The 61309-nt window shown below is 49.3% G+C and overlaps 3 protein-coding genes across 14 annotated transcripts; 2 read left to right on the top strand and 1 right to left on the bottom strand.

Moving 5' to 3' along the window:
- The first annotated feature begins 1357 nt into the window (after positions 1-1357).
- LOC140903424 (disintegrin and metalloproteinase domain-containing protein 10) lies at positions 1358-24669 on the top strand. The gene is made up of 16 exons (XM_073324720.2): positions 1358-1592; positions 3849-3999; positions 5457-5575; positions 6330-6488; positions 7027-7118; positions 8634-8756; positions 9998-10090; positions 10403-10571; positions 11241-11401; positions 14229-14400; positions 15957-16101; positions 17748-17931; positions 18827-18926; positions 19332-19552; positions 19978-20074; positions 23185-24669. Exons 1-16 carry the CDS (start codon positions 1523-1525, stop codon positions 23319-23321), a joined length of 2193 nt encoding a protein of 730 aa, XP_073180821.1. The 5' UTR covers positions 1358-1522; the 3' UTR covers positions 23322-24669.
- MICOS13 (mitochondrial contact site and cristae organizing system subunit 13) lies at positions 24370-28961 on the bottom strand. Its single transcript, XM_073324722.2, has 4 exons — positions 28853-28961; positions 26325-26481; positions 25546-25597; positions 24370-24594 (listed from the first exon to the last, which is right to left on the bottom strand). The coding sequence occupies exons 1-4, from the start codon at positions 28882-28884 to the stop codon at positions 24497-24499; spliced, it is 339 nt and encodes a 112-aa protein (XP_073180823.1). The 5' UTR covers positions 28885-28961; the 3' UTR covers positions 24370-24496.
- Positions 28962-29081: 120 nt separating this feature from the next.
- HSD11B1L (hydroxysteroid 11-beta dehydrogenase 1 like) lies at positions 29082-47050 on the top strand. Of its 12 annotated transcripts, none has more exons than XM_073323732.2 (10): positions 29082-29193; positions 30749-30854; positions 31484-33317; positions 34524-34706; positions 38919-39049; positions 40279-40390; positions 42464-42555; positions 44092-44185; positions 44780-44945; positions 45310-47050. In XM_073323732.2, exons 4-10 carry the CDS (start codon positions 34622-34624, stop codon positions 45494-45496), a joined length of 867 nt encoding a protein of 288 aa, XP_073179833.1. In that variant the 5' UTR covers positions 29082-29193; positions 30749-30854; positions 31484-33317; positions 34524-34621; the 3' UTR covers positions 45497-47050. The 12 variants fall into 12 exon arrangements, with proteins under 12 accessions (XP_073179833.1, XP_073179838.1, XP_073179836.1 ...); XM_073323737.2 differs by lacking the exon at positions 30749-30854 and having other exon boundaries at positions 31484-31551; positions 33172-33317; XM_073323734.2 differs by lacking the exon at positions 29082-29193 and adding an exon at positions 29200-29318.
- Positions 47051-61309: the final 14259 nt, after the last annotated feature.

Below are 61309 nucleotides of genomic sequence, written 5' to 3' on the forward strand. Positions count from 1 at the left end.
GCCCTTTCTAACCCTATTGTGGGGTTTGCTGCATCTGAAAACAGGAATTAACCTCAAGATGAAAGCTTAGTGTAGATTTTTCTCCGAGGGGTTTCAGAAGACAAGTTGCATTTCTCCCCGATTCCATTAGGTGGCCGTATTAGACCGTATACACACAAGGTAGGTGAGGAAATATTTCTTTACTGGACCAATGTCTGTTGCTGAAAGAGACGAACTTTCAAGCTACATGGTCATCTTGATCTCACCCACCTTGGCTCTCTAATATCCCGGAACCAACTGGCTAGAACAACACTGCAAACAATGTGTATATATACATACATCCCTTTTCAAAATAACAGCCGTAGTCCATGTAACACTTCGTACCAAATCAGTGACATTTTAAAGGTGCATTTGATAACCTACAAGCCCTCATTTAACCCAGTGCCTGTAAATGACTAACTGTTCGACAAAACGCGGTCAGCTCAGTTGCATCCTGAGAAATCAAGCCTCGTTAGAACTGGCAGCTGTTTTGAACAACTGCAGCAAATATCCCAACACTTAAATCTCTGTATAACCTTTCCCCTGAATCTATCTTTAGGTTTAGGTTAAATATTAGGAAAAACTATTTCACTACGGGGGTGGTGAAACACTGGAATGGGTTCCCTAGGGAGGTGGTGGAATCTCCTTCCTTAGAAGTTTTTAAGGTCAGCCTTGACAAAGCCCTGGCTGGGATGATTTAGTTGGGGATTGGTCCTGCTTTGAGCAGAGTGTTGGACTGGATGACCTCCTGAGGTCCCTTCCAACCCTGATATTCTATGATTCTATGATAATCAAACTGTCTTCTTGCCTTATTCTGTGTGGGCCTACGTTTTTCTAGTGATTTGGGGGCATGTCGTTTTTCAGAAGCCAAATGTGCGATACCTTGAAAGGGGGCTGATTCTCAAACAGTGAGCAGCATCCATGCTTGGAAAACGGGGGCCCTTTCAGGTGCCCAAATCAATGAATCACTTCTGGAAATATAGACCAGAGGTATTTTACTTGTATTTACTACCCAAAAAAACACAGATGAACTGAATGCTGCAGCCGTGTACCACGTGTACTGCTGAGTTACTCTCTACAAACCCAGCTGCAGCCTCGGCAATAGCAGGACAAGTTTCCCAACGGTCTCTAGCTTTTCCCTCTTCTCACGTGAAATCAGCTGAAGTACGTAAAAGCCCCAGTGGGAAAATAAAGCAATTCTAACTCCCGTTAAAGGAGACAAACCTAAACTGCTGAATGAAGGCCCAACGCTGAAGGGTTTTTTGAGAATTCAATGCTAGGTTCACTCTTGCTCCCAGTGAAGTCAATGGGAGGAGAGCAGGGGCAGCCGCCTGCCTGTTTTGGAAAAAAATCTCACCCCTAGAATGCAAACTGTTCAGCGCTTCTAAGCAAGTCTGTGCAGGCAGGGTCATGAGCGATGATGCATTTCCCTGTAAACTACGCCCTGGGGTGAAGAATCCCTTCGCTTGACGCGCCTCAAACGGACCGTACCTCTGCCAACGCCATGATTGCTTCTCGGTGCTTTGCTAGTTTGACGCTGTGCAGCCTGGTCATTGCCCAAAGTGGCGGCTCAGGTAGGCTGATTTTTTGCTCCTTTTTCCCTTGGTTTGATATCTGAGAAGTGCAGCGAGGAGTGACTGCAAATGCTGTTTCCTCACAGCAGAGAGGCTGCCGTGTTCGCAAAGGAACCAAGCCAGGTCCCGTCGGGATTGCTTAGTTAGCTCTCATAATGGCTCCTGTGCAAGCAGGGAAGTAGTCTGCCAAAGTTACGGCGCGTGAGTGCAATCCAGCCTTGGTGTAAATGCGGAGTAGCCTCTGCAGCCCATGATGTAAGACTAGTGTGAAAGTAGCACAAGGGGAGAATTGAGCTCGACATTCCTAACGGTTCATGAGACCGACTTCTGAGGCCAGTCCTAGAGATTTTCAGTGAACCCGTTGTAGATAATAAAAAAAGCACCTGATCTGAAACATAGTGGGCCTGACCGGGAGCTTGCGAAACCTGGTGTAGCCCTAGTGAAGTCACCAGCTGAGGTCCTGCCTCCTGGCATTCCATGTTAACCACCGAGCTTTCCACTCACTTCTGGTAGCTTGATCCTGGTGTGACTTGGGTGGGAGTTGCTGGTGTTAATGCTTAATTCCCACTGGTTTCAACAGGAGTTAGGGGCCTAAATACCTTTGGGGATCTGAGCCTCAGGATCAGACCTCTCCGGAGGTGAAAGGAAATGGAGCACGTTTGATCTGAGAATCCGTAAGAGCCAATAAACAGCTGGTTTCCCTGCAAAACGATTGTCACAGAGCCCTTTTTCACCAGCTGGGCTGAAGGAGAGAGCAGTGAATATTTCAGCAGTAAAAATAGTAATTAGTAGCAAATGTTACGGAGGGAAGAATAATAAAGAGGCGACAACCAAGTTAACTTCTTGTAGGCATGCTGGAAACCTGGACCACTTGGTCCAGACTATTCATCTAAGCTCCTGACCGGATAAGTAGGGGCGGAACCCACAGTCAGGGCCCTGAGTGTTAAGACTGAACTGGCATTCTCCATTGTCTGGCACCCTGTGCTGTCATTCGCACCAGTGCAAAGTGCTTGTAAAATGTTACACAGTGAATGGCTGCATTGGTTTACCGCCAATTGGTTTTTAAACTAGCTCAACCCCCCTGTGGATGCTCTAATTTCAGTTTGCTTTACACCCATATCCAAAATAAGCCCATGCAGAGCTTTGCACTGGCTTTGGTAAATCAGTTTCAAATCACACCTCTACTTAAGCCCATGTAACTTGCTCGTGTAGGCAAGGCCAGGACAGTAGTGTTATACACCCATTCTGCACTGCAGGGGACCAGCCCCTGTGTCCATCTGAAGTCTGCATCCTCCTCCACATTCCTGGAAAGAAGTGGTTCCTGCTCCCCACTCTGGGGAGCAGAGCCGCCTCTGGCAGCTCCGAAACAAGCAGCATAGGGGTGAAGGGAGGAAGGATGGTGAGGTGGTTTATGACTCAGGAGACCTGATTCAATACCCTGCTTTGGCACAAACTCTCTGTGACCTTGGGCAAGTCCAAGGGATTTAGCTGCCTAACTTTGACTGATTTCAATGGGACTTAGATGCCTAAATCCCTTTGAGAATCTAGGCCCTGGTCTGTCGGTGCCTCAGTTTCCCCATTGGTAACTGGGGACAATAGCATTTCCCTAGCCCACAGGGGAGTTGTGAGGATAAATACATTAAAGACGGTGAGGTGCTCAGCCACTACAGCCATGGTGGCCATGTCAGGACCGTAGCTGGCTAGAGACTCTCTCCCACTCCCAGCCTGTCTAGGCCCCTGCATGGAGCAGGCAGGGTGGGGCTTCTGTGCCTGAGGGGGTCTGATAACTCCAAACAGCTCTTTTCAACAACGGCAAAAATCAGTCCCATTTTTAACACTAGCTCCGGGTTTCTTTTAATTTTATAAACCGAGGTTTGTCCTGCCACATGGAAAACAGTGGATAGCTGTGTGGATGCCATGGCAGAGGCAGCTGTACCCAGGCTAGCCAGCCCAGCTCAGACTCAGGGTGTCAGGCAGGCGTCGACGTGGGCAGCTAGCCTGAGCGTCTACCCATGCTGCCATGTCCACGTGGCTATTTTTAGCATGCTAGTTTGAGTGGAGCTAGCACGAGTCAGTCTACCCAGGCTGGGAGGTTTGCTCCCAGCTGCAGTGCAGACACCCCCCCGAGTTCCCAGCTGGGAAGCCTTGTGCTTTAACCACCAGACCATTTCTTCCTCTTCAAGTAATAGAGCAAATGCAAACCTACTCGTTTCAAAACCTGCATTCATTTTTTATGTCTTTTCCCGCCCTTGTTAGTCAAGAGCGTTGAGTATTTAAGGTCGTTCGTAAAGTACCGGGAGAAAGTGGCTTATGACAGAGCGGCTTTAGAATCGATGCATCAGAGGGCAAAAAGAGCCACCGAAGAGCATGACAAAATCATTCAGCTAGAATTCCAAGCCTATCAGAGGTACGTGGGTGATGGGTTCCCCCCAGGTTGCCACCTGAAACTGAGCCCCCCCTGACCCACCAGCCTGAGCTCCCTCTTACACTGTGCTGCTGTGACAAGCTGCTGGACCCACTCCCGGTCTTACACTTCCACCAGCATTCACACAGGCAGGGACACACCCTGCTGCAGTTACATGCAGGCTCTCTGACCAGCCACGCACCCCTGGCTGGAGTATAAACCCAAAATTTTACCGTCTTGCACTGCCCAGGGAACTGCACAGCGTAAGCTCATAGAGGTCGCCCCTCCCTCAATGTGGGGAGGAAATGCAACAGCTCCAGCCCCTTGAGCTAAGATTCCCACGCCCTTCACTCCAAACGAACTGGTTTAGATTAAAACAAAAAATAAGTTTATTAATTACAAAAAGATAGATTTTAAGTGATAGCAAACAGATCAAAGCAGATTGCCTAGTAAATAAACAAAAATGCAAACTAAGCCTAAAATCCTAGAAAGATAGGGTTTGAATTAGCAAATTCTCACTCTGGCTGATGATACAAGCAGGCTCGCAGATTCTTAAGGGACAAGCTGCGTTTGCTTTGCAGCTTGGGATCTCCACTCACTTTCCAAGTCCACTTCTTTTGGAGCTCCTCTTAGGTGTTTGGTTGTGGGGGAGTAAAGACCAATGATGTCACTCCCTGCCTTATATAGCTTTAGCATGTGACAGGAACCCTTTGTTTCAAACTTGGTTGCCAGACCAGTTTGTGGAAAAATACTGACATCCCAGAATGGAGTTCAGAGTCATGTGGTCTGGTCACAGGCCCTTGAGGAGTTATAGCCGCCATTACTTACAGGCTGGCCGAAACATTCACGGGAACGTGAAGCTATTCCATAGCCCATTGTCTTTGCTGATGAGCCATTAGCACTGGATGGCTTCTTTTTGTTGTACCTGAAAGGCTGGCTGTGGGTATTTTCCAGAGTTAAGCCCATTTGAAATGCAGATCCATAGTCATAACTTCAGATACAAAAATAATACACGCATACAAGTAGGATAGTCCTATTCAGCAAATCATAGCTTTTCCAATGACACCCGACGTGACCCATCTTGTACAAAACGCATCACAACTATGCCAGAATCATATCCTATAATATTACCAGGATGAATATGGGATGTAGTGTCACAACGTTATTCTATGTCTTTGTGGACAGTGCATGCATATGGGTAAAATCCTACTTGGCTTAAAGTTACTGCGGTTTGCAGCCCAATAATAATCGGAAATCAGGGTGATCTGTACCGTAGGGACCTTCACTTTTGTTGCAGAAACTGAGCGAATACATTTGCCTGTTCTGCTCTGTTTCCGAGTGTATGCATAGTGTTGTTAGTACTGGTCATTTGTACTGTGGTAACGCCTGGGAGCTCCAGTCACTGACCAGGACCCCTGAAGTCCTGTGACTCCCTCTTCACCTTTTCGCTTACCTTCCAGGACGTTCAAGCTGCGGTTAAGCAGGGACACGAGTGCTTTCGCCAGAGACTTCGAGGTGACCGGGAAGGCCACCTCAGAGCCTGCAGATGTGTCTTTCATTTACTCTGGTGTCTTGCAAGGTAAAAATTAGACACAGCCCTGCAGAATGAAATTCTGCGATCGGATAGTCAGAGCAGGGCATGTAGCCTGATCCTCTGACCTGGAGGAGAGGGAAACTCCGTCTCCAGGGTCCCTTCTATTTCAGGTCTTCCCGCTAGCAGGGCTGGTGGTTTTGTGCTGTGGGCACCTACCTGCTGGCACACGGACTGAACCCCCATCAGAGTCATTCCACAGACACTAATGCAGCTCCCATCCTTACTGACTGCGATTTGGGCACCTGGTTTGATTATGCCGGGCACTGCCAATATTCCCAGGAGCCAGCCAGCAGACTAGCAGTATAGCGGGGGGGCTGAGTTCAGTCTGGTGCGCCCTGGAAGGTTGGAATCAACAGTGGCTGGGAAAGTTGCAGGGAGGCTGGAGGACAGGGAGCCTGTTGATTTGATCCCCTGTGGCCATCGTAGCAGGCAAACCCTCCCCAGCAACGAGCGATGCTGGAGCCTGAATGCTGTGGCAAGCTCAGAGTGCTAGAATTGGCAGGGGCAGAGGGTTACATGCCCTCCCTGCTGCAACAGCCGTGGCAATAAGCTCCGGAATAATGTTGCATTTTGCACCACACCTTGGTGATGAGCTATACCTGGAATCCAGGGGTCAGTCCCATCCCAGATACGAGCAGCTGATCAGTAGTTATTAACCCCAGGCAGGCCCTTCAGTTACTGGGGAGAACCAGGTCAAGCCTTCCTTCTCATTGTCTATGTCTGGATGCCTGAAAAACAGATGAGCCTGGATCTTTCTGCCACGGTGCCATCATCAATGGCCTTTTTGAAGGGTTTATCAGAACCAAGAATGGCACCTTCTACGTGGAGGCTCCCGGCGCATCTGTCAGCAATGCGACGTCTCCAGGCCATGCTCTCATCCACCATGAAAGCGACATCGGTGAGTCCTTGACTGGGCTTTGGCATGACTGAGCCTAGTAAAACTATTCTTGGCACTTCAGTCTCCCCTGCCCTCTTGGCCTGTTCCCTTTGCACTTCAATAACAACGCTTTTCCCCTCTTGACCTCAAAGGATTTCGTAAACACTGAATACAGTAATTAAGACTTGTAAATCCCCTTTCAACGGTACATTATGATGTTCCATTTTGCACATGGGAAAACTGAAGCACAGCGAAATGAACTGACGCACCTACGGTCATCCAGCTAGTCAGTGGCAGAGTCATCCAGCTAGTGACTAGTCATCCAGCTAGTCAGTGGCAGAGCTGGGAATGAACCCAGGAGTCCTGACTCCCAATCCACCCTTGCGTTAGCCACTGGCCTTCACTGCCCTCCCAGAGCTGGGAATAGGAGTCCTGATGCACAATCCCCCTCCACAAGCAATCTCAATATTGCCCATGGGTGTTTGGAAGTGATGTCACTCATTTTGCGTATCGCCAACTTGTGATATTTCTTTGAGTAACATCTGAATTTCTGCTCTAGATTATTCCATTTTAGAAGATCCAGACTCTGCTTCTTTGACTCGGAGAACACATCAGGTCTTGCAGAATTTCCAGCAAGAGCTAAAGTTAAAGGTGAAGTGAAATTGAAGAGAAGCATCTTAAGCAGAAATAATTTCAAACTATGATTGTGCTGCAAAAAAAAAAAAAAAAAAAAAAAAGACTGTCTGGGGCATTGATTGCTTTGAATTCAGTGAATACAATGTCTGTGTAGAATGTGACATGATGGAATTCTAAGGCCTTAGCTTTTCAGAGCCATGGGGCTCTCTTTCCTAGCTAACTGGTATGGTCTGTAGGTTCCCAGTGAGAAAGAGACAAGAGGCTAATTACATGGCAGAGAGTGTGGGGTCCATCTCAGAACTTCCTCTGCATCTGGGAGAAGAGTGGGTTGGTTTAAAAAAAAAATTGAAACATTTCCCCAAGTTTTGGGGTGAATTTTTGAAATTCGCAATTTTGTCCGAAATTTGAAATAAAAAAAAAAATTTCTGCAAGCTGGAGACAAAAAGTGTGTGTGTTGCGGGGGGACTGCAAACAACATGTCCTCACCAGGTTTTCCCTGCTTCTCCTCACCCCAATTCAAAAGTTCATTGAAATTTCAAAACACGAAATAGCTTTATTTGGGACAGTTAGGATGGAGGGGGTGGGGTGGGGAGAGGCAGTTGTTCGAGCCCATATTCAGTTTAGTCCAGGCAAACAAAATCCCTGAGTCTTGAGACAAATTATAACTCCAAAACCCTGGGCCAAGCTTCATGATTTTCATTTCATGGTTTCATAGAGTTTTAGGTCCAAAGGGATCATTAGATACATCTAGTCTGGCCTCCTGTATATCACCGGCCATTACATTTCACTCAGATACCCCTATACTGAGCCCAGTAACCTTAGTTAGATCAAAGCACCCCAGTCCTCAGGAGACTAAACTATTGTTTACCACAGGCAAAGAGCAAGAGAGACTGAGGTGCACCGTTGCCCAATGCCCCTGCATGGCAGGGAATTGTTTAGGTGGGAATATGTCCAGATGTTCCCAGCAAGTGACCTATGCCCCATGCTGCAGAGGGAGGCGAAAGCCTAGAAACACGCTTCATTGTGGTTTGCCAGTCAGCCGCTCAACAATCTCTGGCTTCCATCGGACCCCAGCCAAAATGTGGGTGGCTTTCAGCTGAACTTGGCTTTGAAGTTTTGGGTTGGTTTGGAAGGCGGGTCTCAGGATGGGAACCCAGATGAACTGAACTGGAATGCAAAGGTTAACGTGAATCCTAGGAAGGAATTTCCCCTGTGAGCAAACTATGGCAGGCTAGTCTATAAACATCCACTTGCACTTTCCACTGGACCAGCTACTTCTGGCCACTCTCAGAGGCAGGATGCTGAACTAGATGGACCAATGGTCTGATCCACTCAGTCAGTGCCATGGGCTTTGATTTAGCAAAGCATCACTGTTCGGCAGAGCATTAAGCACACACTTGACTTTATACACCCGCATCAATCCCCTTGGCTTTGCTGAATCAGGGCCTATGTTCCTAAATGAAGTTGCTTCTGTTTTGTTCGACTTTAATTGAGGATCTTTCTACACACTTCTTAACCCTTGCCGAAAAGGGAGAAACCTTGGAGAGGCGGAGAAGGAGTCTGGATTATTCTAGGACGTCCTGCCTGCTGTACCTTCAAGCTGACTACTTGTTCTACCAAAGATTTGGCACCATTGAAGCAGTGATTGCTCAGGTAAGAAATTGGGTGTTTTTAATTAATTAATTAATATTTATTCATTTTCATCGTGTAATCTAAAAAGAAAATTTGACAAATATCATGCTTCTAAAATGCTTGTCTTGTTGTATAAAACGTCACCATTGTAATGATGTTACAGTGTTTAAATGGCACCTTCGCCTCCCATCCATTCACCCACCACTGAAATGCAACCGCCTCTGGTGGAGGTACTTGGCAGCTGTTTGACAGTACATAGCCAACACTGTGAAAGGGGTTAGGCCATGTCTACGTTACAGTGGCACAGCTTCCTACATCAACAGAAGGGGTTTTCCCATTGATGTAGGTAATCCACCTCTCCAAGAGATGGATGGAAGAATTCTTCTGTCAACCTAGCCATGTTTACGGCAGAGGTTAGTTCAACCTAACTACTGTGCTCAGAGAGTGAATTTTTTCACAGCCCTGAGCCCTCTAGCTAGGTTGATCTAATTTTTAAGTGTGGACCAGGTCTTGGAGATGTGAGCTCTACAACTGAAACTACAAAGCAGCATCAACTTATGCTTGAGAGGTTTTTTTTGGATTTGGACTCAGAAGATCTGCGGTCAATTCCTGTCTCTTTTATCACTTCCTGGATGACGTAGGGCAAGTCACTTAATCTCTCCGGGTCCCAGGTCCCCACCTGTAAAATGTGGATAATAATAATTCCTTTGTCTCCCTTGCCCATGTAGATTACAAGCGCTGTGTCCTGCATCTAGCACAATGGGCCCTGATCATGGATGGGGCCTTTAGGGACAACTGCCCTAGAAATAAGAAGATATTTTAGGTATATTATTGTCAGGGGAACTGCCCTATGGGGCTTGCTGTAGCATTTTCCTAAAGCGATGTCCATTCGATTGTGGATTAACCTTCTGTAAAGCTGAATCCTTTCTTTTCCCATCAGAGCAAGAACAATAAGACCTGCTACCTGCATTTTTCTTTATGCTTTCCATCAGTTCACACGTGAGGAGAATAAAAATAATCCTTCCCTCTCATCGAGTGCCTTTTATCAGCAGATCTGAAAGCGCATCACAAAGGGCGTCAGTATCATGAGCTTCATTTTACAGAGGGGAAAACCGAGGCACATATCGTTGACGTGACCTGCCTGAGGTCATCCAGCAGGCCCATAGCAGAGTCAGGAATAAAACCCGGATCTTCTGAGTCCCGCTCCAGTCACAAAAAGCGCTGGGGTTTTTTGGTCATATGAACATTTGTCTCCCCTGCAGATTGCTAGCTACATAAAAGCCGTGAATGCAATTTACGAAGGTGCAAATTTTGATGGTATCAGGCACATCGACTTCAAAGTGAAAACCCTGGACGTAAGTCAGTTGGGCGCTTGGGGCTGGGTTTGTCTCAAAACTCAAACGCCAGCGCAGATGGATTTCAGATTGAAATTTCTAGCGGGCAGGGTGGAGGTGAATGAAAACTGGCATGACACGAGGTGATTTGAAGGGGCCTGGATGGGTCAGGGGTCCTTCACGCTCAGGGTGCGCAGTCAAATCTAATTTATGGTGGTAGCAACTACAGGTTTCATTGGGCGGACTCTGTGAAATGTGACTCGGAACAATCTCCCCTGCTCTGCGTTGCAGGCAGTAACCGCCTGGCTGGCTTGTGCTGTGTCCATTCTGCAGATAATCCAGGAGAACGATCCTTCTGGTTCTATGGAGTCACCTTTCATCGGCCCAGAAATGCTGCTGATGTTGCACTCCAAGTCCAACTGGAATAGCTATTGTCTCTCCTACCTCCTCACTGACAGGGATTACAGCGGAGTTCTTGGGATTGCTTTTAATGGACAAGCTGGTCAGAAGGAGCGTTTTGGTTATTTGTATAATGTTTTGTCCAATGATAAGTGGGATCATTGTTATTATTGGCGTCACCAGGTGGCACGGTTACACACAGTCTTAAGTGTTCTTTTCCTTAGCCTGTGCTCAGGGTGCAGTGGTTACAGAAATGTGGTGGTGGTTGGTTTTGTGATGTCGATTCACGTGGGGGAGCTGTTGCAAATAGCAAGAGAGTTTCCGCTCTGCGTGTCTCTAACTAGAGTTGATTACTGGGGACGAGTTGCTTGGGGCATTGGAGTTTGAGCAGCGAGTTCTGACAAAGGCATTGCCTGCATGTGGTTTGTGACCACCTCTGTTCAAGGACAGGTGTTATAAACCAGCAGCACTTGGAACGCGCACGCTCTCTGCATCACTGATAGGAAACTGAAACCCGCTACTGCTGTTAATATTCATGTAGTACCTAAAGCCCCCAACCATGAACAGGGCCCTACTGCGCTAGGTCAACAGTCTGAGACTTTGTCTTTTACACCATCCCACAGGCCCAGACCTGTAGCTGGTCCAAGCGCAGAACACCTGCTTGAAATTGGCAGGAGTTCTGCATTCTGAGCAGCTTCCAGACCCAGGTGCTTTGCTCCCTGCTTTCCCGGCTTGCGTCACCAAGACCGTTTAGTTTTCCTTTCTGTTTCAGGTGACTTGGGGGGAATATGTTCCAAGCACAGGAAATTCCGGGACAAGGAGGTGTCTCTGAACACTGGCTTGATCACGCTGCAGAAATATGGCCAATATTTGCCTCCTAGGATTCTCCATATCACTCTGGCCCACGAACTTGGCCACAGCCTGGGAGCTCCGGTGAGTACAGCGGGTGCATTGCAGAGTGGGCGTGACATTGAAAAGCAAACGGAGGAGTTAGCCTGGAAGCCTCCCCTTTGACAAACCGCCAAACCAGATGCTTGGCGGAGAAAACTGCAATAATACGTTGCGTTTCCCAGGGATCTCAAAGCACTTTACAAACACAGGTCAGCACCGTCACCCCCTTTCTACAGGCAGGAAAACTGAGGTACAGAGCAGATGCAAGCTCACACAGGGAATTTGGCATAGAACCCAGGTCTGGAGGGACCCTATGCCAATAGCTTAGCCACTGGCCCACGTTCATTTCCCACAGGGCTGTTCCAAAGTCCAGTAAAGTCACTGGGTATCTTTCCATTGACTTTGGATCAGGCCCTAAACAGGGATACACTTTAGTTATGGAAATGTGTCTGAAACAAACCCTGGGTTCTGAGCAGCCCCGAACCTTGCAGCCTGGGCTTGTTGCCTAGTTTTTTCAAACTCTTGCTTCGAGGAAACTGGGTGCAACAGCCAAGCTGCCAAATGGCCAGCGTTCAAAACCTTTAGCCTGCCTCCAGGAAGGTGCGTGGCTGAAGCTCCGCTCATGAATGGATAGGTTTGTATTGCTAATCTATGGCTGTTGACGTAGCTTATTGGCTTGTCTGACAAAGTCCAGGGCTCTGTACTAGTTCATTATGATTTGTAATGTGAAAGAACCGTGGAGGTTGCATTGATGGATTTGCCGGGTTACTAGCTTGTGTCTCAATTTGGCAATGCCACTGTAGTGAGGGGTGAGTTTACCTTCCTGGTCTAAGCTATGCTTGTGTGGACGCACTGAGAGTAACTGATTCCGAGGGGCTGGCCTCGGGTTTACAATAACTAGCTCCCCTGAACCAGAGGACTCAGATTCCATGAGACCAACACTGTGACTTGGTGTGCTGTGATGAGCTGCTCTTCCAGGTGAGACGCTAAAACCCAAGCTCTTGCCTGCACGGGGTAAGCGTTACAGAACCCATGGTGCTTTTTGTATTAGCTGGGGCTGGAATGCAGGATCTTCCTCAGGACCCTCATTGATCCCTGAGATGCTGGAAAAGTTGACTGAAGAGAGCAAATATCAGCGATGGCAGCAGGTGGATGATGAAACTGGCTGGTGTTGGGCTGCTGTGTTCTACCCCAGAGGTGGCTGCATTTGGTTGCGTGAACCAGTCCTGTGCCATCGCTTTATTATTATTGTTGTTCATTACACACTGTATTATGAATAATATTGTCAAGGTTCCTCCCCCACTCTGAACTCTACGGTACAGATGTGGGGACCTGCATGAAAAACCTCCTAAGCTTATCTTTACCAGCTTAGGTCAAAACTTCCCCAAGGTACAAAATATTCCACCGGTTGTCCTTGGACTGGCCGCTACCACCACCAAACTAATACTGGTTACTGGGGAAGAACTGTTTGGACGCGTCCTTCCCCCCAAAATACTTCCCAAAACCTTGCACCCCACTTCCTGGACAAGGTTTGGTAAAAAGCCTCACCAATTTGCCTAGGTGACTACAGACCCAGACCCTTGGATCTTAAGAACAATGAACAATCCTCCCAACACTTGCACCCCCCCTTTCCTGGGAAATGTTGGAATAAAAGCCTCACCAATTTGCATAGGTGACCACAGACCCAAACCCTTGGATCTGAGAACAATGAAAAAGCATTCAGTTTTCTTACAAGATGACTTTTAATAAAAATAGAAATAAAGAAATCCCCCCTGTAAAATCAGGATGGTAGATATCTTACAGGGTAATTAGATTAAAAAACAAAGAGAACCCCTCTAGACAAAACCTTAAGTTACAAAAAAGATACACAGACAGAAATAGTTATTCTATTCAGCACAATTATTTTCTCAGCCATTTAAAGAAATCATAATCTAACACATACCTAGCTAGATTACTTACTAAAAGTTCTAAGACTCCATTCCTGGTCTATTCCCAGCAGAAACCACCAGCATATAGACAGACACACAGACCCTTTGTTTCTCTCCCTCCTCCCAGCTTTTGAAAGTATCTTGTCTCCTCATTGGTCATTTTGGTCAGGTGCCAGCGAGGTTACCTTTAGCTTCTTAACCCTTTACAGGTGAGAGGAGCTTTCCCCTGGCCAGGAGGGATTTCAAAGGGGTTTACCCTTCCCTTTATATTTATGACAAATATATTGTTAATATGCAAGATAATTATATTAACGACAACGCAGTGTTGCTACAGGGCCCAACTGAGATCAGAGACTGATTGTGTTAGGTGCTGTATATACCCTTAGTAGGAGACAGTCTCTGCTCTGAAGAGCCTACTGTCTAAGAATTTGTCTCTCTCAGGGTTTTATCCCGCTGTCTAAGCACCTTCCACGTCAAATCAATAACAAGAGCGAAGACCCTAGCAGACTTTGCAGTGGCCCTTCTCCCTTTTTGGGGTCAGAACTCTGCTTGGGAAAGAGGCTGGGGGGTGTTTTCTTGGATTTTATTAAAAATAGACAAGGCAAAGGGTGGGAGGGGAAACTGAGGCACAGAGCAGGGAAGGGACTTGCCCAAGGTCACCCAGCATGTGAGGGCAGAGCCAGGACTGGAGCCCAGGGCTCTTGAAGCCTAAGACACTAGATGACACTGACTCTCTGTATAAAGTCTGTGAAATAATTTGGGATGAAATGTGCTATAGCCCTGTATTATTATGATTCTATTACATATTAATACCATGAAAGGATTGTACTGTATATGAACATCTAAGGGCCTCTAAGATTCTAACCACGTTTTTATGTTCAGACAATAGAATCGGCGTGATCTCTCTTCCCGTATTCAAAGAGTCTGATCCTCTGTTTCAGCATGATGAAAGTAAAGAATGCGCCCGTTTCAGCTTCGACACCACGCATGGGAACTACCTGATGTTCAGCTACGCCACAGACGGATGGCAATACAACAATGACAAATTCTCCCCGTGCAGCAGTGAATACATCGGGAACATCCTAAGAGCAAAGAAGGACAGGTGCTTCGTTGGTAAGACCCGGTAGCTGTGTTTGAATTGTTTAAATTCTGCCCTGCATGCATTGCAAATAATTTACTGGTTTTTTGCTCAGGGCTGAGAGAGCTCTTAATCTGGGAAGGAATTTATAATAAAGGGGTAGGTTTTGCTTCACCAGAGTTGGAGGCAAGTCTCACAGATGGCAAGATATTTGCAAAAACGAGAATTATTTATCCTGGTGAGGCAGCTGGATAACTCAACTATGGGGTAATGATTCATGAATAGAATAGAATATTATGGTGATTAGACAGATGTGCGTGTATGGGAGGGAGGGAAGAAGAGATAGATGTGCAAAGGGACAGATAGATGGATTCAGAGAGGTCTTGACTGGGGTATTTAAAATTTGGAAGGGTCCAAGGAAGATTCTTCAGTTTCTCTTTTCAGCAGTACTGTATTACAGGAATAAGGGGTTATTCAATGAAACTGACAGCTGGTAAACTTGCAAAGACTCCACAAACACACTGTCAACTGTAGAGGGATCCACTGCAGCTAGACTTTATAAAAGGGCTGATTTCAGAGGAACAGCCGTGTTAGTCTGTATTCGCAAAAAGAAAAGGAGTACTTGTGGCACCTTAGAGACTAACCAATTTATTTGAGCATGAGCTTTCGTGAGCTACAGCTCACTTCATCAGATGTTTACCGTGGAAACTGCAGCAGACTTTATATACACACAGAAATCATGAAACAATACCTCCTCCCACCCCACTGTCCTGCTGGTAATAGCTTATCTAAAGTGATCAACAGGTGGGCCATTTCCAGCACAAATCCAGGTTTTCTCACCCTCCACCCCCCCACACAAATTCACTCTCCTGCTGGTGCTAGCCCATCCAAAGTGACAACTCTTAACATAATCAAGTCGGGCTATTTCCTGCATAGATCAAGGTTTTCTCACATCCCCCCCGCCCCCATACACACACAAACTCACTCTCCTGCTGGTAATAGCTCATCTAAACTGACCATTCTCCAGGTTTAAATCCAAGTTAAACCAGAGCATCGGGGGGGGGGGGGGGTAGGAAAAAACAAGAGGAAACAGGCTATTACCAGCAGGACAGTGGGGTGGGAGGAGGTATTGTTTCATGATTTCTGTGTGTATATAAAGTCTGCTGCAGTTTCCACGGTAAACATCTGATGAAGTGAGCTGTAGCTCACGAAAGCTCATGCTCAAATAAATTGGTTAGTCTCTAAGGTGCCACAAGTACTCCTTTTCTAAAAGGGCTGAGTAATTTTAGGACCAAGGACAAAACATGCTCAAAATAAAGGTCAAGCAAAGCTCACACATCAGGGCACAAGCAGATGGGACACAGGGGCCAGGTAAGAATTTCTGCTCTTCCCCTGCCCTTCCCATAATACACATCATTGTAAAAAACAACTTTAAGGCATCATTGGATATTGTCACCAAGCATCAGGGGTTTGCCACTGCTAGACCTGCTGGTCCAATGATCTGACCTGGTAGGGCTGCATCTCAAGAGAGCCATCATCACCATGGTGTCCCTTCCTCAACTCTTTCCCTGTTTGTCTCCTCCCCTGGCAGAAACTGACCGCCCCATCTGTGGGAATCAAATTGTAGATCCAGGGGAGGAGTGCGACGTGGGCAACAATGACTCTGACCCTTGCTGCTATGCTGCCAAGGAGCCAGAGGGCATCCGATGTAGGCTGAAGCCAGGAGTGCAGTGCAGGTAGGTGTCTACAGGAGGGGTTCTCCACCTTTCCAGATGTCTGTCCCCCTTTCAGGAATCTGATTTGTCTCACGTACCCCCAAGTTCCACCTCACTACAAAACAACTTGCTGACAAAATCAGCCATAAAAATACAAAAGTGTCACAGCACACTGGTACTGAACAATGGCTGACTTTCTTATTTCTACCATATAATTGTAAAATAAATCAAGTAGACTATGAATATTGTACTTACACTTCAGTGTATAGTACATAGAGCAGTATAAACAAGTCATTGTCTGTATGAAATTTTAGTTTGTGCTGACTTTGCTAGTGCTTTTTATGTAGCCTGTTGTAAAACTAGGCCAATGGCTAGATGAGCTGATGGACCCCCTGGAACACGCCTGTGCACCTCTAGGGGTACACGTACCCCTGGTTGAGAACCACTGATCTACAGTGTCTGATCAATGGTTCTTTCCCCTTCCATGCAGACTCTGCAGGGGGCACTTGTTTTACAGTCATTCCAAAATCCCGCACATGGCAGTTTGCTGGAGATACCAAAAGTCACTTAAAAGGTGCATTTTGAGGGCATGTTCTTGCCCTCCCTGGTCACTGCAGGGAGTGAGCTGTGTTAATTACAAAAACCGTCCAAGAGGCCCCCACGTAATAAAGCTCGTGGAACATGGCACCATGAATCTGACCCTGTGATTCCATGGTGTCTAGGCATTTTCAGACCTGATGCTTAAATCACAGAACCATCCTCTCCTGGGAGAGCTCAGGTGGCTTCATGAACATCTAGGAAATGGCAGCTCCTGCCTGAAAGAGCTTCCAGCCTACAAGGCACTGCAGGTGGAGATGAACAAGCCAGACAGGGCAGGGAGGCAGAGTAACAATCATAGGATGTGTTTAATTCCTGCCCAATCAAAGCCCCTGGGGTTTGTTCCAAGGCGGCTGCCCCCTCCCCAGCCCTTTACAGTCTCTGTACCTCCCCTGAGTCAATACTGGGGGAAAGGCTGGCTGTGGGTACAGTTACACTACTAGGCTTGGCTGCTTCTCCCATTTAATTCTGGAGGCCACTGCCTTCCATTTCTACAGCACCATCATCCAGAGATCTCAGAGCACCTGCCCAAATAAATTGGTTAGTCTCTAAGGTGCCACAAGTCCTCCTGTTCTTTTTATAAACATTTGTTATTTAATCCCTGCCCCTCTGTGTATTAGACCCATTTGACAGAGGCAGAGGCAACAGCCCAGCTCCTCGAATTTAGGCATCTAACTCCCTTTGAAATCAATTTAGGTTCCTAAATCCCTTGGAAGGTCTGGGTTGAAGTGACTTGATAGTGAGTTAGTTGCAGAATCGGGTAGAGAATCCAAGAGCCCCAACTCCCTCTCCCCTGCTCTAACCACCAGTCTCCACTCGTCTTGCAGAGCTGGGACTAGAACCCAGCGGTCCTGGCTCCCAGGGCCCCAAGCTCAAACCCCCAGACAAATACCACCTCTGCTAACCAAACCCACCTAAAAAAGGAATTGGAAGGGTCTCGTGCACTGGCCAGAGCAAGGAGCAGCATGGGAGCTGGCCTAGCACTGTTATGATTCAGGTCATAGCCTGCTGCTAAGTAACATTGTTGGGTACTTACATATGTTTACATGTACTATTTCTTGCTCTTCCAGCTCAAGCCAGGGCCTGTGCTGCAGCCATGAATGTGTCTATAAACTCCAAGGGGAGCTCTGCCATGAGGAGACTGATTGCACCTTTGAGAGCACCTGCTCTGGACGAACAGCTGAATGCACCGTTCCCCCTCCCAAAGCCAATTACACTCCGTGCAGCATGGGGACACGGATCTGCTTAAATGGGGTTAGTCCTCAGAGCTAACCAAAGCACCCCCAGGAGCCTGATGCAGTTGGAGAAACTAAGAGCTGGAAAAGACCCAGAGCAATAGCTGGGCAATAACCATGGTTCCTGCATGATTGACAAGCCTGGAGGCTGCAGTCCTTTCATCATCCACAGGGCTGGTTCAGCACAGGCAGCAGGAACGTTAGTTTTCCCCATGTTAGGCACAATTAGCCCATAGAACTCAATGCCACTAGAGATCTCTCAGGCTGAGTGTAGCAGAAGTCACAAAGGGGATTGAACCTTTACATAGCAGGAATTTCCAGAGCTGCAACAAAAGTGTTGGGAGGGATTTAAACCATCCTGCATAAGGGCATAAACGAACCCTTTAATGTGGGTGCGGAACCAACATTCCCTGTGAGCAGGTTTGCCAGAAGTGCTTGCTCCTGGGTTTCTTGCACCTTCCTCTGAAGTAGCTGATTCTGGCCCCTGCCACAGGGAAGATACTGGGCTAGATGGACCCAGTGTCTGATCCCGGATGGCCATTCCTGTTCTCACCCCTCATGGTTTGCTCTGCGGCTGCTGAGGCCCTGCTTGTTCTGTGGGTGAACGGAGGAATCCAGTCAACCAGGTACCTTCCACTGGAAATTAGATTCAATTGGACTGGACTTGGGGAAACATTTGTTTCCTGCCTCATTAAATGGAACAAGCATTTGTATGAAAAGCTCAGTCCTTCAGCGAATGCATGCTGGCACAAATCCTCAAAGGGGTATTTAGGTGCCTAACTCCTGTTGATTTCAATAGAGTTAGGTGCCTAAGCAGTACTGAGGGTCTGGGTCCCTCTGCTCCGGACAGATCCCTCACCTTGGGTAACCTCCCTCCCCCACATAAATCCCATCGCTTATTCCTTTCCTTGTAGCTCTGCCTCGGATCACTCTGCGTCAAGTACAGCCTGGAGCAATGCGACTGCGTTAGCACATCCAGGCAGGAGAAATGCCACGTATGCTGCCAGCAGCCAGGTATGCAATCTGTCTGGCTGCCCGAAAAAAGCCCCTGCGTGGCTTTTTCCTAGAGTGAGAGGAGGAGGAGTGGCCGGGGTCAAGGGAGGACAAGGGCTGGGGTCAAAGTTGCCAGCTCTATGCCATCAGTGGACTTTAAGAGCCAGCAGCTCAGGGGAATGCATTAGAGCAGGATGCCCTGACACAGTAACCTTTGCTGGCCGTAGCATGGCCTTATTACCAAGAGGTAAAAAAGCAACCCCAAAGCTTCCTTTTATAACAGGACTAAAGCTCTCCAGGGTGCTCACTGATCTATTTGTACGCATCTGAGACAGCCCCGATGCTCCAGCATACGACGAGCCGGCAGAACGGCATGCGTATCTAGGTTGAACCCTGGAGTCGTGCTTTTCAAAACCCCTGCTCTAGGCCAAGTGGACACATGTGCCAGTACATCCTCTGCTCTGCTGCAGCATCACTTCAATGGCACGCACATCCCGCTGACCCCAGGCACGCCCTGCAGGGACAGGACGGGCTACTGCGATAAGTTTCACGTCTGTCGGCTTGTGGACGAAGATGGGCCCATAGCCAGGGTGAAGAATTCCATCTTGGATTTCATTGAGCTGCAGGATGTATCAGACTGGATGAAGGTAAGCAGCTGCATGAGATTTTTTTTCCCCCCTCATTTCCTCCCTCCCCCAGAGCGACTAGGGCCCAGATTTTCAGTGGGAATCCGGCTGCTTTGAGAATCTGGGCCTAGGTCTGTAGATTTACAAATATTGGGGGAGTGAGCAGTTAACATAGGGGGCTTGAGACCTGGGCTCACCTGTGACCATGGGCAATTCACCTGCCTCTCCTCTGTTCCACACCTGTTAAATGGAGGTAACAACATCCTCCCTCACAGGAGTGAATAATTGCCTGGAAAGCACTGTGGATGAAATTGTATCCCTGTGGAAGGGAGCATGGAGGACATACACTCAGGGCTTGGTTTTCAGAGCTCTCGTTGGTTCCCGCTGGGATGGAAGGTGCTCAGATGGCCCTTGTGATAGGGTTCTGGTCTGGTTTTGTCCCTCAGACGCGCTGGTGGGCTGTGCTCTTGATGATCCTGACTTTGGCAGCTGTGATGGCCGGCACAGTCTTCCTCTTCGGAAGGACGCTTGAAAGCGAAAAAGGCGAGTAACTGCTTTAAGCAACTCCCGCTCAGTCCAGTCCGCTCCTTGCTTTCTCAGGCAGGGTAAGCTCATCATCAGCAAGCACTGTCCCAGAAACGGTCAGGGAAAAATACAGCCTGATGTAGCTGACACCTCCTGTTCAAACGACACCACACTGACAACTGTTGCTGGGCTACACACACAACCCAGCACCATCAGAGGAGCCACGTGTCACCTTGATTTTTAAATGTTCCCAATTAATATTGTCAAAGCTAAGGAGGCAGTCAACCAAATTGAGTTTTCAGGTTTGAGCCTCCAGGTCAGTTACAGACAATATAATTTTGTAGAGGACCCTGGATAATACTTTGAATGATAGAATCAAACTTCATTTAAAAGAAGCAGTAGTTAAGCAAATGTGCACAATTACCATTTATGCAGGTACTACCATTATACTTCCATTCGAAGACGGAATGGTGGGTCAGTCCACTAACAGAATGAAGTACGGCCTTATAACCCTGTAACCTACTGGTACCCTTTTGGTGTTAACTGGAGCTCTCTCCAATTTAGCAAAGCCACTCCTTTTTCTAACCCATTATAAGACTAATTAACATTAAAACCTACTGAGTACCATATCTACATTTCCACCACCTCTTTACATTACATGAGTGAAATCAACAGCTGCACCAACGTCTTTCCCATACTCTCAGTATAGATAGCATTTTCCTAAAACAGCCACAATTCTCAAAAACACTCATTTAAAAACCCTGCTAAAACCAGCTTTAACCACAACATAACCCTGGCTTATGTTCTTGCTAACTTCAATTTTCTCATCTTACTAGCTACAACTTCTCTCTCACTTTTGCTCTCGCCAACTCAATTTCCCATACTCCTCTGTATTAGCCTAATTGAGGCCAAAGTCTAATTTCTACTTATTTCTTAACCTAATACATCCAGTAGGCTACACATGGAAGCTACCACTGTGCTTATATCTGCTAGGGGGTGAAGAGCCCTTAACTTGCACCCAGGTGAAAATTTCAGGGGGGACCATTATGAGATCCAACTGTTAATGAGCTGAATTCCCTTACACTTTTCCCATTAGCCCACTCTCTTGCATCCTTCCCCTCACATCAGTGGTGACCTCAGACCTGCATAGTTGTAAGCGGCAACCTTTTGCCCCTTGTCAGAATGCAGCCAAGAAACCGACCACACTTGCCCGTTCAGCTACGCCACAGACAGAATGGGAGAGAGCCTCTGCCACTACCAGGAACTGTCACATCCTCTCCAGGCCAGGTGAATGGCTACCTGGCTTTGGGCTCCTATGCCATCATTGGAGCCTGCCAAATCTGACCATGCCTGGGGCATCTGGAACAGCCCCTGGGGCATCTGGAACAGCCCCTGGGGCATCTGGAACAGCCCCTGGGGCATCTGGAACAGCCCCTGGGGCAGATATGATGCTGCGGAAGATGCTGCACATACGGGATGGCTGCTCTTTCATGCTGGGCTCCCCAGAGGTCTTCCCTAGCTGAACATTGCAGACTCCGAGGCCACTGACTGGCTCTTAAGGCCATGCAGCTGCTTTCCCTTCCTCCACCAGACCTTGCCTTACCCACATACAATAGTCTTCTCTCTCATGTGTGCTCCCTATACACACCCCTTCTGCCCACTGCTCCCATAACACAACTCCTGCCCCCACCCCACTAATGGACCAGCTTCTCCTTGCTCAGCCTCTTACCCATATAGCTATGGTCCAGTGTCACGTGCTCCTAAGGTACTGCACCATAGATCTTTGTACGTTCATCTCCATTGCCTTTGCGCTCATGAACTGATAGATCTTAAGGCCAGAAGGGACCATCATGATTGTCTAGTCTGACCTCCTGCCAATCACAGGCCATAGAACCTCACCCATCTATTCCTGTAATAGGCCCATAACCTCCAATTGAGTTACTGAAGTCCTCAAATCTTGATTTAAAGACTTCAAGTTACAGAGAGTCCACTGGTTACTCTAGTTCAAACCCGTAGGCAATACATGAGAGGGCTAAACACCAGGGAAGGAGAAGAGTTATTTAAGTTAAGGGCTAATGTTGGCAGAAGAACAAACGGATGTAAATTGGCCAGCAAGTTTAGGTGAAGGTTTCTAACCATCAGAGGAATGAAGTTCTGGAACAGCCTTCCAAGGGGAATAGTGGGGACAAAAAAATCTAACTTGTTTCAAGACTGAGCTTAAGACATTTAGAGAGAGGATGGTATGAGGTCTCCTACAATGGCATGTTGCCCATTTGCAACAGCTGTTAGCAAATATTTCCAACAGCCGGAGACTGGACACTATATGGGGAGGACTCTGAGCTACTACAGAGAATTGTTTCCAAGGTATCTTGCTGATAGGTCTCATGCCACGTGCTCAGGATCTGACTGCCATATTTGGTGTCAGGAAGGAATTTTCCTCAAGTCAGACTGGCAGGCAGAGACCTGAGTGATTCTAGCACATTTCACTTTGCCACTCCCTTAAGCACAGAATACTGCAGAGAATCTGTTAAGAGGACACAGATCAAAGCCTCTAAGAGTTCCTCAAATATCAAGTAATCCAGGGCCTTAATGAAGTTCCATGCTGGTTTTAACATGTTTATGTAGTTGTTCACAGGTCTGGGATAGCTCAGCTGTCCAGACATTTACAGTTATTCCTTTGCAAGATTTCTGTGCACAAAGGCTTCATTGTATGGATTCCATTCTCTATGAAACCCTTAACATAAGAATGGAAATACAGGGTCAGACCAATAGTTCATCTAGCCCAGCATCCTGTCTTCTGACAATGGCCAAGAAAAGCCACCACATAAGATGCTCCTCCAAATCAGAAGCAAACTGAGCCTCTGCATCTGGGTAAACCCACAAGTAGAGAAGGGCTCAGACAAGAACTCTAGCTCCAAACATTTTGTCATTGGTAGGGTTCAGAATCCAAATATAAATCCAAATTTTCACCACTGTTTGCTTTTGGTCATAGGCCATGCATCCACAGGGGGAATTAGAGATGCAGCTGTTAGTTCATCCATGGTATTACCACCTGGTTACCTAACAATAGGCGAGCGGCTCTACAAGAATCATTGATGATGGTTGTTGCATTTTTATCTTTTACTTAGAAGAGAAAAGCATGAAGTGCACGGTCAAGAAGAACTCACTCAGCCAGCAACCTGAGAAAAGGCAAACATTAATATACTGGGAACACGAGGAGCTCTACATTGAAACGACGCACCAGGAGTATGAGACCATAATATAGCAGATACACATCATCCTGATTCAAGTCTGCTCTTGGAGGTCATCACCATCCAGAACACATGAGCAATACATTGGAGCAGCTTTTTCAGAAAAGCTCAGCTCCCATTTAAGCACCTAAAACAAGTGACCAGATTTTTCAAACAGGCTCAGCATCCAGCCTCCTGCCACTAGAACAATAGGTACTTTATGCATAAAGGTATTCCTTGATCTGCCACTGATTTGCTGAGTACCTTTGCCAAGTCCCTTCTGCCTGTGACTCTTCTTCCTGCCTGCTTCAAAGGTACGGGGAGAGATAATGTCTGTAAAGTACTTAGAGATCAGCTATTAGAAGAAATGGAGGAGAGAAGAGAAAACTTATCTGCTACTGCTTTTACTGGGCCAAATAAATCATTTTGTGTATCACGTTCTCAAATAAGGAATTTCACGTTAAATATATATTTTTTGAAGTCTGACACTTTTCATGTAGGATATCTAATTTTCCCCCTTTGCTAAAGAAGAGTCTGATTTGGCCATCCTTACCTCACAGGCTATTCTATAGGAGTAATCCCACTGAATCCCATCGATTTTGAGGCCATAAGAGACCATCTATGATCAATAGATTCAGTGCTGCAAGATCAAAATTATTCAGTATTGGGGGGACATGGCCTGGGATAATGTGTCAAAAACCCCTTGTCACTCCCACAGTTTAACATTCTTAGGGCAGTAAGGGGTAAAAGCCCCCTTCCTCTCCATTTGATAGAGTTCTACAGTAATTTGCAAAATCTGTTCTTGGGCCAGAGCTTTTCATACTGTGAGTGGCTGGTTAATTGTCCTAGAATTTTTGTTTTTGTTTAGTTACATAGCACTGAAATAGTTGGCACTCACTTTCTAGATGGATGAAGTTTCTTAAGGGTCTATTTAGACTGTAAGCTCTTTACGGAACGTGTATGTGTGTGTACAGCACCAGCATAGTGGGGCCCTGATCTCCTTTGTGGCCTGTTGGCACTACTGTAATAAAAACCAACAATGACTACAAAGCCTGCATGCTAACACCAACCCACGTGCAAAGGGAAATTCCAGAGTCTTTTATTGGAGCCTTTGCATGGCTGCGCTGCCCTCTAGTGGTACGTACTACATCTCATCCCTGAGACTGTAGCATTGAGGAAAAAGCAAAGGCTGGAGAGAGAGAGTGAGTGTTCATTTGATGAGGTCCTTCATGTACTTCCAGCCATCATGGGTGTATTCACGGACCTTGGTGGGAGCCACAGATAGAGCAGACACAGTGGCCTGAACTCCTGCAAGAAATGTAGCAGAGAGAGGTCCTGAGAAGAGCATTAACACAAAAGCTGAATTTGCTACTGTTATTTATGATGGATCACACAGATCTCCCCATTTAACAGGTGAGATCTATCCTTATGAAAGGAAGTTTCAGACAAACCTAGGCATCATTCTTGTCTCATTTGGCATCACCACCTCAAACCAGGTCTGAAGGATGGTTCTGTGGTTAAAACAGCACCAGGACATGGGGGATCTGGGTTCTTTTCCTGGTCCTCCACAGACTCCCTCTGTGTAACTTTAGGCAAGTCACTTATTCTCAGTGGGCCTTAGTAATTTGCTAAGTGTTTGCAGAGTGCTTTGAAATGCTCAGATAAAAATTGCTAGAGAAGGACAAAATATTATCTTAAGGTGGTACAGGAATAAAGGGAAATGTCTTCCCTTTTCACACTAGCCTAGTAGGGCAAAGGTTGAGTTCAACTGTACTCAGTATCCTTATACAACAAGCCAGTTTGGTTTATAAACTCTTCAATCCTTCAACAGAGATGGGACTTCTCAGGAGTAAAAGTCGTCATAGTGTCTCTTTATATTGCTACCTCCATGATCGTGGTCAGTTTTGCTGTCTTAAATTACCTGCTGCATAGGTAATAATAATAAAAGTCCCTAGTTCTTACATAGCACTTTCCATCAGTAGATCTCAAAGCGCTTTTTTTACAAAGGAAATCAGCATCATTATCCTCATTTCACAGATAGGGAAACTGAGGCACAGACTGGCAGCAACTTGGCCATGGGCACCCAGTAGGCCAGTGGCAAAGCCAGGAATTAGAACCCAGGTGTTCCAATCCATTGCTTCATTCACTAGGCCACACTGCCTCCCTTCTTTCAATCTAATGGGCCAGCATTCTAGGATAAGTTGTATCACTGATCGTAGACCTATTCTATAGCTTAGGCAGTGAAGGGTCAAGTCTTACCTGTGTTCCAGGATTCAGAGACAGAAAAGTCAAATTTTGGAGCGGATGGAAGCTAAAAAAAAGAAAGAATCGGGGGGGGGGGGGGGGAAGAATCAGAAGTGTTTGGACACTAGCTACATACAAAATGGCTAAACGATGGCTTAGAAGGAATAATGAAAAACAGAAGCTAACAGACTCCCTGGGTCACCTTGGGCAAATCACTTAAGCTCTGATTCAGTTGACCCAGCTGTTAAATTGGGTAAAAAGTAACATTTTCAAAAGCAGCTTTGGTGCCTAAGTCACTAAGGTGACTCTGAATTGCTCACAATCTAAGGACACAGATTAGGTGAGGGGAAAAAAACAAAACCTGAACAAAAACAGTAGGCAATTTATACACAACTTGATTAACTATAAGCACCATGGCAGAAATGGGTCTTTAAAAGGGAGGATCGATGCATTAGTGTTTGTAAAGTGTTTAGAGATCCTCAGAGGAAAGATGGCTCAGGAATACCAGCTATATAAAAAAAAATCTAGACATTTTCATTTTCTCATCCTTTGCAAATTATCCCTTTCATGTCCCACCTCATAAGTTCTCGCTCTCCCAACAAGTTTAAAAATCTATTCTCCTTCCATTCCCCTCGAATTAAAAAAATAAGTACGGGGGAGAAGTCTGGCTCCATTGAAGTCAATGACAAAACTCCCGTTGACGTCTATGGAGCCAGGATTTTTCCCCAGCACTTTCCCTTCCTCCCTCAACACCAAGCCAATTTGCTAACCAGTCTTATCTGCACAGTTCTTACCTCCCAGCCTGTGTAATCTGTCCATTCCTGTATAGCTGGAGGCAGTGCTGCTCGAGCCTTTTTGAGGGCCTCTGCTCCTTGACTGCCATTTCCCAGAAGACCCTGATCATATGCCACATACATGGCACCTCCAGCCAGGCTGCCTTTGACGAAGAACCTGAGAGGGAACGAGTAGCAACAGAAACCCAGTTTGCATGTAGAGCTTTTCAACCAGCAGATCCCGATCCCCAGAGGGGATCACAAAAGGCAATGAGGGGTAGAAGGACATAGTCACAAGGCATTAACATTTTATTACAATCTAAAGCAAAGAAAATCTAGCTCTCCCATCCCCACTCTCACCGGTCAAGATCAAGTATTCTTTGTCAACCTCTTAAAGCCACACACAAATACATTATATAGGCTTATTGTTGCTACTTTTCTTAAAAAAATTCTCATAATAAATGTAAGGGGAGTCATGAAAATATTTGACTTAAAAAAACACTGCCAACTATTTCAAGAACTAGCTGTGGGTAAGAAATCCATATTTAATGAGGTTTCCTATTGCATCTCACGAATAAGCGCTCAGATTACCTGATAGAAATGTGTCCCTCTAATGCAGTGAATTACATTGCAATTAGCATCTCACTCCAACCCATTCTGAATTTGTTGTGTGTTTAAGACTCAGACTGAGTGTTGGGTGTGCAAGGAACACAAGTCTGGACAACAACTGGTAATCCTGCAAAGGGGGAATGGAGATATTTGGCTTGGGCCCTATTTGCTTCCTAATGATGGACAAGAGATGCCTGTGGTATTTATTTTTCCTCAGTCAAAAGGGAGAAAGGAAGGAGTTGCACTTTGTTTTTTACCATTACAAACTCAGGTCCTGTCTAATCTACAAGACTCTATAGTAACTAGAGACCATGTCATATGATGACATCACAAGAGCAGAGGGTGTGAAAACTACAGCAACTGAGAGGGCAAGGGATTTATAGTCAGATTGTTTCAAATGCTGCATTTGTTGGCTGATCTTTAACAGCAATGCTTAACTAACATGGTGGAGAAAGGAATTCTCTGTTAAAGATTCAACACACCTGGTACCACCCCCACTTCAGCTAATTCCACCCCTTCCCTGAAAGGTGTGAGCTCAGAACACACACCATCCCAGGCCCATAGTTGGGCTCCCAGCACAAAGCCGGGCGGTGGGGTGGGTGCCCAGCTTGTTGTAGGTTTTTTTAAAAAAACATTTCTGGCCCCCGTTACCCATGGTAAGAAAGCAGATGGTTGCGGGGAAGGGAACCTGAGGGAGGTGGAGCCGGGAACTTGGGGAGAGGCACAGGGAGGAGAGCGTGTAAAGCGGCACTTGGGGGAGGGGAGGCTGAGGGGGGAGGGGTTTGGGGGAACACTGAAGGGGCAGCTGGGGGGGTAGCCTGGGAGTATGCTGAAGGGGGCAGCTGGGGGGGCCCAGGGGTGGTGAGGGGGCAATTGGGGGAGGTGATAGGGGCAGGTTGAGGGGGAGAGGACCAGGGCAGTGAGGGACAGTTGGGGGAGGCTGAAGGGGGCGGTTGGGGGTGGGGGCAGGGTAGGCTGAAGGGGACATGGGGCTCTGAGGGGCAGTTGCAGGGGGGAAGCTGATGGGGGTGGGGGGGAGGAGCCTGAAGGGGGTTGTGGGGGGACAGGGGCGCTGAGGGGCAGTGGGGGAGGCTGAAGGGGGCTGTGGGGGGGCAGGGGCGCTGAGGGGCAGTGGGGGAGGCTGAAGGGGGCGGTGGGAGGGGCAGGGGCAGGGAGGGGCAGTGGGGGAGGCTGAAGGGGGAGGTGGGGGGGCCGGGACGCTGAGGGGCAGTGGGGGAGGCTGAAGGGGGCGGGGAGGGGCAGTGGGGGAGGCTGAAGGGGGCGGGGAGGGGCAGTGGGGGAGGCTGAAGGGGGAGGTGGGGGGGCCGGGGCGCTGAGGGGCAGTGGGGGAGGCTGAAGGGGGCGGTGGGGGGGCCGGGGCGCTGAGGGGCAGTGGGGGAGGCTGAAGGGGGCGGTGGGGGGGCAGGGGCGGGGAGGGGCAGTGGGGGAGGCTGAAGGGGGAGGTGGGGGGGCCGGGGCGCTGAGGGGCAGTGGGGGAGGCTGAAGGGGGAGGTGGGGGGGCAGGGGCGCTGAGGGGCAGTGGGGGAGGCTGAAGGGGGCGGTGGGGGGGCAGGGGCGCTGAGGGGCAGTGGGGGAGGCTGAAGGGGGAGGTGGGGGGGCAGGGGCGGGGAGGCTGAAGGGGGAGGTGGGGGGGCAGGGGCGCTGAGGGGCAGTGGGGGAGGCTGAAGGGGGAGGTGGGGGGGCAGGGGCGCTGAGGGGCAGTGGGGGAGGCTGAAGGGGGAGGTGGGGGGGCAGGGGCGCTGAGGGGCAGTGGGGGAGGCTGAAGGGGGAGGTGGGGGGGCCGGGGCGCTGAGGGGCAGTTGGGGGAGGCTGAAGGGGGCGCTGAGGGGCAGTTGAGGGGGCGGCTGAAGGGGACCGAGGGGCCCACGTTGGCGGGGGCACTGCGGGGACCGAGGCGCGGTCCGTCCCGCCCGCCTCACCTGACGACGGGGAAGACCCGCGAGGAAGCCATGACGGGAGCCCAAGGGCAGCAGCGAGCGCTCGCCCGGCCGATCCGCGCCGCAAAGGCTTTCGGGTGTTGTAGTCTCGGCTTCCGGCCGGTCACGTGGCCAGCGCCGGCGGGCGGTGACCATTGTTACCCGCACAGAACCCCGCCCCCGCCCCCGCCGGCTAACCCACGTGACCCTGGGCGCCCACACACTTCCGCCTCGGTAGCTGTCATGGCGGCCAGGCCAGGTGCAGGCGAGGGCGGAGCCAGACACGTGACCTTCCCCGCCCGGGGGAGGTTCCCTGCCTCGTCAGGTCACCCCCCTGCAGCCAGGTAGGTGGGGGGGTGGCGTGGGCCGGGCCTCCCAGGGCCGGACAGTGAAATAAAGCGCCAGGCGAGCTCCCGCCGGCTCTTTAAAAATGTACCTCGCCCCTTCGCCACCGTTCCCGCTCCCTGCGGTAAGCAGCCCTCTCGCGGCGACCCCCGTCTACGCCAGGAGCCCCCCACCGGCAGCCCGGCGCAAAATCTTGCGGCGTGCGCTGACACTGCATCTTGCCGTCAGCCCGGGAGACCCCCTGAGGCATGCCGTAAGAGTCCATTCGCCGTTCTCCGCGCAGGGTTGCAACATGGACTAACATCCCACTCCGCTTAGCCGCACCCTGGCTGGACCCACGCACGGCCCCCTTGGCGGCTCAGCTCCGCTGCACGCGTTACAAATGCCTTTGGCTGTTGCTGACCTCATCCTGCAACATGTAAATATAGTGGATCCCTCCCTTATCTCACAGTAAGGCACCGAGATATAAAATGTACCTATCCCGGTGACATCCCGCCACCCCTGCTACCTGCAGCTAAATGCAGCCCTGCGACAAGTAATGAAATCCATCTAGCCATGACCTATGGCAGGGTAATCTGCGATGAAAATCTTTGCAGCTATTATTACTGTATTTGTTTTATTATTTACAAGCATACTGTAGAGTCAGATACGGTGTTTTCTCCTGTTTACTGTTTAGGGCCCCAATCCTGCAATGGGCTTTCTGTGAGCCTGGATCTTTACCCCTATGGGGTTTCCCACTGGAGTGCTGCAGAAATCAGTGGGGGGAAATAACTTGGGTTCAGCTTGTCACGGAGTATGTGGGGCCTTGTGTATAAGCCCTGATCTTGTTTGCCCTTGAAGTCATTGGCAAAAATCCCATTAACTTCAATAGGAACATGAACAGATGCTATGGCCCTAATCCTGCAATTAGATCCTTGTGAGCAGACATGTCTCAATGTGCAGCCCCCTTCATTTCAGTTGGGCTTTATGTGAATGAAGGAGTCCATCCCCACAGATCTAATTGCAGGATTGGGTCACAGTTTCTGTGAAAGTAAATTTAGCTGAAGTAAGACTCTCTGACCACCGTTCTCCTGGAACCTTGCTGGAAATGGGATATTTATCTCATGGGGCTGCCGGAGCGCAGAACTCTGCCAATAGGAATTTATTGTTATATTTGGGAGGATTTAAATGTATAGCTACCAAGCCTCAAAATTAAGGTAATACAGACAACTTTAAAACCACCCTTCTATATGTGAATTCTTTACCCTGGTTGTTATCAACAGCACTTAAGATGACTACCGCAGAAAGAGAATACAGGAGAAAAAAACATTTTTCACTGCCTTTTTTCCATTGATTGACTTTGTGGCATTTGACAGCACTTTGCATGTAGCCTTTCCCCCCCGTCATTTGTTTGGGTCTTTCGCACACCAACGGGAAAGCCAACCAATTTTTAAATATAGGAAAGTGTGGTTGCAAAGCCCTGGAAATTGGCAGCATGTCGTAGAGATAAGTGTAACCTCTGAAACAATTGTTAACTCTTTTAAAAAATGATCTTGTGTTGACTGTCTCTTTAAGTGTTAAGGGGAGCGGCTAGTGATGCAAAAACTATGTAAATGAAAGAGAGAGGAGAGAGAGATCAGAAGAACTGGAGGAGTGTTTCTGGCAAGTGATGCCCAGTTTGGTAAGGGGATGATACTAGTATTCAGTATATTTCAGTGCTGGGTTAGGTCTTTAGTTTTCCTTTTTCAGATCATGTCCTTAAAGGAGGAGTAAAGAAGTAAAATTCCCCCCCACTTCTTGTCCAACACTGACTGTAAGCTTGTATGTCACGTTAAGTGTGCCTAATACACTGAGATCCTTTGGGATGGAAAGTGGGATATAAATTTAACTTGTCGATATTTTTACTGGGGTTTGGAATCAGTTTTAAATGTTACATTTTAGGGGCAGGGTGAGCTTAATTATGTTTATGGTGCTGAAAAAATGTCTAATTTATTTTGCATTTCAGATTTGATATATTTTGAGGTTTGTGGGAGTTTGTAGCACCGCATGTTGCATAATGTATGTGTCGGGCATTTAGAATCTAAGGGAAAGTTAGATTTTCAGTTCATGGCTAAAGCTGGGAGTTGGTGCTGATTCTTAAAAAGAAAAGGAGTACTTGTGGCACCTTAGAGACTAACAAATTTATTTGAGCATAAGCTTTCGTGAGCTACAGCATCCAATGAAGTGAGCTGTAGCTCACGAAAGCTTATGCTCAAATAAATTTTAGTCTCTAAGGTGCCACAAGTCCTCCTTTTCTTTTTGCAAATACAGACTAACACGGCTGTTACTCTGAAACCAGTGCCGATTCTGCAGTTCGTTGCTGGGATGTTCCATTAAGGGTAAAAGTGACTTTTTAATTCTTTTTTAATCCTGTTCATTCAAGAAAGACAGACAGATACAGGGCATGAGGAAGTGCTGTTTCATTGATAGCCGTTTTGGAAAGATTGAGTGATGATGAGAGTTTAACGCCTTTCCTATCCATATCACTGACAAATCACAGTGAAAGCAAGTTAACAGCATCTGATGGCTGTGTGGTGTCCTGCATGTTATGAGTTTGGTAGGTCTGTCCATTTCTCTGTGGATAAGTGTCTACATGACAAAGACCATCAACAATCTCATCAGAGAGGCCAATGACTGAAAGAGCTAAGGAAGCCATAGCCCTTTTCTCTAGAGGAGCACCTCCGAGTTCTGGGTTGAAGTATGATGTATTGGCAAGAGTGGAAGATCAGATACTACTAAAGTGCTTAGGTAGATCAATGAGCATAATGTAAAGACCAAAAGAGGGCGGGAGGGATGGGCGGATAGGTACCTTCCCAAATAGCTTAAAGGGTTGCTAAAGGATGGTTGTGTAGCTAACGCACAGGACTGAAAGTCAGAATTCCTGAGTTCTGTTGCCAGCTCTGACCTTCCTCTCTCCGTGCATCAGGGGGCTCCGAGGCCAAATTCATTAATGTTTAGAAGTTGCTATGTAGGGTAGTGTACTACAGGCCTGATTCTGATCTGTCTCCACATTTGCCAGGGTGCGACTCCAGTGACTTTAGAGGAATTCCTTCCTATTTACACTGGATTATGCAAGCTCAGAATCAGGCCCCGTGTAACCCCAAAAATGTAACATAATTGCAGTCAGCTGTTTTATGTGTCTAGCCACGGCTGGCTGCAAGCCAAATACCACCTACCTAGAAATAAGCTTGAGGATTTCAAAAGGCTAGGATAAAGAGCTGCATGTTCTGTAGTTTGAGTTTTGCTAATCAGAATAGAAGGAACGTTTAGACAGGTTACCTTGGTTTTAAGTGCCCCTAACTTTTTTACACTTTTTATTGTTGTTATCACTCGAAATGCTTTAATGATTAAAAAAAAAGTCATTTGTTAAAATTAAAAAGATGAGTAACTCAGTAGGGGTTATTCTAGTAACCCACTAAAAGATACGTGCTTTGTTTAAGATAGCTATAAAAAATTAATTAAAAGTAAATACCTCAGAGCAGTCCGAGGGAGCTTTTTTTCGGGCAAGAAGCTGACACCCCAAACTCTGCAGCGGGAAGGCAACTGGCCATCGATGACCTGCTGTCACTTCCTCTAAACCATGTCAGACTTTGGAAATGATGTCTTGGAATGCTCTAAATCTGTTGCTATAACATAAATGTGTGTGTGCTTAAGGCTTAATAAAAAGTCGTTTTAAGTAAAAGCATCCTGATTTGTATCAATCATGTATTAGACAGAAAAACGGTGTCCCCATTGATTTATTCCTGACCCTGTCTGGAAAAAAAACAGCTAAATAACAACTGCTTTGTGTTCTGAAACCCTGAATAACAGATTGGCAAGCTAGTTGCCAGGAGTTGTGGTGAGGAAGGGTATGATTGATATAAACAGTTTGTTTGTTTATTTGCATATGCAAGGCACTATCATTAGATTGGCCAGTTTGTAGAATGCATCTGATTTGTCAAAGATTTCTTTGTCCATAGTCCTCTAATTCCAGTGCAACTGCGTCAAACACCATATTCCAGAGCAGAGTCAACTCCTTTGAGGAGAACCTTCTAGGAGGGATTGCCATGTAGCAGCAGAGCAGATTACAAATTCCGGCCAGTTACGAAAGGTAGCATCTAAACAGGTGAGTCTTAAGGCTTGAATTTCAAATAACTGTGGGATCTAATATGGGGAAGAAGATCCAGGGTCCAGGAGTGGAAGCTGATCAAAAGATCAAGCCCAGTATGTCAAGGCACTCTCAGCAATGCCTCCAAGCCAGAGTGAAGGGGACAGCTGGAATATAGGAGGGCAAAGGAGGTTGGTTTGGGAGGATCTCATATAGACACTGCTTCTGATCTCGCGTCTACATGTATAATTCCATTAACTTCAGAGGAGTTGCTCCTGGTTTACACCAGTGCAAGAGAAGAGAATCAGGCCCTGATGAGCAGCCAGTGCCTGTTCAGATAATGCCGTCAGATCTGGAGGTGCAGGAAGGTCTGTGCAAGTGACACCCCCCCGATCCCACTTGGGACAAGCTAAAATGCTACGGGGATGTTCGTTGCTCAAGTTGCCTGGGACTGACTGAGAACTCCAAGGTGGCAATCGCTGGGCACGCCGAACACTTCCCTCTTTCATCTTGGCTTTCACCAGGACACATCACAGACTGCCCCCTTCCCCCATGCCTCCAGCTACTATGATTGGACCACCCCCCTCCAGCTGCCTTGCCCTGGAGTTTGGGGCAGGGAGGAAAGTTGCCCACTCTGAGCCGTCTGTAAATCAGCTCTGCTCTGTTGATTTTCAGGGCCGATTTACACTAGCTGGGGCTCTGGCACCGATTCTGGAGCCTGGAGTTCGGGGACCCAATCAAATGGTTCTAGTGGGGGAGGCTTCGGCCTGCCCTGGGAGCAGCCATTGCACTATACCTCTGCTTCCTTTCCTGTTAGCTTTTAACCACAACAGGACTTTGCTTCTTGCTTTGTTATTTATTGTCCTGCATCCGGTTACGAGGGGCCTTATCAAAAATGTATCAAAGGTCCCAGGGGAACAAGAGAGGCACAGAGTGTTAGCCGGATTTATCCAGTCTGTAAATGAATTAGACCGTGGAAAGCCAAGCGGCTTGCACTGCGTCCAAGGGGAGACTCAGCCTTGCAGTGTTGGGATCAGGGTCCTACAGGGCAGCTTGAATTTACACCACGGGAATTCGGAAGGAAGCTGCTCCTTCGATCAGCTGGGCCCTACCTCAACCATCAACTGCAGCTATTTTGCTACCGGGCCTCCCCAACCTATTATTAGCTGCCAGGGGGGACTTCTCTTGCCAGTTCACACGCTTGCCATTACGCTGTTCACACAGGCCAGCTTGTTACACACGGGGCAGAGGTTGACGGCGCTTGGGACACTGCACTCACCCTTGAGGCTCTCTTCGTTCATTCCCCCAAGGCTTCGGGGAGGATGATCCCACCTGGGAAAGCGCTTTGTGCTGCTGGGATTATAGCCGGGCTCCTGGCTTTCTTTTGGAGAGACACCTTTAACCCAGGTAGGCGGAGAGAGGAAACAGCCAGAGCTTGGAAAGAGGCTTCCAGCGGTGCTGGAACAAATTGTATAGTGTGTGTGTGTGTGTGTGGAGGGGGGGTGTGTGGTTTGAGAGCCATTGAACCAAACTCTAACGCTTGTCTGTGATGGAAACCGCTTCCCGCAGCACCCCCAATTCCAGCACCTATGGAGGGTGAATGGAGGAGGGGGAGTGTTCCCAAACTGTGGTCTGTGGAATGCTTGCCTGTGGTCTAGAGAGACCACAGGTAGCTGCCTCTCCTTGTTTCCACCTGCAGAGAAGATCTGGGAATGAGCGACCGGGGATGGATTGCTTCATGATTCCCTGTTCTGTTCATTCCCTCTGGGGCACCTGGCGTTGGCTACTGTCCAAAGACAGGATACTGGGCTAGATGGACCTTTGGGCTGACCCAGTATGGCCATTCTTATGTCTGTGAAAGCAGCTGGGATCAAGAAAGAGCCAACCTAGCTGCATTTATTAGGGGCCATTCCTATATGCGAGGTAGAGAACAGGCAGTGTGGTCTAGTGGATAGTACACTGAACTGTGACTCAGGAAACCTGAGTTCTGTTCCCTTCTTTGCCACTGACCAGCGGTGTGACCTTGGGTATGTCACTTTCCTTGTCTAGCTCCATTCCCTCACTCCCATTTTTTGTCTGTTTAGATCATAATCTCTCCCAGTGCCTCATTTTTCCACCTGTAAATGGGCAAGCCCCTTCGTTTTCAGTGTGAATCCGTTCTTACTGAAAAAATCCCGGGTTTTACAAAAAGTAGTATTCCTTTTTTTCTGATTTTCACCCTACTTTTGTATCATTCAGATATATAAAAATAACTGGTTTCATTAGGGAAATGCAGTACATTGCATGAGATCTATGTATTACGATAATACATTAGTCTGTGTGTATACTCAAAGCTGCCTGTTGAAATAAGACTCTGTATTAGTCTAGAAGATACACACAGTAAACAAACAGGCCCGCACGCAAGCTCTGCAGTGCGTGCGCATCTGAATGTACTGATGAATGTCACGCCTGCCACATATACTTTTCAAGCTGTTAGCAGATAACGGTTTAAAGATTTGACACACTACCATGGGAAGAAAGTGAAAATCTGTAACAGAATACATTTCAGAACACAAGGAAGTATTCAAAAGTTTAAAAAAAAACAAAACCGGGAAAAGGACGAAGTTGAGTGTTTGTGCGGCAAAAGATGTATCCCAATTATTAAATGTAAACGGGGCCGGCTCTAGGGTTTTTCCTGCCCCAAGCAAAGAGAGCACAACTGTCCAAGCGAAAGAAAAGGGGTGGCCAGAAAGCCGCCCCTGGAATTGTGCCGCCCGAAGCATGTGCTTGCTTTGCTGGTGCCTAGAGCCGGTCCTGAATGTAAATATTTATAGGCTAGCAGTTCTAAGTCTACAACAGTAAACTCATCGTTCTAATGAACAGTTTGATTTGGGGATTAGCGTTCTATTGTTTTTGAAAACTCAAAGATGTGTTTTGAGTTCTGTGTTAATTCTGCAGCAAACCATGTTGAATTCCATTCATCAAAGCATTAATCTACTGACTGTTTTTCCCCTGTCTTTCCGTCCACCGAAATAAACCCAGATATTCACCCAGAAAAGATTATTACTAGTTTTTTCCGCCAGTTTTCACCCGTTTTTGTTGTTGTAGAAATAAACACCAACCAATTCCCGGGAAAATAAAAACCGAAAACAAAGGGCCCTAAAAATAGGTAATAACAGGGCTTCCTGTTTATTTAGACTGTGAGCTCTTTGGGGCAGGGACTGTCCTCACTACGTGAACGTACAGTGCCTAGCGCAGACGAGCTCTGATCTCAGTTGCTGTTGTACAAATAATAAGGAAAGAGGTACTACAGTAGGAGCAGCAGTGCCAGCAGGAGTGACCCGCTCCCCTCGGGGCTAGGGGAACGTAGAGCAGTTATGCAAGACAGCTGCAAATGTTCAGTAAGTGGTCACAGACCAACTGGTGACATTTCTGCACAGAGTGGGGTAGGAGAGTTGGTGGCACAGCCATCTCTATTGAATGCTCCTTAGACCCTATGATGAGGATGTCCAGGTGAATAAAGACCGCTTTAATATAAGTCTTACTGGGGCAGATGGGGCTCTTCAGATGTGTTAGGCGGCTCACCGAAGAGAAGGGAGACTCTGATTTCAAACCCAAGGCATCAGGCATGGACAGCCAGCATGTAAAAGCCTGTCAATAGACATGCTCATGGGAACTGATAGCCACGTTAAGTGTACCCCAGAGAGCTAGGGCGTTCCCTGCAAGCAGCACACTATAGCCTTCCTTGCGTGTTGTAACAGGGCAAGGAGCAAGTGAGTAAGCTGAAATCTGCACGTTGGAAAGTAGGAACACTGACTGGGAGAATTTTGGAGCTATGTGTGGTCTTAAAGGGGAGAAGAAGAAATGTGATGTGTACAAGAGACCAACTGGAAGGGTTGTAAAGCCAAGATGCTGGCGGAGGGTTACCAAATCCTCAGGGAGTTCAACATCCTAAAACAGTATTGGAGTTGTTCTGGATGAAACCATGCAGAAGCATGTGATACAGGTTACCAGAAAGTCAGACTGACTGATAAGGGTCAGACTGTTCAGGGAAGAGGTAACGAGCCATATAATACGGGGGTATTTACTAAAGTTAGGAGTGGATCAAAGAGTAAAAGAGGAATTTTTCAATGAGTTGTTGTTGTCCTTTATTGGAAACATACCATCCAACGAGAAGATAATTATCAGAGCAGATCTAAATGCACATGTTGGAACTGGAAAGACTGGATATGAAAATCCATGGAGGGCACAGAACTGGAACCAGAAACTCCAAGAGGACACGATCCTACAGACTTGTCTTGCGCTGGGCTTGGTGATCGTAAACACACGCTTTCAGAAGAGGGAAAGCCACCTTGTAACTTATGCCAGTGAAGGATACAAGTCCCAAATTGATTTCCTTGTAATGAGAAGAAGGAACAGATCATGAATAATCGATTGGAAGGTAATACCCAGCAAGCGCATTGTGAGACAGCACAGACTTCCCCTTATGGACTTCAGAATGCGGAAATATCTGAATGCCTGGGCTCCAAAAAGGCCTAAGTGGTGGAAACTTAAAGATGGATGTGAAAAAACCTTCAAACAAGGAGAAAGGCGTAGACTTACTGACTGGTTCAAACTAACATCAGCTCTGCTGGAAACGGCACATGAAGTCCTAGGAGTGACGAAACCAGTGGCAGATAGGATAAGAAGAGAGACTTGGTGGTGCAATCCTCAAGTTCAATAATCCATTGAGGAAAAAAATGAGTGCACCTTCAAAAAAGGGCAGGCCAATAGCTTGAGCAGTGATAAGATGGCATCTTTTGAGGCAAAAAAGGAGGCTAAAAAGTGTTGCAGCAGCTTAAAGTATGGTCTGTGACGAGCTATATAACTGACAAGGAGGACATGAGGGAGGGAAGACCATCTGTAGACTCACCAAGGCAAGAGAGAAGATGATGAGGGATGTGAACAAGTTTGCTTACATTAGAAATTAATGTGGCATATTGCTAATGAATGGGGAATCAACCAACAAAGTTTGGAGTGATTATTTTTCAAGAGTGATGAATGAGAAATTAAGGACACGTAAGCTGAACTGGGATGTGATAATTACATAGAATCATAGAGTTGTAGGACTGGAAGGGACCTCGAGAGGTCTTCCAGTCCAGTCCCCTGCACTCAAGGCAGGACTAGAAGGCTTAAACGAAGAGAAGTTGAAGAGGCGCTTAGGAAAATGAAAAAGGAGAAAGCATCTGGCCCAAATGAAGTATCAGTGGATGCAGTGAAGTCCTTGAGGAGGGAAGGCATCAAGTATTTTACAAGTTTGTTCCATGGTATTCTTAAGAAAGAGAAAATGCCAGATGAGTGGCATAAAAGCTTTGTCGTGCCTACTTTTAAACACAAAGGAGCTCTTCCACGGTGTGTTAATGATCTTCCAATTAAGCTGATGTCACAAGCTATGGAAGTAGTGCGAGAGAAGATTACTGAAAAGTGTCTGCATGGGATGGTTGATATCTGGAATGGTCTCTTGCCATACTTCCTATCTTTCCTACACAGTGGGATAGTTTCCAATCTTGAGCGCTCCCTGCATCAGTAATTGTAATTCCTTTCATTCTTCTTTCACTAACACTTTTTTCTTGTGCTCTCTCCCTCTCCCCACCCCCCAAGACAGCATCTCTGGTGCCAGAGTTCTCCTGACCGGAGCCAGCACTGGGATTGGAGAGCAGATGGCATATCACTACTCCAGGTTTGGTGCAGAAATAGTTCTGACTGCCAGGAGGGGAACACTGCTGCAGAAAGTAAGAGTCTCCTCACACAGGAGAAGGCAGAATGGGGGGGAAGATGTGGCCGTTAAAAATATTAGGATGTAGAGCTGGTCAGAAATTTTCCACCAAAACTGTCTTTTGACAGAAAACGGTGGGAGAGGGAGGGTTGACTAAATGATTTTTTACATGAAATGTGTCTGCTTTCTGTAGAAAAATGTTGATTTTCTGTCTTTGCTGAAAAACACTCCCAAATCAAAATCGTTCAATTGTGAAATGCTGCTGCAGTGCTTTTTGGGAGCTGTAGTTTGGGTGCCTTGTGCTCCCATTCTTGTCAATGGGCCAAAATCTCCAGCCGGACTTCATCTCCCACGATGCAGTGCCACCATATGACTGCCATGATGCACCACCTCCCCCCTCACCAAAGCGGGGATGCTGTGGTGCATCATTGGAGATGTAGTCCAAGAGGGAACCCAACCTGTCGAGGAGACATGGGAGCACGTGACTCGGGACTACAACTCCCATGAGGCACTGGAGCAGCATTTCGGAATTGAAATATTTCCATTCTCAAGCAAAATATTTCACTGAAAACTCAAAATTTTCTTTGAGGAGATAAAAAAACATTTTCCAACCAGCTCAAATAAGTTGGATATACAAACTCATCCATCCCTAGAGTACAGAAATCATGTGAGAACAGGCCCAGTGTAAGGTTCTGAGCTGATGGGAAGGGATGGGACTCTGGGAAGGGGAATGTAAGGACATTGCACTAGGACTGGGCTCACCTAAGCCTGTTTCAGTGTCTCGTTTGGGCTTCGTTCACATTTGGGCATATCACACAGCTCTGGCAGTGCAAAGGGGCCTTGTAATATGAGTACTCCAGGCCCCTTTGCCATGTCATAGGCTTAGGCTTGTCTGCATTTGCGAGTTATTTCAGATTAAGGTAGGTCATGAATTTAAAGCACAATTCTGGAATCGTTTTTCATGTGGACACTGTTATTCTGGGTTAAGGTCGGGTGTTATTTTAAAGTGTTATAATTATTCCTGGGTTAATGTCCTCATGTAGATAAGTCCTTTAAGGTAAATGAGAATCGCTCCCTTTTGGGTTGGATGGAAGTAAATGTGGGTGTAAAGTGTGTGACTTTGTTCATAGTTGGCTCTTCTTGACCATGGCATGAAAACAGTGAGGGGAATGAAGTAGCAGCCCCTCGTCTCTCCGCACCAAAGAAAAGTAGACTTAGATCCGTCTGTTGTTGTTATTCCCCTAGGTGATGGAGAAATGTCTGCAGCTGGGAGCAAAGCGAGTCTTTTACATCCAGGCCGATATGTCTTCCCCTCAAGCCCCGGAAAAGGTGGTGCAGTTTGCTTTGCAAAAATTGGGTGTGTATTGGGCTGTCTGAAGAAAAGCGACTGATGCTGTGGGGGGGATCCCAGGTGTCCATGTGAAAGTCAGCCTGAGACTATAACAATTCCAGATCCCCCGGGGCTGGAGGAGAATATGGTTGCAGCTGTCTCATTTTGAATGGCCTGGTGGGAAAGGTTCCCTAATAATACCGAATTCCTGGGTCTGATTCTCATTCACACCAAGGCTCCTTTGCACCTCTCCGCTCACGTAAAGCACCCTCAAAGTGGGTGTACGTTCATATCCATTGCACCCTGCCAGAGCAGCGTTAAGGGGCCTTGCCTCAAACGAAAGTCAAGCCCTCTGTCTTTCAGGGGCGTTAGCTTATTAACCCTCATGATGCCTCTCTGAGGAAGGGATGGAGGGAGAGCAGTATTGTTCTCATTTGACGGGGAAAACTGAGGCACGGCACAGTTCAGGTCACTGCTTCAAATTCAGACCTAGTTACTATGATGGCTGGTACTATATAAATACCAGCAAGATTAGATCAGACAGATCTGGCCTAGCTGGAGACTGTTGTTCCCATGTAGGCTGTAATGAGCTCTCAGTCCAGTTCTTAATGGACACGTGTCCACATCGCAGACAGCACCATCCCAGCTGGTCTCAGGTGCTCCTTCTCATTGGTAGCCTCCACCAGGAGGCCAAGGACTCTGTGGGCTGTGGAGGTTGAACCTTTGGGAGTGGGCTCCTCTGGATCGAGGTGGAATCCAATAGGTGGGACAATGCGGGCAGACTTTCCCTGGGCAGGGGGGAAGCCGGGCTGCAGAAGGCAGGAGCAGGCTTCAGCAGAGGTCTTTGTCCTCCAGGGATGCCAAGGCTGGAAAAGAAGGATGGCCCAGTGATTAGGGTTTTAGCTGAGGACTTTGGCTTCAATTCCCTGCTCTGCCACAGCTTTCCTAGGTCACCTTGGGTAACTCACTTCATCTCTCTGTGGCTCAGTTCCCCATAATACCCTGCCCTGCTTCACAGGGAGTTGTGAGGGTAACTACATTAGAAAGATTTCAGGGTGCTCAGACTCTGCTGTTATGGGGGTCATGTAAGTACCTTAGATAGGCCCTCATGTGATTCTGTCTCTCTCTGGATCATGCCTGGCCCAGTTTCTCTCAGGCTGCGTCACACCCAGCACTGGTAACCCAATTAAGGGCAGTCAGAACTGGGAGCCACAGTCCTGGGAAGGTCTCTATTCACCCAGCTCCCTCTGTACATCCTGCCTCGATCCTGGTAACGCAGCAGGAAATTCAGAGATGCGTGGGAAAGCTGAGCTGCAAGATTCCCCAGGTCACAAGCTGCCAAACAGGGCTTCCCTTGCTGTGCAACTCTCTTGAAGGGTTTCCTTTCATTTACTACAAACATGGTGGGTGGCTTTTCCTTTCCTGCGCTGGCTCTGCTATTGATCGGTTTAAGCCGTGTTGCCTTGGTTGGAGCCAGGCGAGTGGGAGTCAGGACTCCTGGGTTCCGCTCCTGGCTCCAAGGGTGACCTGGGTTCATTCTCTTTTGGCCTGACATGTCTTTATGTAGCCCCCATCGCTGTTGTGGCTGAGTGCCTCAGTGTCCCCACCTCAGCCAGTGATGGATGGATGTGTGAGGAGGGTACCTTGTGTGTCTATTCCAGCCTGGTAGTGGTTGAAATCTCAGCAGTGCCCTTGATTGATAGGGGGGTGCAAACTGGGTCGAGCCAACTCCAGCTGCCTAGCGCCCAAGGGGCAGCTGTCTTTGCTGTGTGTGTGTCCCAGGGGATACTCAACAATGCCTGCAGCTACCCTCTTCTTTTGAAATGGAGATGCAGCTTGCAGGGACTACACTTCCCACCAGGCAATGCTTCACCTGGAGCCAAGTGGCACTGCAAAGAGACACCCATTGCCATCTCTTTAGGTGCTGCCTGGGGGGTCCCGAGGAGTTGCCTTGACTGGGCACATCCTGGGCTCCCGCTGGTGGACTCTTCCCAGCAGCCCAAAGGAAAGAGCTAGCTGGTTTTCTTCCTCCTTTATGCTGCATCTGTTGACCCATGGATGGCCCCGTACCTGACCCCCAGCCTGTTCTGCTGCTTGTAGGGGGACTGGATCACCTGGTGCTGAACCACATTGGCGGGACCCCTTTCCGGATGTGGGACGGAGACGTGGAACACACCCGCTGGCTCATGCAGGTGGGTTTCTGCAGCAGAGAGAGAGAGACACGGGGCAAATGCAGATTGGGGGCAACGCCACTGAAGTTGACTCTAAACAAGGGTGAAATGAAAAGGTCCGTAATGCTTTGCTGCTGATTGAGAAGCCCGCCGAGATGTGAGGGAGGTGGATGTAGGTAGCTGATCTAGTTAGGTCATTGCCATTCAGCCTCCTGTTTATCCAGCTCTCTGTCTGTCTGATTTCTAGGGCACCAATCAGTGTAGTAGCTAGTGAGGGTGTGTAACTTGGCAGTGGCTTCTAGGACGCAACTTACAGATGCAGGGTTTTCTGTTGAATCACTCCAGTGAGTAGCCAGCTACTGTTCTATAGATATATGGGCCTATGCCATGGTAACGGACTGATGTATATGCTAATAAGCTTGAATTAAAAGGCCTAGTAGGAGAAGGGCACACCAACATTAGTAGGGTGAGGAAATACCGATAAGGAAAAGGGGCTCAAACACCTACTGAATGTGCATTAGGCATTAGCGTAACCTCTGATTAAAAGGTGGCACTCAGCCCATGCACTCCAGGGAGATTTCCTGGAACGTGCCAGGCCAAGCACCACTCGTGGGTCATTTTACCTACTACAGGGTTCCCTGCAAAGGATGGTGTGAGTATGCAAGTTCTGGCTGCTTGTATTGTCTAGATCTACTTTGCTATGTTGTAGAGTTTGTGATAGTGCTGATGGTGCTAATAAAACTATTGCAAATTCAAAAGGTCTTCCCTAAGTCTGAGTGTCTCTCTCACATACGCCAGGGCCCTCGCTCTGAAATTCATTGTAATACTGTGACGGATCTAGAGGCAAGCAAACACTGCCAAACCATGGAATGTTAAATTGGGAAATCTAAATAATGCCTAACCAATAGATCAGGCAACTGATGTCAGGTTTTAGGACCCTCAGATGCTGAGCTGTTTTACTGACTCATCTGAGAGGCCAGATCAGGTGAGTCCTACTAGCTCCATTCCAGGTTATGAAAGGGCTTGAGCCTCTTCTCAGAAGAAGAAGTAGGGGTCAGGGGTAGAGAGATCCTGGAGGGAAAAAAACAGTCAAGCTCAGGAGAAAACTTAGTCTGATGTTTATTCTTTGTTAATTAAGTTCACAATAAAGGTAAACCCAGGAAGGCGGTAACTTTGGACCAAAACCAGGGTGTTAGGATCTGGGTGGGGAATGCCACTGTCTAACAGGCTGAAAACCAGAGAACAGCTGGCTGCTTCTTGGAATTCTTGGTAAATGTGTAGCAATAACCTTAACTCTGGCCCCTCCTCGTTAATCTGAAATCTTAAAGTGCCCCAAAATGTAGTGTTCCCATTATCCTATCAGTCCAGACCCCCAGATAGGTGCAACCTTTCCCTGGATGCTTTATGTAGCAAATCAAGCACCTGGCCCCTTTCATTTCATGACCTCTATCCTGGGTGGGTGACCCAATCCCCAGCCCTCCCACTGAACAGATGTTTCGTTTTGGCCTTGGCTGCCACGTTCCCATTCCTTTCACGTCTCATCTCCTTTCATTCCAGGTGAATTTCCTGAGTTACGTGGCCTTGGCGTCTGCAGCTCTTCCCATCCTGGCTGAGAGTAAAGGATCTCTGATTGTGGTTTCTTCCCTCACAGGTCAGTGCTTGAAACCTGCACAGAGCTATGGCTGATAAAGACGGCAGCCCCACCCACCCCCCACCCGCTCATGCAATGCCTCAGCTTGATCCTGCATGAGTTTCTAAGCCCTGCCTGCCGCAATCTTCAGAACTGCAGTGTGAATGGGACTCTGGCCCTTGGCAGGGCGTCTCTGGATCACATCATTTCATGTTCCTATAGGGCTTCCCACCTTCAAAGCACTTCCCAGGGCATATACCCACTGCGGTGGCCGAGTGTATGGGAGGGCAGCAGCCAAACCACCACACGAGATATTTTGGCCGAGAGTGTGAACTGATTGCTACAGGCAGGGGGCAGCCCGAACAGCAAGGAATCTTTTCCCCCCACGTGCATGATGATTGTCCTAGTGCATTATGGGATTGGATGTTTCCGTCTTCTGATGCATCCACTGCTGGAATGAGGAAACTAGCTGGAGCAATGGTCTGATGCAGTGTAGCAAATCCTCTGTTCCTATGTGCTCCTTCCAGGGGGTTCTCTCCCAGCTGTGCCCTCACCCTCTGTCTTGTTCTGCCAGCCGTTTCACTTGGTTTCCTCTCCTCATGTTTTCCTTTCTAGGAAAAATCTCAACTCCCTTCACAACCTCTTACTCTGCCACCAAGTTTGCTCTGGATGGATTCTTTAGCTCCCTGCGCCACGAGCTCGCTATGCAGAAGCAAGACGTATGCATCACACTGTGCATCTTGGGGCTGATCGACACTGAAATGGCTTTGGAGAAGACAAGGTATGTGTGTGTGTGTGCAGAAGAATGTGTGTGCGAGAGTGTGTGCCTGCATGCAGGCGTTCACATGGGTGCAAGAGAACGTATGGTGCGAGAATGCATCGGTGGGTATTCCTGCATGTGCGTACATGAGTGTGAGTTAGCGTGCCCACGTCTGGGTATGCACTAGTGCGTGCAGGGATGAGAGTGGAAGGGTGTGCATGCATGTGCATCTGGATACGTGCATCTGGGTGCACTTGTGCATGCGAGTGTGCACGGCCCCGGTTTGCTGGTTTGCATCTTTCACTCCTGAGATGTCGGTTCGCACAGAGCAGGCCAGCGCGGTGACAGGGGGGGTTTGTATGACCGGGTGACTGTTCCCTTCCAGGGGCAAGGTGTACATGAGCGCCTATCCAGCCGCTGAAGCCGCGCTGGCCATCATCAAAGGCGGAGCCACCAGGGCACGGGAGGTGTTCTACCCCTGGTGGCTGGAGCTGCTGTGCTGCCTGCGGGACTGGTTCCCCAACCAAAGGGATGTCGTTATACAGAGCTTCTATAACTACACCAGCGCCTGAGTGATGCAGAACCGCCATTCCCTTCGCCCTGCAAGTACAGGCGCAAGGCCCTCGGCTCCTGCTGGGGTCAAGGTCAGCCATTGGCTTCAGTGCGAGCAGCATTTGGACCTGGAACAAGAAATATCCGGAAATCCTTGGCTAAGGGTCCAGTAGCAACCTTAGCTCTGACCCCTCCTCTGTCCCCATCAACCTTAACTCTGACCCCTCCTCTGTCTCCATCAACTTTAGCTCTGACCCCTCCTTTGTCCCCATGAACCTTAACTCTGACCCCTCCTCCATCCGTATCAATGCCTGACCCGTCCTTCTTCCCCATCAACCTTAACTCTGACCCCAACTCTGTCCCCATCAACCGTAACTCTTTACCTGTTCTGCTCCCTGTCTGTTCCATGCATGCTCCAAAGACCTCGCACTGTCGTCTGATTGACGCTACCTCAGCGTCTCATGCCCCTTGCCGCATTGACTCCAGCCTCTGCAGCCTCATCCATCCATTCATATGGGCTGGAGTCTCCCCTCTGCCCCAGCCCACGATCTCCCAGGGCTAGGGATAAAGACTTCTCAGATGCAGGATAGAAACCATCCTCCCAGCTGGGAAACCTACCTGTCACCCCCACCTCAATGACACCCCCCCCCCCAGCTGCTATGGAATCCAGTGGATTTTGTGGGTGCTCCGCCCTTCTGAAAATCAGGCTATTTTAAGACCCTGGCAAAGCTAATTTGAATGAACGAGCGAGGCAGCTTGGCCACCGCAAGGTGGCAGTAGTTCGCAGTGATTGGCAGCGCAGAACCTGAGCTGTGGACAAGATTAGTTTGGTGGCTTTCTCCAGGGCATGGGGCCAAATACCATTCAGTTAAGCTCAGGGAATTCACGTAGTGCTTCTAGGCTGGCAGTGTAACGGTAGCAGTGAACTGGGCCACAGAGGGGTCTCGCACTCAGACTAGTGCTGGGCCTGGTGCTTATAACTCAGGTAACTGACAATGCCCAAGTAACTGTCGTACAAAGTTGTTCCCATGTGAGCCGAGTTGTTAGATTCGTTCGTGCGCTGCCTGGAGGGGGAGGGATGGCGAACAGCTGCGGGGTGGTCTTTGAAAGAGATGGGTGAGACGGAGAAAGTAAAAACAGAGCAGAGACGAAATCCTGCCTCAGTGGAATTTTGCTGGCTTCTAGGGGACCAGGGATTTAAGAAGGAAGGGTCTGTTTAAGTGTGGGTAGCTACTTGGGAGTGGAGACAGTAGTCAAATCAGAGAAATGTAGGGCTGGAAGGGACCTCAAGAGGTCACCTCGTCCAGCCCCCAGTGCTGAGGCAGGATTAAATATACCAGTCCCCAAAAGTTTACAGTCTAAACAGACCAGAGGCAGATTATTATAGCCCTGTTGAATTGAGTCCCAGAGAGAGATGGACTGATTCGCCCAAGGTCCTACAGGGACTCTGGCAGAGCTGGGAATCAACCCCCAGGTCCTAGGCCTTTAATCACAAGGCCACCCTGCTGCCCTGCCAACAGAGCTGTTCACAATCAAGATGAAGGCAGAGAAAATAAAGCAGAGTTGGGCAAAAAGCCCCCGAGCGTTGTGTTTCCTGCAGGCGTGCCGAGCCCGGCCGTCCGGCTTCCAGATCCGTCAGAAACGTCCAACCTCAGCCCCACGCCAACAGTCGGCCCCTGCTTGGCTTTCCAAAAGCAGCATCGTTTCCGGTCTAGGCTGCAGGCTGTCTTAGCGCTCCCGGGTCCAGAGTGGCTCTATTATTCAATTCCGGATGTTGGGGAACCGTCTTTCCATCCGTGAGCAGTGGGGCTGGTGGAGGCTGAGGGTACGAGCAGGAACTGTAGACGACTCTTAGGGATCCAGCCCAGAGTTCTGCTTCCTCCCTTGTGCAGCTGGACACAGTGGCATTCCAGCAGCACCTCGCAGGCTGGAGAATGCCCTTTAAGGACGTGTGGAGGGGATTTGGAAGTGGCTCCGGGGGCAGGCCAAGCTGTTTGGGATGGAAAGAATGTCTCTGCCCTTAGTCACTAACCTTTTACACTGGAAACAACAGGGAATGTGCACGGTGGCTCGCCGCCACTGGGCAGACCCGCTGCAGTGGGCATTTGTTAAGCAGCTTGTTGTTTGCTTGTGTGTATTTTAGCCCTGTGTGCGGGGAGTCTCTTCAGACACTCTAGGCACCCTGAGCATGACACTGCAATCCTGGGGAGGGAGAGGGTGGGATTGCAGCACACGTAGATGTACTCCCAAGCTAATGTTTATCTAGCGAACATGGGTACCAAGAGCAGGGAAGCCACGGCAGCACAGACTAGCCACCCGCACGCGTACTCAGGGTCTCAGGAGAGCTTGTACAGCCTATGCTGAAGCCAGTGCTGTTGTTATTTGAGCTGGCTGGGTCGGAACTAGCTTGCATATGGCTATCTGAGATTCAGTCACACTCCTGACTGCAGTGTAGACATAGCCTAAATTACAGCAGCCTCTGGGCTGCTCTAACTTACAGTGAGGCTGACAGATCCCTGCACCTGCACTGTCATCTGCATGTATAGCTCCTTTTACCAGGGCGCTTCAGAGCCCTTCACAAAGCTGGGTCAGTACCATTATCTCCAGCCTATGGGTGGGGAAACCGAGGCAGCAGCTGCTCGGCAAGTCAGCCACAGTTACAGAAGCAGAAACGGCTCCAGCCCTAAAGGGAGCATGGCCAGGATGGATGGGTCTGGGGGAGTAGACCCCAAAGGTTTGGCTTGTTGCAATACACACGGTTGGGTCCCCAGCCCTGCAGATTTGGGGGTGGAGGCTCCCAATTCACTAGTCCCAGCCACTTCCCTCCGCTGCCACTCTTATCCCTCACCACACCAATGAAGTGCATTAAAACTGATTGTTTCTATCGGATGTGCCGGACCCGATTCTGCTCCCAGTCATGCTGGTGTACATCCAGATCCACTCCCTTGGCCTCAGTGGATTTACTCTAGCGTAACAGAGATCAGGATCTGGCTCGGGAGTTTTCAGAGATGTCCATTTGCTGGGGAATTTTGTTGCTGACCTGGTTTTGCAGGGGAGCAATGTGACTTTAAACAGCTGCTGTCCTATCCCAGTGCCTAGCTTTCTTGCTTGGTTCCCTGGCGATGGGGAGGGGGAAGAGGGCTCATTTCACACCCCTCCCCCAAATCCTAAATTCTTCCATGAAATTTTCTTGGATGGAACCAGTCATTGCCTGCTGATGCCCCCCCCCCTCCTGCCCCCAGCTCCTGGGTGAAAAGCCAGCTCCCCGCTCTCCCCTGCATCCTGCCTCCAAAGAACAGACTCTAGCATCTTGTGCTCACAAGGAAAGTTTTCACCGGGCCCTGCAAGGAGGCGGTCTGCCTTGGGAGGGGGGAGTAAAGAGAGAAGCAAATTGACAAAGGTTAAGAAGTGACCCATGAACGCTCTCCCAGCAAGGCCCAACAAACTTTTCAAACAAGGGCTGGTTTTTCTGAAGGCAGGAGAAAAGCCTACAAAGTGCCAATTAACAGTGAATCTCTTCCCCCTCTCCCGCCCCACCGCCTCCCCATCACCTCCCTTGCAGGGCTTTGACAGCTCTGGTGTCTGGGTTAATACCAAAGGGCTTTGCAGGGGGAATTAGAATTCTCCTCCCTGTCTCTCTTTGTTTCAGGGGGCGCGTTTCCAGTTCACTGGGCGTTCAAAGGCTAATAGAACGGGACTTTCCCAATGGTGCGGTGGGAGTACAATAAGCCCTGTCGAAATTATACAGTGATCGGGAGCGGGGCTTTTGGGCGGTGGGCGGCTTGGCGAGCCAGAGGGGGAGGGCACTCTGAAACCAACCCCTCCCTCCCCCCCCTTACCAGTGCCTGCTCCAGATGTCAAAAGCGGATTTCTTGCCAAAGAGGGGAAAGGAGAAAGTGTGAACAGGACGGACAATTCGCAGGGGGTTGTGGGAATGACCCCTTCCCCCCCTCCCAATAGGTTGCATCTGCAACCACTGGGGGGTTCCTGGCAGCATGGGGCTGGGCAGCGCCAGGATCTCCAAGGTTCCAGGTTCGAGGGGGGGTTGTCAGAGAGCTGGGTCTGCTGGCCTCCAAAATATTCCAGGAGTTTGTTTAATTCACCAAGCAGGCATCAGCCTTAGGCCTTCCCCTCTCACACCTTGTCAGCGCAGACTTTAGCTTCTCAGAGGGTTACGCTTTGGGAGGGGACACTGGATTTGTGTCCCTACCTCCCCTCCTTCTTTTAAAAGCTACCCTGTAAATGCCCCCTCTGTAAACAAGGCGCCCGCTCCTGCTCCCGTCTAAACTCAGTGGGAGTTTTGCCGTTGGCTGCAATGAGAATGGGATCAGGCCCCAAAATGTTAGGGTTCAGTCCCTTGCCCAGTGAAGTCTACAGGTGTCTTCAACGAGCACTGGCTTGGTCCTTTGCGTGGGGTGTTCCCCATGTGGACCACAATCCATTCACAGGTGTCTAGCGTTAGATCTCCCTGGTCACTGGGTGTCAGCGAGGTCAGAATCAGGGCTGAAACTCTGGGCCCATTCAGATCGATGATAAAATTCCCATTGACTTAAGTAGGATCTGGATTTCACCCCGGGGCCTGGCTGGCCATGCAGGCCAATGCAGCTGGCTAGCGCGTGGGTACAAGGCAGCAGTGGGGGTGGCAATAGACCTTTGCTGCATGTGCCATCTTGGGGCAACTTTTCAAATGTGCCAGTTCAGATTTGCCAGCTCGCCCATCTGTACCAGCAAAAACCCACCCGTGCTGGGCACAGATGAGGGGTGGGGAGACTCAGTGCTCTCACTAATTTTAACCTTTTTCTAACAGGCTCACTTAAAAATGTGTCCCTTAAGATTTGTTGTTCTCAATTGTTTCCTGATGTAGAATTTTTTGCTCCTGGCGTAATCCAGGTAGCTGGTTTCCCTGTGGAAGAGGAACGAGATTTTAGGGCTTGTGCAACCTCCGGTAACTTTCCTATCTGTGTTTTCTTGTGTTGCTTAAATCAAAAATCAAGGTTATTAGATTTGGGGACCCATCCTGCTAAATCACTGCCATGTTTTCCGGTATGATAATCCAGATAGGCTATTCCTGGCCTGTTGCTGGGCCATGTTGAACAGCTGTTGCGTTCCTCCCCATAGGTGGCTGCATTCCAGAGTTGGGAGAGGTGATGGCTGGGGAGTTTTGCCATTGATTTCAATGGGTGCAGGATCTGGGCCACAGTTGGTGAAGTGCTTTGGGATCCTTCGAAATGCAAAGCACCAAGTCAGGCGTGGTCATCTAGAGTGGGAGTTAGCTACCAGTGCAAACCCCTAGGTGCAAGCCCATGGCAATGACACTGAATGGGTCAGGGGGAATTGTTTTATCTGGGGAGTCAGTTGCCAGCTGGAGGTTCTAAATCTAAAGAAGTCACACACTGGATTGGTTTTGTGTCAGTGGCATTTTGGCGTCTTTCAGATGCCTCTGTTTGGGTGGCGGGGATGTCTGTGTGACAAGGACGATATGGGTGTTGAACGGCATAATGATGAACTGTCATATGGAGCAGAAACATGGCCATAAAAAACAGCCGGGAAGAGGAAATGAAACAGTTTTCCATGTCAAAAGTTACAGCATATTCATAGCATTGGTTGGCTTGATTTTGTCACAAAGGAGGAAACACTTAGACAATCCAGGTGCATTGCAGTCTTGCAGCAGTTGGGAACTAGATGACTGCAGCGAGGGGGCGGGGAGGGGGGGGGTCATGTCCCAGCTGCAGAAGAAAGTACGCTTTTACTGAAGGTTTATAGTGCAGAGGTCAAAGAGAGCAGAACATGAGGCCCACCTCGAACAACGTTGGAAGATGTAATGTGGAAGGATTTAAGGAACCTAAATCCTCCCATAATGACTCTTGCTGAAGAATGAAGGCTTGCAAGGGGCTGTTCAAAATGGAACTCCATTGCACGCACCGCTCTGGCGACATCCTAGCCATGTGACTCATCTGCCCCTTGCTGCAAACCCCCCTAGTGTAAACACAATTCACACCCGTTGCAGCATGATTTGCATCAGTGCAACTTGGCGGGTGGGGTGTAACCAGCACAGATGCAAATCATGCTCAGGGGGTAGAAATTGTGTCTTTGAGGAGCATGTTGCACTGTGCGTCTAAAATCCCCATGTGAGTATGTGTCTCTGCACACACAACTGGACTGAGAGGGAGTGAGGGGCCCAGGGTTTAGAGATTATCTTGCTGGTCCTTAACGTGAAGAGGGACACACCAAAGATCCCCCACTGTGGCGTTCCAAACCTTTGGACTGATCAGCCAGATTCCTGCAGCCTCCTTTCATAGCCAGGGCTCCCGGTGGCTGCAAACAAAGCACCAGAGGGTGAAACTAGGGGCCCTGCAGCCCAGTTCCTGCCACTCAGCCGACCGGGGTGAGTGAATGATTTATTATTCCTCTCCTGCCATTCACAAGGTGCCTCCCTCTGAAGCTCCCGACGTTTCAATGCACCTGCCACAAAAGGGCGTTTTCTCCACTATAGGGATCAAATGCCGGGGACACAGAGGCATATGACATGCCTCATTTCCCTCCAGAGCGTGAGGTTCCCCCCCCCCCATCCTCCCCTCTTATTTAGAAAGAAAGGAAGAAAAAAAAGTTTTGCTGGGATTCTGTGGTGCTCCTGGGATCACTTCAGCATGTGGCCAAAGGGGGTTGCATGGATTAGAAATCACAAGGGGAAAGGGAAGGAAAATGGGGCTTTGGGGGAAAATGATTATCATTGTTGTGTTTATTTCTAGCACCCAGAAGATTGTGCTGGGCGTTGGATACAAAAATGTATTACTGTAGAAGGTCTCTGTCCCAAGGAGCTTACATCAAACAGACGAGACCGGGGGAAAGGGAGGTATGCACCCACAGAGTAATCAGTGATGGTTAGTAAGTGTTATGTTAGTTTCACGATTATTGTGGAGGGTATTTCATTTTTTCTTTGCTTTATACATATGCACCAGGCTCACATGTGTACAAATGCACCCTCTATTTCTCCCTTTCCCTCCCTCCCAATACACACACACAACCATATACATACTTGCACAATCATACATTTACACTCACACATACACACACCAGACACAAGCACCACTAACTAACTTACGTAACGCACACCACATTAGTCACACGGTTACTTGCACATACCACCCGTACAGCACACACACAACATAGACACACACATAACATAGATGCACCACACCACACATTCTCATATGGTCCCAGACACACGCTGACAGCTACATAATCTCACTCACGAATAACCACGTTAGCAGTTTAAGGGGTGAGGAGGAAAGCGGGAGGGGGTAGTTAATAGGAAAGACAAGCAAGGAAAGGCAGAGCTGTTTGAAAAACGAAATTTTCCTTTCATGGGAAATCTCAGCATCTCAGATTAATTTCTGTTTCATGTTGGAGCAGAAAATTGAACATGAAAAACTTTTTGTGAAATGAAAAAAATCCCCCAAAGTTCCCAGGGGGGAACGTCAGACCAGGGAAATTCTGCGTTTTTCCATGGGAATGAAATTATTTTGACACATTGAAACAAAATATTTTCTTTCGAAGCCACATTTGAGAAATGAAAATTTTCCTTTCAAATTGATGTTTTGATCAAAACAAGATTTGACCATTTCGATTCTTCTGAGCCGAAAATTGAAACATTCCATCACTGTTTTCCCACAGAAAATTTCAGTGAAACCACTGGAGTTTTTCAGCTGAAAAATCTGGACTACCTATAACTGTGGGGAAGAGGTCAGGCGGTACAAGGGAGGAAAGTGGAGGTCAGTTAGCTAGAGAGGGAGAAGTTCTGATTTAAGCATCCCCAAGGGGCTGTTTGATCCTTGAAACAACCTCACTTCATATTGTCTCTTTTATCTTAAACTGGGTGACTGAACGCTAGACACCTAGGCTGGGAGCTCAGAATCATGAGACTGATGGGATAGAAACCAGTGTGATGATCCGATGGTCTCTTCGGGACTTAAAATCTATGGAACGATGCAAAGCACCCAGGTGATTTAGGAGCACACACCATTGGAAATCAGTGGGCCTGTGCTCCTAAATTACTTGGGCACCTTGGAAAATCTCACCCCTAGACATTACGGTGTGGGGCCTGTTAGAAACACAGACAGAGGAAGGTGCATCATCACTAAGGCCTGGTTTACACACAGGTTTTGTATCGTAATGCCAATGTGGATTAGTGCTGTGATTTTTTTTTTTACTGATCTACTTCTACCACTACAGCCCCTAGTGTGAACACAATTATACCAGTATAAAGATGCCTGATAGCAGTGTAGTTATTTGCCTTCTGTTTGCAAGATAGCGATACGGGTATAAAGCACTGTTACACCAGGATAACTGCAGCCACGCTAGCTTTAGTCACCTTTCATTCGTCTCCACCTGCTCTCTGGGACTGCACAGCTGAGCTCTCAAAATCACCCCCCACGTCCAGATGCCACTGCAGCCTGGAGAGGCATGTACCATAGGGGCTGAAGAGATCTGGTCCCTGCCCGTGCTCCATTGGTCCTCGCCTGCTTGGACTGCAGCCCCATATTGACTCCCGGCCTTTGTTCAGAACTCACACCTCGACAACCAGCACTTGGTGTGTGAAGAAGGTGAAAAGTTCAAGCCAAGATCCCTGTAAAGAGACAAGTTTGGTCCCTCTAATTATCCATGAAGCAGGGGCCGTGGCGCTCCGGACGGGTTCAAGTTTGGTGCCCACTTGTTCGGTGACGGAGCCTCGCTTGGCTTCACACTGGCTGATTAAATGTCTCTAATTGTCAGTTCCCATTATCCCAGAGCTCTGCTGTCTGCCAGGCTTAATTGTCTGCCCCTTGGCACCCCTGTCCTGTGGAGCTTGGTTCCTTTTGCGGGCAAATGCTGCCCTAAATGAGGGTTCACACACACAGACAGACATTCTCCACACACATAGACATTCGCTACACCCACAACACACACACTCCTATTCACTATAAATATTCACACAAACACACAGCACATAAACTAACACACACTGCACACTCTAATACCTAACATAATAGCTCACATACATGCATGCACACTCTGGCATGTGCAAATACACACGCAACACACATTCTCACACTCATACGCACACACACCACCCATATACATATGCACACAGAACACACACACACACACACTACAACAGGGGTGGGCAAACTACAACCCTCCAGCCAGTTTAAACCAGCCCTCAAGCTCCTGCCGGGGAGTGGGGTTGGAGGCTGCTTCACGTGCGCTTGCCAAGGCTCCCGGAAGCAGCAGCATGTCCCCCCCTCCGGCTCCTACGCTTAGGGGCAGCCAGGGGGCTGTGTGCACTGCCCCGTCCCCAAGTGCCGCCCCCACAGCTCACATTGGCGGGGAACTGCGGCTAATGGGAGCTGCAGGGGCGGTGCCTGTGGAAGGGGCAGCATGCAGAGCCGCCTGGCCGCACCTCTGCATAGGAGCCAGAGTGGGGGACATGCTGCTGCTTCCAGGAGCTGCTTCAGATAAGCGCCACCTGGAGCCTGCAACGCTGACCCCCTCCTGTGCCCCAACACCTTGCCTCAGCCCTGATCCCTCTCCCGCATCCCAACCCCCTGCCCCAGCTTGGAGCCCCCTCCCCCACCCTGAACTCCTCATGTCTGCCCCCCCCAGAGCCCCACCCCCAGCCAGAGCCCTCACCCCCCTGTGCCCCAACCCCCTCCCCAGCCCTGATCCCCCTCCTACCCTCTGAACCCCTTGGTCCCAGCCTGGAGCAACCTCCTGCACCCCAAATCCCTCATCCCCAGCCTCACCCCAGAGCCCACATCTCCAGCCGGAGGCTTTCCCCCCCTCCCCTCCCTGCCACACCCCAACCCCCTGCTCCAGCCCGGAGCCTCCTCCCGCACCCTGAACTCCTCACTTCTGGCCCCACCCCAGAGCCCGCACCCCAGCCAGAGCCCTCACCCCCCTGTGCCCCAATCCCAATTTCGTGAGCATTCATGGCCCGCCCTACAATTTTCATATGACGATGTGGCCCTCGGGCCAAAAAGTTTGCCCACCCCTGCCCTACAAGCTCAATCACACCCACCACACAGCTTCACAACCACACAAATACAGTCACACACACACAATCACTTCCACACACCTCACCCTCACACATGCACAAGCAAACACACAATCACACACTCTCATATACACACGTCCGAGGTTCCCATGTTTACATTCATACAAACAGTCTCATATATGCAGTCACAGACTCACACTTCATAGGGCAGCTCTTCGAGTGTGTTGTGAAGAGAAGGATGGGGCTAGGGATTAAAGGGATGTTAACTTCCCATACTCCAAGCCACAGCGCTGGCCCTAGGTAGGAATATTGAGGAGCCTCTTCTTAGCCCCATTCTTTGGGGGGGGGCCCCCCCATCCCAAAATGAGACAAAACCATTAGGTTTATCCAACCTGCTTCCTCAAAATGTTCAGCTAGAATGAAGCCCAGATCTGAACCATCCTGGTTTAAATTTGCAAATAGAGCAGGTCGAAATGCGGGAGAAGGGCAAAAAAGGTTTGGGGTTTTTTTGACTAAACTATGGCTTTTTGGATATACAAAATTTTTCACAGACAATCTTCCTATCATTCGAAATGTGTGCTTTTTTTGTACAAGGGGGAGGAAACCCCAAATTCCCCTAAAAATGAACCCCCCCAATATTATTTCCACAAAAAATCACAAGTTCTTTTTTCATTTCTTTCCCATTTTCCCCCCCAATGCCATTTTCCCCTCACCAGCCCTATTTGCAAAGAAGCAAAGTCGTGTTGCCCTGCCCGTCTCTCCATTCTTTAAGGTCGAGTAGCTCTGCCCACTTTGAAACCTCATCCAACTTGCTGTGGCCCCGGGCTGGCTGGATGTGAGTGCCCCCGGTGGGGGGCCACAGGGGCGGCGAGTGGGGTAATTCATGGTGCGCTTTGGGTTGAGCACGATCTCTTTCGAGATCAGCTCTGTTCTGCTCAGTTCTGATTGGCTACCTAAGTCAGGCCGTGACGTTTCTGTTGCCCTGATTGGAGGATTCAGAAGCCCATGCCAGGAAAACTCAGCTTGCGGGAAGCACAAGGGAGTGTGAGCTCAGATGAAGTGACAGCATGACAAAATCCAGTTGAATAGCCATGGAAAATTACAGGTATTATTCAGCCAGCTGTTGTGAAGTGTGCCAAGAAGGTCTTGCGGTTACAACTCTCAGCTGGGCTCCAAGGTACCTGGTTTCAATTCCCAGCTTTGCTGCAGGCTCCCTTTGTGTCCTTGGGCAAGTCACTTAAACTGGCTTTGCCTCGGTTTATGGGCGTGGGGAATTTTGACCTACGTCACGGAGATGTTGAGCAGGTAGACCTGTCTGTGTTTGTGAGGTGCTCAAATATGATGGTGATGGGTGCCAGATAAGCAGCTAGATGGGGGGGCTGCCCCTGTGAGGCCGAGGAGAGATGGGCCCCTGCGTGTTCTTTGGAGTGGGCCCTGCCAATTAGGGGTGATTGATTTTGATGGGGTGCTGCCGTGTGTTTGCAGCAGATGCTGATGGTATCAACACCATGAGAGCAGACAAATTGATCAGGAGAGAACATCTCATTCATCCTTGAAACAAGCTCTCATTCCCTGAAGCGCTCCCAGCCCCCTCTCAATAGCCTCTTTGTTATTCCCAAACCCGCGCCCCCGGCGTCCAGATACTGAGGCAACTAGAGACGCACGAGGTACAAGAGAAACCTTCCCCAGCTGCTTTTCATTTGCAGGCCCAGTGCAGGAGAGCAGCCTGCGGGAGCCCAGAGGCAGCAGCAAATGGTTCGGATCCTCCGTCCCCCTCGGCAGATGTGTCTCACTGCCCCAAGGGGGCCGTAGCTGGCATTGTTTCACTTTTCCAGCAGCAATTCCAGCTTGTAGCGGTTAGCACTAGGGTACAATGGGGTGCAAATGTGTGTGTGTCGGAGGGGAGTCATTCTTAGTAATAATAATGAGGAGTCCTTGTGGCACCTTAGAGACTAACAGGAGCGGGATCATCAGCCTTAGCATGGACCAATGCCGTGTTCAGCCCAGCAACAGAGGGGAACCATCCCCACCCGCACCCTTTGCCTCTCCATCTGGCAAAGGGTTGAGGCAGCTCCTTGGCATTCAATCCCATTTGATGGCTTCGGGCACCTCCCACCCCCAAACGAGGTGCTCAGCAGCACAAGCTGGGGCTGGAGTCACGCCAGAGAGGCCCAGATTTTCATCCCGCCGCTGTGTAAACCCCACCGAGGCACTTCCCCTGCTGCACTAGAATGGCCCGACTTTGCGTGGAGATGCATTAAAAAGATAGATGGCCCCGTTTCCCAGGAGATTGGAGACAGCTCAATTGTTTTGCCCTGAGATAGCCCCGGTGTCTGCCTCTGTCAGTCCAAGAGCCCCCAGCCTTTCTGTGATGGTGTGAACTCAAGGCTTATCTGATGCCTGGCTTTTCTCTTCTCGCTTCAGCATTGCCCTGGTTCCGTGGACACTGAGGAAAGGAATAGGGGTGGGGGTGAGCTGGCTAATGGGGTTGGGGTGCAGAATCCTTCTGAGCTAAATCACAACCCCTCTGTATCACTGGGCTGGATCTGGGCTGATCGTCTGTCTGGTGCCCATGGGTCCATGCCACAGTAAACGCCACCAAATATGGCCTCTCTGCAGAGACTCCCAACAAGTGCCAAGGCCTGAATGGTCCATGTATGCTTAACGCTTCTCTCGCAGGTGATCAACCAAAACCAGAAGGGAGTCTGAGTGTGTGCACCAGGAAAGCCATGATAGCCAGGACACTTACGAACGTCTACCTCACACCCCCCAACTACACATCACCTCTGAATCTGGCTTACCAGGCTAAATCCTCAGTGGGTGTAAGCTGGCATAGCTCCACTGATTTGTACGACGCTGTGCTGATTGAGACCAGATGAGGAGCGGGTGCCCGCAGTCAGAGTGCCCAAGCGAGTGTAACTCAATTGCCAAGGGGCCAGAGAAGAGAAGCATAGCAAGGAAAGATGCTAGCAATAGCCCCTCCACCCCCACCCCTGCACAGCCTTCTTCAACTTTGTGCTCCTCCCTCTTTGGCATGTAAATTACACCATGGTGGCCAGGTGCCAGCAGATCTAAAACAGCCCGTGTTAGTGTCAAGGGGGCTTAGTTGCACCTTCAAAGGAACCTGGGCGCTACCAGACTGGATCAGACCCTTGGTCCATCCAGCCCAGTGTCTCCAGCTCCAGATGCTTCAGAGGCATATGCGAGAACCCCTGCCGTAGAATAAACTCCCCCCACCCCCAGGCATGAAGATCCCATTGCCTGCCCCTCTCTTCCTCTCCCACTTGGCCCGCTGCTCAGCTGGATTGCCAGATTGGACAGTCCCTGGGATTTTTCTTTCCATGGCTGCTCACCTCAATGGAGGATTTCCCACCCCACCCCCTTTTGTGTGTGTGTGTGTGTGTGAGAGAGAGAGAGAGCAGTGCTGAGTGACAGGCGGCTTGTTTCCACACCTGTTGCTGCTCCACAAAATAGGGTCAGACCACATCCCCGTCTCCAGGATGAAAGGGCCTCTTAGTGTGAGCGGTTCGGCAGCGTCTCCCAGGGGCATCATTCCCATGTCATCTGCTGCCCACTGGATTAGGATGGAAATCCCACAGTCAGCCCCTCCCCCATCTGCCCTCCAAAAAATCAACAGGGTGCTTTGAGCCAGTCCCTTTTCCAAGTCCTGGGACAGAGACAGCAAGAAAGAGCTGCCCCGAACAAGGGACCAGAATCGGGGGCGGGGTCAGAAACAAGCGAAGAATAACTCAGAGAGGCTTGTAGCTAAGAGGCTAAGTCCAGCTCAGTCCCTTCCTCCCACCCCACACCTCAGGCCCTAACTCAGATCCACGACCTAAACCTGAACTCAACCCCTTGGCCGTCTCTGGGGCCCCCCTGCAGCAGCCCCGGAGGCAGGAGGTGGTGGATGAGCCACTGGGCCAACAGGGCCTGTGCCCAGAGGCCCCAGCCAATTGGGGGCCCGCAGAAAAATGGGCACCCGAGTGCCCTTCCCTGCTCTGCCCACCCGGCGCTCCTGCCCCTGCTCCCTGGCAGGAGCGCCGGGTGGGCAGAACGGGGGCAAGCCTCCGCACCCTGACCCCATTTCCCTGGCAGGAGCGCCGGGTGGGCAGAACGGGGGCAAGCCTCCGCGCCCTGACCCCATTTCCCTGGCAGGAGCGGCCAGGGCAGGGAGGACTGCAGGCGGAAGGGGTGGGGAGGGGCCCCTACTTGCTGTAGCGCAGTGCCCCACAAAACCCTAATCCACCTCTGCGTATCAGGATGGGGGCAGAGCAAAGGAGAGGCATGGCGGGAGTGTCCCACAAGGACTTTTGGAGCAGGCGCTCAAGTAAGGGGTCTGCTTTAGCCTGTGAGAAGGGCTGGCAGCTGCTGAGCGGGGAAGAGGCAAGGTGCCCTCTCTCTGCTCCTGCACCGGCACGGGGTGAAGTGCCCCTGGGAGGGTAGCTGGTGCTGCCGGGACCCACAATCTACAGGGCTCCCGTTACTTTCTGGACCTTGTGTGACATTCCAGGGCTTTGATTGCAGAGCTCCGGGGCAGCAATGCCCCTGAGAGCAGGGGCTGGGCACCCCATCAGTGAGTAGCAGCTCTGCTCCCCGTTCCCACCCACCAGCTGAGCCCTTCCCCTGCCTGCTGGCTGGAGGGTGAGCTGGGCAGGGTGGCTGTGAAGTGAGCGATGGTGCCTGCCAGCAGGGAAAGGAAACGGTGCGCAGCAGAGTGGAGACTTACTGAGCTCCCCACCACCCCAGGGGCCTCCATCCACCCTCTCCGCTCCCAGCTGCTCTCGCTTCCTGCCTTAACCTCCCTGTGATTCCCTCACCTTGTGCCTGCTGTCTGCATACACCTGCCCCCGGCCTCTCAGCCTGCCCCCACCCCTCAAGCGGGATGGAGGTGTCTCTAGCCAGCTGCCGGCTGGATAAAGGGAGAGCTCTGTGGGGACGAGTGAGCACAAACACGGGGGAACTTTTGACCATGCGCCTCACATCTCAGAGTTGTGAACCTGCCTGCCAGACGGGATGCCGGGCAGTAGTACCTACTCAAAGCCTGAGCCAGTTTACACACAAGTAAACCCAGAGCGACTTCACTGAAATCCATGCAGTTTGCCACAGTGGGGCTGAGACTCTGGCCCTCCATCTATTGGGGTTGCAGAAAACCAGTGCCTGGAATGGCTGGGGCTTGCAGTGTCCACACGTAACACCCATCCATCCCAGGCATTTGGCACGTGTTGGTCGTCCCAGCTGGGTGCGAGGGATGGAATGAGTTTAACTCAGTGCCCAATGGTCTCATCCCCTTGCGGATGGGATGCGGCAAGCACTGCAGAGCTGCGTTAGTTCATCTCATCTTCTGAACCCCATCCCAGAAGGTAATGCTTCCCCTTTGGAAATTACCCCAAAGCCACTGGTCCCCAGCAACAATGCCGGGCATCATGGGAGAGATGCTTCAGGCGTCCCAGAAGGCCTGGATGTAATTGTATGGATGGGCCGGTCAGGAAGAATGTTGGCACGTGGTTGCCTTAACCACTACAAGAACAAATGTGGCAACTGCCTGTATCATGGGTTTTATGGTCCTGCAACAGCTCCTAGGCCAGGGCGTAAATCCTTCCCCTCTTCCACAGGAGCAGCAGGATTTGTGGGGTTCACACGGGCTGAAACTCTGCCCAGAGGAGATATTGGGTGGGGCTGAAGAGCCATTGCTTAGAGCCATGCACACAAAGACCTAGCGGAGAGAGGGAGGTTAAAGCCAGCAAGCCTGATGCTAGACGAGCATCTCTGCAGCCTTGGGAACAGGATTCCCCCTCCCCGG

The sequence above is a fragment of the Lepidochelys kempii genome, chromosome 25 (assembly GCF_965140285.1).
Source record: "Lepidochelys kempii isolate rLepKem1 chromosome 25, rLepKem1.hap1, whole genome shotgun sequence".
NCBI classification, from domain to species: Eukaryota; Metazoa; Chordata; order Testudines; family Cheloniidae; genus Lepidochelys; species Lepidochelys kempii.

Coding starts and splice junctions, on each gene's coding strand:
- MICOS13 (XM_073324722.2), bottom strand. CDS start 28,884: ATGGCTTCCTCGCGGGTCTTCCCCGTCGTCAG. Junction 25,598..26,324: donor CAGATTACACAGGCTGGGAG/GTAAGAACTGTG, acceptor TCTTTTTTTTAG/CTTCCATCCGCTCCAAAATT. Junction 24,595..25,545: donor CTCTGAATCCTGGAACACAG/GTAAGACTTGAC, acceptor CATTTCTTGCAG/GAGTTCAGGCCACTGTGTCT.
- LOC140903424 (XM_073324720.2), top strand. CDS start 1,523: ATGATTGCTTCTCGGTGCTTTGCTAGTTTGACGCTGTGCAGCCTGGTC. Junction 7,119..8,633: donor AGCAAGAGCTAAAGTTAAAG/GTGAAGTGAAAT, acceptor CTTGCCGAAAAG/GGAGAAACCTTGGAGAGGCG. Junction 17,932..18,826: donor CACGGATCTGCTTAAATGGG/GTTAGTCCTCAG, acceptor CTTTCCTTGTAG/CTCTGCCTCGGATCACTCTG.
- HSD11B1L (XM_073323732.2), top strand. CDS start 34,622: ATGATCCCACCTGGGAAAGCGCTTTGTGCTGCTGGGATTATAGCCGGG. Junction 39,050..40,278: donor GGGGAACACTGCTGCAGAAA/GTAAGAGTCTCC, acceptor TTATTCCCCTAG/GTGATGGAGAAATGTCTGCA. Junction 40,391..42,463: donor GTTTGCTTTGCAAAAATTGG/GTGTGTATTGGG, acceptor TGCTGCTTGTAG/GGGGACTGGATCACCTGGTG.